The sequence below is a fragment of the Macaca thibetana genome, chromosome 4 (assembly GCF_024542745.1).
Source record: "Macaca thibetana thibetana isolate TM-01 chromosome 4, ASM2454274v1, whole genome shotgun sequence".
Taxonomy (NCBI): Eukaryota; Metazoa; Chordata; class Mammalia; order Primates; family Cercopithecidae; genus Macaca; species Macaca thibetana.
The window spans coordinates 168,678,645-168,739,592 of NC_065581.1; the positions used below are offsets into that span (position 1 = coordinate 168,678,645).

The 60,948-nt window shown below is 41.0% G+C and overlaps 2 protein-coding genes across 9 annotated transcripts; one reads left to right on the forward strand and one right to left on the reverse strand.

The window, feature by feature from the left end:
- Positions 1-21,611: 21,611 nt before the first annotated feature.
- Positions 21,612-40,355, reverse strand: PSMB1 (proteasome 20S subunit beta 1). The gene is made up of 6 exons (XM_050787137.1): positions 40,131-40,355; positions 35,728-35,835; positions 32,539-32,620; positions 30,035-30,164; positions 23,700-23,806; positions 21,612-21,897 (listed from the first exon to the last, which is right to left on the reverse strand). Exons 1-6 carry the CDS (start codon positions 40,241-40,243, stop codon positions 21,712-21,714), a joined length of 726 nt encoding a protein of 241 aa, XP_050643094.1. The 5' UTR covers positions 40,244-40,355; the 3' UTR covers positions 21,612-21,711.
- Positions 40,356-41,278: 923 nt separating this feature from the next.
- On the forward strand, positions 41,279-60,497 carry TBP (TATA-box binding protein). Of its 8 annotated transcripts, none has more exons than XM_050787136.1 (9): positions 41,305-41,435; positions 43,680-43,702; positions 43,834-44,038; positions 48,744-49,156; positions 52,154-52,241; positions 54,554-54,645; positions 57,254-57,421; positions 59,045-59,139; positions 59,821-60,497. In XM_050787136.1, exons 3-9 carry the CDS (start codon positions 43,985-43,987, stop codon positions 59,898-59,900), a joined length of 990 nt encoding a protein of 329 aa, XP_050643093.1. In that variant the 5' UTR covers positions 41,305-41,435; positions 43,680-43,702; positions 43,834-43,984; the 3' UTR covers positions 59,901-60,497. The 8 variants fall into 8 exon arrangements, with proteins under 8 accessions (XP_050643086.1, XP_050643093.1, XP_050643090.1 ...); XM_050787133.1 differs by having other exon boundaries at positions 43,837-44,038; XM_050787129.1 differs by lacking the exon at positions 43,680-43,702 and having other exon boundaries at positions 41,279-41,435; positions 43,837-44,038.
- Positions 60,498-60,948: the final 451 nt, after the last annotated feature.

The following is a 60,948-nucleotide window of genomic DNA, read 5'->3' on the forward strand; positions in this document are numbered from 1 at the left end:
GGTGCTTGCTTGTAATCCCAGCTACTGTGGTCAGAAACATATTCTATTTGTTTCAAATCAATAATCAAAGCTCCCACCCCAAGAACCTAAAAAAGAGCAAAATAAACACAAAGCAAACAGAAAGGAAAAAATAATGAAGAAACAATCAGGAATCAATAAAATTGAAAACAGAAAAATAATAGGAAAAAATCAATGAAACAAAAAGGTTATTCTTAGAAAAGATCAATAAGATTGTTAAACCTCTAGTAAGACTGACAAAGAAAAAAAAGAGAGAAGCTACAAATAACCACTATCAGAAATGAAACAAGGAATATCACTAGAAGCCCTGTCGACATCAAATGCACAGTAAGGGGATACTATGAACACCTCTACACACATAAATATAATTTAGAAGAAATGGACAAATTATTGAAAAATACAGTCTACCACAACTTACTCAATATGAAATAGATCATTTCATTGCCCTATAAGTCTTAATATTGAATTCGCAATTTTAAAACTCCCTAAAAAGATGTGTTTAGGCCCAGATGGTTTCACTGGAGAAGTCTACCAAATATTTAAAGTAGAATTAACACCAGCTTTACATAATCTCTTCCAGGACATGGAAGAGGAGGAAACACTTCTCTATTTCATGAAGCCAGTATCTCCCTCATACCAAAGGCAGACAAAGATATTACAAAAAAAAAAAAAAAAACAACCTGTAGACAAATAACTCTGATTAATATACACAGAAATTTCCTTAACAAAATATTAGCAAACATAAATCAACAATGTATTGAAAGAATTATACACTATGATGAAGTGGGGTTTACTCTAGAAATACAAGGCTGGTTCAGTGTTCAAAAGTTAGTGGATATATTCCACCATATTAGCGGACTTAAGAAGAAAAGCCACATGATCATACGAATTGATGCATAAAAAACATTTGACTGAATCAAACACTCATTTATGATAAAATTCTCGGAAAAAATAGAAATAGAGGGGGACATTCTTCAACTTCATAAGATGCATCTACACAAAGCCTAGAGGTAACATACTTAATGGTGCAAGACTAAATTCTGGCTCCCTAAGATTGTAGAAAAAGGTAAGGGTGTCTGCCGTCACACTTCTTATTCAACACAGTGAAGACTGTATAACAAGGCAAGGGTGTCTGCCGTCACCCCTCTTATTCAATATAGTGCTGGAAGGTCTTGCCAGTGCAGTCCAGACAGAAAAGGGAATGAAAGAAATACAGATTGCAAAGGAAGAAGTAAAATTTTTCTCTTTAGCAGATAACAGGGTTGTCTACATAGAAAATCCCAAGGAACCTATAAAAACAAAATCCTAAAACTAGTAAGTGAGTTCAGCAAGGTCACAGATAGAAAACAAACATACAAAAATCAGTTATATTTCTATATGCCAGCCATAAACACATGGACCAAAAATTGAAATACAATACCATTTACAATCACTCAAAAAATGGAAACTGACCAAGCGTGGTGGTTCACGCTTGTAATCCCAGCACTTTGGGAGGCGGGGCGGGTGGATCACGAGGTCAGGAGAGCAAGACCATCCTGGCCAACATCATGAAACCCTGTCTCTACTAAAAATACAAAAATTAACTGGGTGTGGTGGTGCATGCCTGTAATCCCAGCTACTTAGAAGGCTGAGGCACAAGAATTGCTTGAATCCAGGAGGCGGAAGTTGCAGTGAGCTGAGATCGCACCACTGCACTCCAGCCTGCGACAGAGCGAGACTCTGTCTGAAAAAGGGGAAAAAAAAGGGAATACTTAAGTGTAAATCTATTAAGACATGTACTGGATTTGTGTGCTATAACTACACAATACTGATGAAAGAAACCAAAGAAGACCTAAATAAATGGATAGAGATCCACGTTCAAGGACTGGAAGACTGAACATAGTAAAAATGTGAAGTCTCCCCAAGTTGATATACAGGGTTCACATGGTTGCTAAGAAATCCCAGCAATATTTTTACAGAGATAGACAAGATCATTCAAAAATTTATATGGAAAGACAAGGGAACTAAAATAGCTAAAACAATTTTGAAAAAGAATAAAGTGAGAGCAATCAGCCTATCCAATTTCAAGGCATCTTCTACACTACAGCAATTGAAACAGTGTATATTGGCAGAGGAGAGCTAAAAAACTGCAGTACTTCCATATTGTGGAATCCTACTTAGCGTAAAAAGAAATTAACTATAGATACTTTCAACAACTTGGGTGGACCTCCAGGGAATTACGCTGAGTGAAAAAAGCCAATCCTAAAAGGTTACATACTGTATTATTCCATTTATATAACAATCTAGAAATGACAAAATTATAGAAATAGAGAACAGATTAGTGGTTTCCAAGGTTTAAGGAAGGGTGAAGGAGGGAATCGGGTATGGTTATAAAAGGGATACATAGGGAATCCTTGTACTGGTGGAAATTTTCTGTGTCTTGACTGTACTAATGTCAGAATCTGATTGCCAGATGTTGCCACTAGGAGAGGAAGCATAAAGGATATATGGAGTCTCTCTGTATTCAATTACATGTGAATCCACAATGACCTCAAAATAAAAAGTTTAATTTTTAAAAAAATGATATGCTGTATGATTTAATTTATGATATTCTGGAAATGGCAAAATTAGAGGAACAGAAAACAGATCAGTGTGCCAAGAGCTGGGCATTAGGAGAGGAGGTGACTACAAAAGTGCAGAGGAAAATTTTGTGGGGTGAAGCAACTATTATATATCTTGATTGAGATGGTAGTTACCAACTGTATGCATCTGTCAAAACACACAGAACTGTACCTAAAAGAGTTTATTTCATTGTCTGTAAATATTCTTAAGTGAATTAAAAAGCAATTAATAATGTTAAAGAGGGAACTGGCAGGGTCATAGTCATACTTGCATGTAAGGCAGATCACTCCCCTTACTTTCTGGAGCATGGGCAAGGGTAAGACCAGGAGACTTGGATATTACTGGAGTCTCCAGGCTTGATACTAGGATCTGAACTAGGAATTAAGGAGCAATGGCTATAGGAAAGAGGCAATGATTTCAATACTTCCTAGGGCTGTTCTAGGACAGGAATAAAAAGATAGATGTGGTTCCTCCCAAGAAGGTGGAGCCCTTTGACGAGGTGTGGTGGCTCACACCTGTAATCCCAGCACTTTGGGAGGCCAAAGTGGGCAGATCACAATGTCAGGAGATAGAGACCATCCTGGCTAAGACAGTGAAACCCCATCTCTACTAAAAATACAAAAAATTAGCCAGGTGTGGTGGTGGGCATCTGTAGTGCCAGATACTTGGGAGGCTGAGGCAGGAGAATGGCGTGAACCTGGGAGGTGGACCTGGCAGTGAGCAGAGATCGCACCACTGCACTCTAGCCTGGGTGACAGAGTGAGACTCCATTCCAAAAAAAAAAAAAAAAAAAAGTGGAGCCTTTTTCATTCGTCTGGAGGATGGTGGCCCTCTTCTCACAGCTCCAGTAGGCAGTGCCCCAGTGGGGGCTCTGTGTGGAGACTCCAACCCCACATTTCCCTTCTGTACTGCCCTAGCAGAGGGTCTCTATGAGGGCTCCACCCCTGCTGTAGACTTCTGCTTGGACATCCAGTTCTTTCTGTACATCCTCTGAAATTTAGGCAGAGGTTCCCAAACCTCAGCTCTTGCCTCTGTGCACCAGCAGGACCAACACCACATGGAAGCTATCAAAGCTTAGGGCTTGCACCCTCTGGAGCAATGACCACAGCTATATCTTGGCCCCTTTTAAAACATGGCTGGTGGGGCTGGGACACAGGGCACCAAGGGCCCCTGGGCCTAGCCAATGAAACCATGCCTTGGAGACATTTCCCCTGCATTGTCTTAGTGATTAACATTCAGCTTTTCATTACTTATGCAAATTTCTGCCAAGGGCTTGACTTTCTCCCCAGAAAGTAGGTTTTTCATTTCTACTGCATCATAAGGCTGCAAATTTTCCAATTTTTTTTTTTTTTTAAATAGAGTCTCGCCTGTCACCCAGGCTGGAGTGTGATGGCACAATCTTGGCTCACTGCAACCTCCACTTCCCAGGTTCAAGCAATTCACCTGCCTCAGCCTCCCGAGCAGCTGGGATTACAGGTGTGTGCCACCACTCACAGCTAATTTTTGTATTCTTAGTAGAGATGGGATTTTGCCACGTTGGCCAGGCTGGTCTTGAACTCCTGACCTCAAGTGACCCCACCTCAGCCTCCCAAAGTGCTGGGATTACAGCCATGAGCCATCACACCCAGCCAAATTTTCCAAACTTGTATGCTCTGCTTCCTCTTGAATGCTTTTCTGCTTACAAATTTCTTCCATCAGATACCCCAAATCATCTCTCTCAAGTTCAAAGTTTCACAGATACCTAGGGCAGGGGCAAAATGCTGCCAGCCTCTCTGCATAGCAAGATCTTTACTCCAGTTCCCAACAAGTTCCTCATCTCCATCTGAGACCACTTCAGCCTGGATTTCACTGTTCATATCACTATCAGCATTTTGGTCAGAGTCAATCAACAAGACTCTAGGAAGTTCCATACTTTCCCACATCTTCCTGTCTTCTAAGCCCTCCAAGTCTCTAGGAAGTTTAAAACTTTTCCACATTTTCCTGTCTTCTTCTGAGCCCTCCAAATGGTTCCAACCTCTGCCTGTTACACATTTGTGAAAGCCACGTTTTTGGATATCTTACAGTAGTGCCCCACTACCTGGCACCATTTTACTGTAGTTCATTCTCATGCTGCTAATAAAGACATGCCTGAGACTGCGTAATTAATAAAGGAAAGAGGTTTAACTGACTCACAGTTCTGCAGGGCTGGGAAGGCCTCAGGAAACTTACAATCACGGCAGAAGGGGAAGCAAACCCATACATCCTCACGCGGTGGCAGCAAAGAGAAGCGCAGAGCAGAGGGGTTACGGGAAGCCCCTTATTAAACCATCAGGTCTCATGAGAACTCACTCACTATCACCAGAACAGCATGATGGTATCCATCCCCACGATTCAATTACCTCCCATGACATGTGGGGATTAAGGGAACTGCAATTCAAGATGAGATTTGGGTGGGGACACAGCCAAACCATATCAATCTGTAAATCTGAATTACTGAAGCTTGAATAACCGCAAGACCTGTGTGGTTACCATGTTGTAAATATTCTGAAATGGTTCTAAATTTAAATCATATTCTACATACACATTTTTAAAAGTACATTATTAAATCTGATTTAATATTTGTAACTTTATAAGTGTTGTCCTTTAATCAGTTCATAGATCGGAAATCAATCCTTCATTGGTGAGCTCAGTTTGGGGACCTGAAAATATAGTCATCATGTTATGTGGAATCATTTATAAAATTTTGCACACTTAGAATTTTAACTGCAAAACAGAGGCAGAGGATGAGAAGAGTAGGGTCTGAATCTCAGGGCTATTTGCAGCAAAATGATTGCAAGGGACCTTGGAGAGTGGCCAGGGGTTGGAGGCTCCAGGAAGGCCAACAGGGTGTCTAGTCAGACAAAGGGAAAAAGCCACATCAGGTCCCAGGAGGACACTGGTCAGCTGCAAAGCACGGCACCAAAGCTCAGAAAACAAATACTTAATATGGAGATCAAGTTCCCACTGGGCAGGGAGGAGATGGTAGCCCCGTGGTTCCTCACTTTTTAACAAAAATCCCTTTCATCTCCTCCCACTGCCCACCGTGTATTTGGAAGGTTCTTCCTCCAAAACTGCATTTAGTGACAATGGATTCTTCAAGAATCAGACATTTATCGCTGCCAGCCAAAGTTTTATTCACAAGACACCACTGAATTGATTGAACTCATTATTTTAACAAATAGTTAGTATGCAATAATGGTAGCCATGGAGCTAGAGCCAATGGGAGAAAGATAGGGAGGTCCTTACCGTCTAGTGAATAATAGACTCGAATGGACATTTGGGTCAGAAGTTACTCTCTGGCTTGCAAAGTGAGGGTTAGGTTTAGGAAATGGATGGAGAAAAAGAAGGTGGGGGACGGGATCAGAGGCAGCTTCACAGAGAGGCACACTTGAGTCAAAACCTGACTCACGTTTGAAAGATGAATATGAGTTTCCAGGCACATGGGAGCTGGGGGTGGGTGCAGCCGTTGTGGGTCCCCGCAGAGAGAATAGCATGTAAGGCGTAACAGGAATAACTGTGATTCACTGAGGACATACTGTGTTAGGCACTGGAACAAGAGCTTTACAAACATTATCTCACGTATTCTTCACTGGGTGCCTATGAGGAAGGTACTATCATCCACATTTTGTAAGTGAGGAAGCAAGGCCTAGGGACTTCCAATAATTGCCTGAGGCCACAGACAGGAAGAGATGGCGTAGGCCTGATTCTCTGTCTTTCGGATTCCAGAGCCTACAACCACTTCAGTATCTTTGGGTAACGATAACAACTTGCTGTTGCCAGAAAAGTGACGGTCAGAGACCCTTAAAAGTGAGGGGAGGTGACCAGCCCCTGACAGTACATGTAGCAGAGGAGCTGGGCTGCCTCCTGTAGGCTGCATGGAGCACAGCGGCCTGAGCAGCAAGGGGAGAAGCCTAACCTGCATTTCCACTGCTCACTCTGGCAGCCTGAGAGTGCACACCCCCAGACAGGAGCCCATCCCAGGGACTGGCTGCACAGCTGTTCTGCAAAAGTAAAGAAACAGCACATCTCCTCAGCCCTTGCACCTTACTTCTTGTAAATTTCCAGTTCTTGTTAGGTTTTCCAACATATCGCCCCTGGACTCCCATTCTAACTTGATGTCTTATAAACATTCAGGGCCCCTTGAAAAACCCAGGATTTCTCTGAGGACCCAAGACCATGTACCTGCTGAGTGAGCCCCCCTCAGATGCATTCTGGAGGGAAAAATCACATAAATTCCCTTCCAATCTGTAACTCTTCTTAAAGTCTTCCTTAATGCAATCCTCGGGGACACACACTTGACACGGCTGTACTTCTCTAAAGGAAAGGAGAATAGCAGTGGCCTAGCCCAGGCCATTTGCCATACTTGCATGGAATGTTTTTCCTATGGAAGCTTATTTTGGAATACAGTCACAGAGGAAGTTAAGATAAACAGGCTTTTCCTTTTCTGGACAATTCTTTGAGATAAAATCTACTGCAGAAGGCAAGACACTTAGCTTCTGCCCAGAAACTGATGTCACATGGTTAACGTGTGGTGGCCACATCAACTGAAGCCGACAGTGACCCCGAGTCAGCATCCTGGGTGCAGCTGCCACCCCGTCACTCTCATCACATTCCACCATTCCCAGGCCACAGAGGCAAGAGGATACCCTCAAAACTTAAAGATAGCTTGAGTTTTAGGAAAACAGGACAGAAAAATATCTTATGCCTCAGAATAATAGGTGGAATTCAATTGCTCTTCAAGGTGGCACAAGCCTAATGTCCAAATAGGCTTACAAAGGCTTTCCCTAGATTGTGGGTGATTGATTTGTGGCAGGCTATTAAGGGAAGTTCAGGATGGCCAGGCTATTTTGAGGCTGATGTCTTGGAGAACCCTCTCTCTTTCATGCAAACCACTCCCTTGGCATCACTCTCAGAGACAAGCTGCTGGCCTGTGCAGCCCACACCCTGACTCAGGGTGGCATTTTTCTCAAGCCCTCTCCTTTTAAGGCCATCAGGGATCTGAGCCCCCATGGGTAGGGAACAGGCCAGGCAGCTGGAGCGTGCAAGAGTCATCACTACGAATAGCTTGACTCTGAAGTTTCTAAAAGGGAACCTGGACCACCTGAGCCTCCCCAGAAGACGCCCCAGTCACATTTACCCTGCTGCTGCCATGGGTCTCAGGCAGAGCCATCTGCACACGCGGGAACATGAAGGGCACTTGGCAAGACTTCAGCTGGTGGGTTAAATGTGGCTCACAGCTGTCGCTGAGGCATACTCCCCAAAATAGTCTCAACACAGCAGCAGGAAAGATGACACAGAGGTGACTGAGACTACTCGCAATACAGTATTACTATTATCCCTCGAATAAAGTATGCAAATCAAGGTGTTAACTATCAGTAGCATAGAAAAGAGAGTGTTAAGTATAAGGGCTTAGCTGTAAAAAGAATTACAAGAACAAGAAAAAATAAAAACCTCGGTTAAAGGGCTAGATAGTCTAGAAAATGTGTTAGGTATTTATATTATTAACACAGAGGAGGGTAACACGATAGAATAGAAACCTGTTACAAACAGGCAACAACAACAACAAAATAGACAACAACCCTAGAAGAAAAAAGCCATGAAGGGAAAGCTGGAAAATTGTGAGAGGTTTTACCAGGGGCCTGTCTGCCTGTAACTAGGTCCTCATCCTGGACTTGGTCATGCAAAGCACAGGTGACCGTACCTCCAGGAAGGCAGAAAGGGATCCTACAGGAGTGAGACGCTCAAGTCCTGCCCAAGTTGAAATCTGTGATTCTGTGATCTGAAGAAAGTTTGTGGCCATTTTTAGAAACTAAAGTTTATCTCATATTGACACAAACTCAAAAATCAATGATACTTCAAGATACGTCATATCACAAAAAGATTTCTCTTCTAGTACATTATCATTAACCAATACAAACAGGTCTAGGCCAGGTGCTGTGGTTCACGCCTATAAACCCAGCACTTTGGGAGGCTGAGGGGGGTGGATCCCTAGAGCCCAGGAGTTTGAGGTCAGCCTCGGCAACATGGCGAAACTCTGTCTCTACAAAAAGTACAAAGATTAGCCAGGTATAGTGGCACACACCTGTAGTTCCAGCGACTAAGGAGGCTAAGGTGAGAGGACCGCTGAGCCCAGGGATGCAGAGACTACAGTGAGCCATGATTACACCACCGCACTCCAGCCTGGGCAACAGAGGGAGACCTTCTCTCAAAAAGAAAAGAAAAGAGAAAAGGAAACAGATCTAATCTGTTCATCTAAGCAATGATAAGATTTATATGAACAGAATTTGCTTTATTGATGAAAAAGTGAACATAATCTAATCAAGCCTCTACATTTAACTAACAATTTATAGGAAAAGACAGGATGGAAACTACAGGAATGCAATCAGTTATATCTAGAATGGGGAGGATTCTTCATGACAAACGACTGGGATTCTTTGACATGTAAATTTCAAGGAAACAGAGAAAGAGAGAAAGAGGCTTGTTTCCAGATGTGAATGACATGTTAATACTACCTTCATGAGACAATCAAGGAAATCTGAACATGGACTGCGTATTGAATGTTGAGGGATTACAGTTAATTTTTAAAGGTACAATTGTGATACTGTGACTATATTTTTAAATGCAATCATTATCTTTTAGGAGCACTAAAATATTTACTAATGAAATTATAGGATTTCTAGGATTTATTCCAAAATAAACAAGGATAATAAAATAAGATTACCATAGTTACTGAAGTGGGTGAAATATACAAGGGGCTTATTTGACATTTCCGTAATAAAAAACACGAATGAATGAACAAAGCATTATAGAAATTCAAGTAAAAAATAGCTCATGCTTAGTAATAAATCAAAGCATGCTGGACACTTTAAATGATAAACAAAGATAGATTGTGCCCTCTAGAAAACAACTCTAATTCAGGACAGATGCACTTATACCCTTACCCACATCAGATGGAAGAGTCAGAAAGAGATGTGCTGAGTAGAAGGTAGAATGGTCGCTAGCAGAGGGTGGGAAGGTGGTATGTGTGGGGGAGAGAAAGAGAGGTTGATTAATGGGTACAAACAGACAATTAGATGGAAGGAGTGTGAGGTCTGATGTTCGACAGTAGAGTGACTGTAGTTAAGAACAATGTATTGCATATTTCAAAATAGCTAGAAGACAGGACTGGGAATGTTCCCAACACATAGAAAGGTGATGAACTCAAGGTGCTGAACATCCCAGATACCCTGACTTGATCATTATGCAATAACGAAATATCACACGTACCCCATAAATATGTACAAATAGTACATATCAATTTTTAAAATTTCACCCAAGAATGAGATGCGCTGATGCATGTGGAGGGCCTAGCTCCAGGCTGGGTGTAAACTTCAAGCCACAGAAGATCTCATTTCCAAGGTTTTTCTACTTTGAAATTCCAAACTTATTTTTCTAGCAGATTTATAAGGGACATGGGAACAACATAGACTTGTTAAAGTGATAAGAGAAAGTAAATATGCCCTCAAACTTATACCAAATCTTCTGACAAGTCTTGACTGATAATCGTTTCTTCACATTTGTGAAAAACATGAGAGAAAACGTGTTTGTGTCTCATTTTCAAGTGTGAACATTTGGCATTACTCACAGCTTCCAATGGAATAAAAAGGGGCTTAGTTGTTTCCCATCAGCTTTTTCCTGCGTGAGTGTGTGTGAGTGTGTGTTTACATATTGGCTCTAAGCATTTATTAGCCCGATATTTTTTAGTGAAACGCTCCACTTCTCAGTATCATTTGCCGTATTAGGTTTTTGTAATGTGTGCTACAGGTTAAAACTCCTTTTCCCCTTCATGAAGCCTGAGAGAAGTGCTTTCTGGGTTTTCTCGAGACAACCAGAGGTTTTGTCTATGTCTGTCTAAAAAGTCTCAGATTTTTCTTGCTAATTATGCACTTTCATAATCAAGCAGACAAATCAGAATATTATTTTGGTGAGGCCATCATGTAAACTAACAGTGTTTACGTACAGAAGCAGCACTGACAGGGCTCATACTCCTCAGTCAGCAAGTCAGCATCTTCCTCCTGCCAGCAACCCACCCCAGAAAATGTGTGGCCTGTTCATACTTGTGAAAACAATAGTTTTCATTATTTACTAATTAGGAGATGATCAGATGTATCTATTGATAGCAAAAGGCTACTTAAAAGTGAAATAAACTATCAAACAGATTTTTTACCAACTCAAAGTTTCCAGTTAGATATTTTTCATTAAATTGATCGCTAGATTGCTGCCACAATCAAACTTAAACATTATAAGAAGTTTGGTTGGTCTTTTAAAATCATGCAAAAATTCAAGAGGAGCTATTAAATATAGAATTCCAAATGTATAAAATCTTGTCCTAAAATGGTCAATAAAGTGAACCAGTCCACTAGTTAATTTATAGGGGGCCAGTCCACTACATTAGTTTGGATGTTGTTCTTCTGCATTTTTATGTTTTCACACACCTGCAGTCAGTGTGTACAATGTTGTATCCTTTTGATTTTCATTTAATGTTCTGCTTTAATATTCTGACATGTTGCTGCAAGGTCTTCACGGTCACCACGTTTAATGGCCAGAAAATAGTTAATGTAGTGAACATTTCATAAATTACTTAACCATATCCCAATTGTTGGTTATTTAAGGAATTTAAAACTAAAACCCATTCTTGTGACAAAGTTCTGATGTATCCAGACGTGCTCATGCCAAGTCGTCCAGCAATAGCTCTGCTAAACCCCGTCAGAGCCCTTTTCTGAAGGGAACCAGGAAACATCTCACAACAAGAAGCTTGAGGCCTCTACAAAATGACTTCAGGGTTAGGATTTCAATTGCACTCTTGAGTCACATAGAAGAACCACTAGGTTATTTGCCTTAGAATGGAGGGAAGTGTCATTTTGTTTCTGTTCTACCTGCAAGAAGATCCTTCCCAGGCCCTGCATTGCCAATTTTTTTTTTTTTTTGTATAGGTATATTTTAAGTTCTAGGGTACATGTGCACAATGTGCAGGTTTGTTACATATGTATACACGTGCCATGTTGGTGTGCTGCACCCATTAACTCGTCATTTACATTAGGTATATCTCCTAATGCTCTCCCTTCCCCCTCCCCCGACCCCACGACAGGCCCCAGTGTGTGATGTTCCCCTTCCTGTGTCCAAGTGATCTCATTGTTCAATTCCCATCTATGAGTGTGAACATGTGGTGTTTGGTTTTCTGTCCTTGCAATAGTTTGCTCAGAATGATGGTTTCCAGCTGCATCCATGTCCCTACAAAGGACATGAACTCATCCTTCTTTATGGCTGCATAGTATTTCATGGTGTATATGTGCCACATTTTCTTAATCCAGTCTGTCATTGATGGACATTTGGTTGGGTTCCAAGTCTTTGCTATTGTGAATAGTGCCACAATAAACGTACATGTGTCTGTGTCTTTATAGTAGCATGATTTATAATCCTTTGGGTATATACCCAGTAATGGGATCACTAGTCAAATGGTATTTCTAGTTCTAGGTCCTTGAGGAATCACCACACTGTCTTCCACAATGGTTGAACTAGTTTACACTCCCACCAACAGTGTAAAAGTGCTCCTATTTCTCCACATCCTCTCCAGCACCTATTTTTTCCTGACTTTTTAATGATCGCCATTCCAACTGGTGTGCAGTGGTACCTCATTGTGGTTTTGATTTGCATTTCTCTGATGGCCAGTGATGATGAGCATTTTTTCATGTGTCTGTTGGTTGCATAAATGTCTTCTTTTGAGACGTGTCTGTTCATATCTTTTGCCCACTTTTTGACGGTGTTGTTTGATTTTTTTCTTGCAAATTTGTTTAAGTTCTTTGTAGATTCTGGATATTAGCCCTTTGTCAGATGGGTAGATTGCAAAAATTTTCTCCCATTCTGTAAGTTGCCCGTTCACTCTGATGGCAGTTTCTTTTTCTGTGCAGAAACTCTTTCGTTTAACTAGATCCCATTAGTCTATTTTGGCTTTTGTCTGCATTGTCAATCTTCCCTCATCCCTCCAAGCCCATCACCTTCCAGTGGTCCCTGTTCAAAGTTTAGCCCCTGCTTCCCACCCTGCCTGCTTCGATTCCCCCAGCACCCTGAGTGTCTCAGAGTCTCAAATGCGTGATTACACACAGTTTCACTTTGACTGATTGTATTTCTTTCCCCCTTAGAATATAACGTGAGCACCTTGAGAGGAGGGCTTATTCCCTGTTTTGTTTGCTGCTGCATCCCCAGTGCCTGCCACAGAGATGATGCCAAGACCCTTGCTCTCATCACTGTTTTTTCTTGTTATTCAAGTCTCAGTGCAGTTCTTCCATGGTCTAGAGTTGAAGCCCGCCCACTACCTGCACCTCACACTCAGAATTCTCCTCATAGCCCTCTGAGGTTTTCTGGTGTATTTGTCTGCTCTGCATCCCAAGAGAGCAGGGATTTCATTTCTCTATTAACTGCTATATCGCCAGGACTCAGAAAGTGCCTAGAACATAATATGAGCTCCAGAAATACTGCTGAAAAAATGAAAAAATTGAGCACACTGAGTGTCTGAATAAAATATCCCAACCATACCCCTAAATAAACAACATAAATAAGCAAATTTCAACTTCTCGGAAAAGTTATATTTTAGTGTCCAATGCTCTCATTATGCAGATGGCATCTTCGGTTATTCATATTCGTTAGAGCCTCCAGAAAGGAGTATTGCAGACCATATGGGCCTCTGACTGTCATGACCAAATCTCCCTATCCCTGTCCTTGTTCTCTGATCCTTCCTCTGGGCCCTCGGAAATGCTGGTCTCCATCAAGTTGCTGTAAGCAGTTTTCAGAAAAAGTTATCCTTGAGAAGTTTCAGGAGGAAACCACAAATTTCCTGGAAATGCTTCATGCTTCATGACATTTAAGGCTTTCAGAGCCTTGAACTTCAGGAGCAAGATGGCTGGCAGGTCTTCTGGAGGTCTTGCCTAACCTGAGAAGGTCCCAGAGAATTTGTGCATAGAACTTCCCAGGAAGCAGTAAGACAGGCTGGTGCAGTCCCATGGGATGAGAGAGGTAAGAGCTTACCAGTGTCTCCAGTTTTTGTCAATGAATGTTCTTAGCATTTTCAGTGAGGAGAAAAAAAATATTAAACAGATCACAGACAGATTAGCAGTCTCTTGACCTTCTAGGTCACTCAAGGGGTTCTCAACAATCAATTCTAAAATGTAAGTGAAAAATGTCAATATAAGGCTAGACGCAGGGGCCCATTCCTATAATTCCAACACTTTGGAAGGTCGAGGCGGACCTAGAACTTTGTAAATCTGAGATCTTGCTCCATGACTTTGTGGATACTTTCTACTAATATCACCTACACAAAATCTTCAACCAAGAATCTCAATTGCATTTATCAACTTGTGTCCTCAGATCATCATAACATCTAGATTCATTTGAAAAAAAAAATTATTGAAGTAAAAGAAATAAGAACTCGATAGTACAAAACAAAGAAAACCAGAAAGAGAGAGAGAGAAAAACAGAAAAACTAAACACTGAGTCTTAATCTGTTCTGCCACTAGTCAGCAACCCGGACAGAGCACTGTGATGTGTTCTCTGCCCACTGTTTTCCTTGTTTATAAAAGTTCATAGCTCCGAAAAAATTCTGTGTTCTGATTTTTGTCTCTCCAAACCACAACCAGGCCCCTGCTCCCTCCTCTCCTCCTCCTCTTTCTTCTTCTTTTCTCCTTCTTCTTCTCCTTCTTCTTCCTCCTCCTCCTCCTCTTCTTACCACAACCAGGTCCCTGCTCCCTTCTCTCCTCCTCCTCTTTCTTCTTCTTTTCTCCTTCTTCTTCTCCTTCTTCTTCCTCCTCCTCCTCTTCTTCTTACCACAACCAGGCCCCTGCTCCCTTCTCTCCTCCTCCTCTTTCTTCTTCTTTCTCCTTCTTCTTCTCCTTCTTCTTCCTCCTCCTCCTCCTCTTCTTACCACAACCAGGCCCCTGCTCCCTCCTCTCCTCCTCCTCTTTCTTCTTCTTCTTTCTCCTTCTTCTTCTCCTTCTTCTTCCTCCTCCTCCTCTTCTTCTTACCACAACCAGTCCCCTGCTCCCTTCTCTCCTCCTCCTCTTTCTTCTTCTTCTTTCTCCTTCTTCTTCTCCTTCTTCTTCCTCCTCCTCCTCTTCTTCTTACCACAACCAGGCCCCTGCTCCCTCCTCTCCTCCTCCTCTTTCTTCTTCTTTTCTCCTTCTTCTTCTCCTTCTTCTTCCTCCTCCTCCTCTTCTTCTTACCACAACCAGTCCCCTGCTCCCTTCTCTCCTCCTCCTCTTTCTTCTTCTTTTCTCCTTCTTCTTCTTCTCCTTCTTCTTCCTCCTCCTCCTCTTCTTCTTACCACAACCAGTCCCCTGCTCCCTTCTCTCCTCCTCCTCTTTCTTCTTCTTTCTCCTTCTTCTTCTCCTTCTTCTTCCTCCTCCTCCTCCTCTTCTTACCACAACCAGGCCCCTGCTCCCTTCTCTCCTCCTCCTCTTTCTTCTTCTTTTCTCCTTCTTCTTCTCTTCTTCTTCTTCCTCCTCCTCCTCTTCTTCTTACCACAACCAGGCCCCTGCTCCCTCCTCTCCTCCTCCTCTTTCTTCTTCTTCTTTCTCCTTCTTCTTCTCCTTCTTTCTTCCTCCTCCTCCTCTTCTTCTTACCACAACCAGGCCCCTGCTCCCTTCTCTCCTCCTCCTCTTTCTTCTTCTTTCTCCTTCTTCTTCTCTTCTTCTTCTTCTTCCTCCTCCTCCTCCTCTTCTTACCACAACCAGGTCCCTGCTCCCTTCTCTCCTCCTCCTCTTTCTTCTTCTTTTCTCCTTCTTCTTCTCCTTCTTCTTCCTCCTCCTCCTCCTCTTCTTACCACAACCAGTCCCCTGCTCCCTTCTCTCCTCCTCCTCTTTCTTCTTCTTTCTCCTTCTTCTTCTCCTTCTTCTTCCTCCTCCTCCTCTTCTTCTTACCACAACCAGGCCCCTGCTCCCTTCTCTCCTCCTCCTCTTTCTTCTTCTTTCTCCTTCTTCTTCTCCTTCTTCTTCCTCCTCCTCCTCTTCTTCTTACCACAACCAGGCCCCTGCTCCCTTCTCTCCTCCTCCTCTTTCTTCTTCTTTTCTCCTTCTTCTTCTCCTTCTTCTTCCTCCTCCTCCTCCTCTTCTTACCACAACCAGGCCCCTGCTCCCTCCTCTCCTCCTCCTCTTTCTTCTTCTTCTTTCTCCTTCTTCTTCTCCTTCTTCTTCCTTCCTCCTCCTCCTCTTCTTCTTACCACAACCAGTCCCCTGCTCCCTTCTCTCCTCCTCCTCTTTCTTCTTCTTCTTCTTTCTCCTTCTTCTTCTCCTTCTTCTTCCTCCTCCTCCTCTTCTTCTTACCACAACCAGGCCCCTGCTCCCTCCTCTCCTCCTCCTCTTTCTTCTTCTTTTCTCCTTCTTCTTCTCCTTCTTCTTCCTCCTCCTCCTCTTCTTCTTACCACAACCAGTCCCCTGCTCCCTTCTCTCCTCCTCCTCTTTCTTCTTTTTCTTCTTTCTCTTCCTCCTCCTCCTCCTTCTTCTTTTCTCCTTCCTCTTCCTCCTCCTCCTCCTCCCTCTCTCTCTCTCTCTCCCCCGCCTCCCTTTCCCTCTCCCCCACCCACCCACCTCCCAACCCCTACACACACCTAGGACACCTCCAGCATAGGTTACTACCAATTTTGCTCAGTTTGTCTCCTGTCCTTTCCACTTTGATCTGAGGAATAGCTGGTACACAAGGTGTACCTTCTTCCAGGTTATGAAACAGGATTTATGATCAGACTCAAGGCCCCTTCCTAGTCACTCAGTAAAGTCTGTGCACTAGAAAACTGTGGTAGCAGTTTTCTGAGCATTAGAAAACTATGGTTCTCAGAGGCAGGATGGGTCAACACTGCCACCTGGCGGCCTCTTGGAGGCTGATGTGGAGCCTGGTTTTTGTTGAAGAATGAAGGTCCCTTGATTTCCTGAATCTCAGCCAACTCTCCAGCAGGTTCTCACTGCAGAAGAGGTCAGGCCATTGGTCGGCTTGAGGACAAAGTGGGAGGATCACGCTTTCGATCACTTATACCTTCTAACAATCAGCCCTGTGGACATCAGCTCACACCCCATGCTGTTTTTAAAATATTTTCCCATTATAGAAATATTTTTCAAAGATGATCCACAAGTTCCAGGAGCCTTTCAGACAAGGGAGAGCAACTTGGAAGTTAACTCATTCAAGAGTACAGCCTGGCTGGGAGGGTGCTCATGGCAAGAGTGGGGCCACGGGCCTCTGTTTTCATTGGACATAGTGGCCATACAAAGTGGCTGTTTTGAAATGCATCCACATACACTATGGACCCTCCCTGTCTAGGGAGAAAACAGGCACGGTATGTTAACAGATAAATCAGCAGCGATCCTGTGGGTGATGTAATGCACCCACACTCTTCGTCCTGCTGAGTGGAACTCGACGGTGAGACACTTGTATTCCTAACTTCACTTGCCTTCAGGCTCCTCCAACATCCCACATTGCCCATGGACAGAGCTACTACCCCTCCAAAGAAGTGACAACTTGAAATAAAGGATTTGAAGCTCCTTCCCAAGTTGAGACCCAGGCCTGCCGCTAGGAACTCCAGAGGAGGGAGGGAAAGAAGTTTGTCCTGCTCACAGATTTCATGTTTCTCTCACAATCAGAAGCAGGTAGCAAGATGGATTTTCAATCAACACCAACAAGCGGATCACTCCTGGATCCTTTAGCAAGTTCCATGTCTCTTTATAGGTTTAGGCGCCTCCTATGTGTCCAAACTTTGTGTAATGTGTATATAAGAAAAGTAAATGGGAGGGACAGTATTTAAGAAATAACAGCAAACAATTGCATTCATATTTAACATAAACTATAAGTGTCAAGTTAATAGAAGCTCAGAAGAAATTCATGAAATCTAAAAAAGTTGGGAAAATCTCAATAGATAAAATAAAACTTGATCTGGACTTTAAGAGTATGATTTATAAAGCTCAAGGGGACAGTACACGAAGTCAGACAATGTTAGTTGTATTAAGAATGAGAATATCACACCCACTTAATAAAGCAGCCCAGCCAGTTGAAGAAGTATGTCGAAGAGGTAGGGAGTTGGGTGGGGAGGCGAGGATAGCACAGAGGGATCTGAAAACTGTCAACCTTAAATAATAAGATTTAGAAAATATGATCAAGTAGAGAGTTAATTTGAGCGCAAAGCTTGAGAATGGCCCCCTGGAAGCACTGACTCTGAACCAGTAAGGTTAATGTTTCAAAGTGGAGAAGGTTTCACTTAGAAATTTTAGCAGGATCACGTTTTCCATACAAGACCAGTGCATTCGCCACAGCAATTTGATTGGTTACAGATTGCCGCTCATTTCAAGATTGCTTTACTACTCTGTGAGGAGGAGGAGTGATTTGAGGGGTCTTATATCTGGTGCCCTTTTGTCTTAATTATTTACAAGGGGGAAAAAAGGCAGAAGTCGCACCTGCATGCCCCACATGACTCAGGCTGCATAGCCACATTTCTTTCAAGGCTCAGAATAATTTAACGTTCCAACAGCTTTAAGTTTGAATTAATTTCACAAAGCAAAGAAGAAAGACTTGGACTTCATGCAGTAATGAAGACCACTGATGGGTACTGAACAACTCTGGTGGGTTCGCACTCAAACAAGGGAGCCTAAGATGCAGAAGGTGCAGTGAGGCAGCAGCCATCTGTTCTTGTGCTGCTGAGCAGAGCATGATGGGCTGTCACCGCTCATGCGTGTTCTTTACCTGCTGACTCAGCTGGTGGCATGGGCTGCACATGGGCTCCCAGCTCCTGAAGCTCCTGCCAGGCCCTTCTGCAACTTCTCCCAAGCTCTTGGGCCAGGTGCATGTCTGGCCATGACAAAGGAGGCCAGTACCTGATCACTGACATGAAAGGTCTAAGGCAGCGGGACTGCCACAGGTGTCCCCCACATTCCCAGGTCCCAATCCAGCCTGTTGACCCTCCTCCATTCACACCATTGCCCCTTCGATAGCCTGTGCTATGGGGCTCTTAGACCAAATAGAAACAGGCTCATAAAGATCATTTAATCAGCTCCTCTTATGTGAGGCCGAACTCTGAAATAAATCTCTTTTTATGTCTCCTAGGGCTTGTTTCTCTGATTGAACCTGACTGATGAGGAGTTAAAGAAGTTCTCAAATTGTGTACGTGTAAGAATCACCTGGGATTTCTAGCCCAGAGGCTGAGACAATAGGTCTGTTGGACCTAGGAGTTCATTTTGAACAAGTGCTCTATGTAATTCTGATACAGAGAATCTCCCATTTACAGTTTGAAATTCACAAATACAAGGAATGAGAGACCTAGAATCAGAAAGCATGTTAATACACTTTGGGGCCATGAAGCGCTCACCCAGGTTAACAGGTACAGAAACGCAGAAAAAGGAACACTATCAAGCTAGTATTTGAGCCTTCTTTTTTTTTTTTTTTTTTTTTTTTTTTTTTTGAGACAGGGTCTTGCTCTGTCACCCAGGCTGGAGTGCAGTGGCGCAATCACAGCTCACTGCAGTCTCGACCTCCTGGGCTCAAGTGATACTTCCAGCTCAGCCTCCTGAGGAGCTGGGACTACAGGCGTGTGCCACCACCCCTGTCTAATTTTTAATTTTTTGTAGGGAGGGTGTTTTGCCATGTTGCACAGGCTGGTCTCAAATTCCTGGGCTCATGTGATCTCCCCACCTCAGCCTCTTAAAGTATTAGGATTACAGGCGTAAGCCACTGTGCTTGGCCGAGACATTTTGGTAAGAAATACTATTTTCCTACTAAGTTGTCTACATTCTTCTTGGCTAGGCTTGCAAAGTCACTGTGACTAGAGCAGGAGCTATGGTTGCATGGGAAATACGGAGGCATGAGTGGTACCCGGCAGCCACAGGCTGAGTTTGTGTCTAACCTCCCCAGTCAGCAGAGCCCCCCTGAGCAGACTGCCAGAAAGTATTTATGCCATCTGTCTGATAATTAAGACAAATCCAAACATCTACATGCATTCAGTGTGTATAAATGGAGTCATGGCCAACCTCTCAAGCAGTTTTCCATCAATCATTTATAATATCATCAGATACTTCCAATCCCCTTGCAGGCAGTAATGAAGAGGAAGTCTCTACATAAGAACAGCTTCTCACTGGACTCTTCAAGGCTAACTCTTAAGAATGAATCATACTTCTAATCTTTATCAAAGGTTTTCTTTTCACACAAGGAATGTGCCTGAATGATCTATAAAAGCTACCCACATAATCAGTAGCCAGGTTAGCTCTAGGAGCCACGTGCCAAGCACATTCTGGACTAAGTCATGTTGACTCCAAAACTGAGACCATGTTCAAAGTCTACAGCAACACTGGATTAAAACAATGTTAGCTGAAGGTGGTAAAAAAAAATCATGAAACACTAATTATGTGCCATCAATCATTCCTCAATTTGTAGAACTTCCCTATAAACCTTGGGAGGTGAGAACCTTATAGAAAATCCTAAATACACAACTTTATATAAACAGAAAACTCCAAAATGGGAAATCTTTCAGAAAAAGAATACACCTAGTATATATAAAGATGAAAAAATGTAGTTCCGAAATGGGATAGTCTACAGTTTTTAGTTGAGACATTGGGATAATTTTAGGTGTCAACTTGACTGGATTAAGGGATATCAAGACAGCAGGTAAAGTATTACTTCTGGGTTTGTCTGTGAGGATGTTTCCGGAGGGGACTGGCCTAGGAGTTTGTGGACTAAGGGCAGATCAGCCTCAGTGTGAGCAGGCACCATCCAACTGAATGGAACCCAGATAGAACCAAAAGGCAAAGGCAAAGAAATCACTCTTTCTCCTCGAGCCAGGGACTTGATTTGCAACCCCTCACACCCAACTCCTTATTTTCAGGACTTCAAGGGTTATACCATCAGCTTACCTGGTTGTGAGGCCTTCAGACTTGGACTGAGCCATGCTGCCAGTTTCTCTGGTTCGCCAGCTTGCAGATAGCCAGGCGTGGGATTTCTCAGTCTCGATAATTGAGCCAATTTCTTTAATAAACCCTTTCACATCTCTCTATATACAAATACATCCTATTGGTTCTGAGTCTTTGGAGAATCCTCATACAGACACTGTAAGAGAAATATGAACCAGGTCTTACCACTGCGTCCCCAATGCCTCTGATAGTGAGTGACAGCATTGATGTTTGTGCAATAAATGTTTACAATGTGTATCTACTAGAGGCTTTTGATAATTTGAATTAAATTATTTATAAAAGGCAAAATAAACAAAAGTGGTATCTAAGATTAACCACCAACTTAGTAAAATTCCATTTATACCACAGGTTCCTCTGGTACAAAGCAAACAGTAACTCCCATGTTATGTATAATTTGACTTGTTCAATAACAAGAAAATTACCCAAATATTATAATGGAGTTAAAATGTATTTAATAGATCTAAAACAAAAATTTTGGCTCTATCAAAACTTAGGTCTCAATTATAACATTACTAAAGCGCTTGTAAAAATTATCCCAGATTTCTGGCTAAAGCTTGTATAAAGGCCTATTTTTTTTTTTTACAGTTTTATTTTGGTTGAAGATTTTTCTCCAAAACAGCTATTCCAGACTGCTCAACAATCCCAGAAGTGAAAAATCTTAAGATATTTCATTTATAACCATTAGAGTCTTAATAAAACCCTGGAAAATACTCTCCCTTAGGGATGGTTGAAAGGGCCCTTCAGGCAAGCTGGTTGAATAAATATCAGAGCCCTCTTCATAAGGTACGTTTGCCCAGAAGGTTAACTTTTACAGATAAATTCCTAGCTCATTAGTGTAAGGGAAAACTAACATGACCTGTTTTCATTACTTCAAATGCAAAAAAAAAAAAAAAAAAAAAAAAAAAAAAATCTCGGAAAAATAGAAAAGGGTGGGGAAAATGAAGAAAATTAAAAGAAATTCTACTTCCTATATCTGTCTTGCTTAGAGAAGACAAGTTACAGCACAATGAGTACTTCAGGTTTCTCTTTTAATAAACAAAACCATCCAAGGTACAGTTCCAAAGTACAAAATCAACCAGTTCTGAACTGATTGGTGACAACAGCACACAGATCAGTCCTTCCTTAAGGGAACAGTCTCCTCCCTGATGCCCTCTTTGGTCACTATGCAGATCCGGAGCGCGTCCCCAGTGTACACGTCTCTCTCAGCCGCAGAAATAAAGACATCTTTCACCAGCCGCATGGCTCTGTCCAAGGACAGCGGGACATGCTCCACGTTCTGCATGTTCTTAAAACCAACCTGGTGGGACAGGAAACGTGGGTGAGATGTCACGTGACAGTAAGCACAAAGGAAAGGTTCAAGTTTCTTCCAACACCCTCATGCGTACGAGGATTTGTGATGAAAATGCTACACAAAATTAAAATGTCCCTCAGACTGAATGAAGACCCTTCCAGACCTGGATGAATCACACACACCAGAAATCTGACAAGGGTTCACTGGCAAAGCTCTCACTCTTGAGGAGCACATGACCTAGAGAGGCGGACATATGCAAGCAAAGTGATGAGAGAATTGTTATAACTAAGAAGAAATTAAGAGCCAGGAGAGCCCCAACAGTTGTCCACTAAGTCTCCTAGAAGAAGAAAGGCTTCAGCAGAAAGGACTTTTAAGTAGGTGAGTCCTGAAGGCTACACTGAAGAGCATAGAACATTCCAGACTGGAGATGTGGGATGGAGTCAGGAAAAGCACATCTTTTCTGAGAAAAGCAGAGTTAGGGTCTGGGTGTAGTGGGTGACAGGAGATGAGGTCAATAAGCAATAAGCAGAGGAGTAGCTATACATAACACACTTCAGAAAACTGAGCAGGATGAATTAGGGAAGTAAGCTTGCAGGCAGAAAGGATGTTAGAAAATAAATCCAATAATCTAACAATGTAGGTCTGAATTTAGCCAGCAGTAATCAAAAAGAGGGACAAATTAGAAATACAGGTGACCTTTAAATAACACAGTTTTCAACTGCTCAGGTCCACTTATACATAAACTTTTTCAATAAACATACTGAAACATTTTTGGAGATCTGCAACAATTTGAAAAAACTCAGATGAGCTGAGTAGCCTAAAAATATTTTAAAAATTAAGAGAAAAGTATGTCACAAATGTATAAACTATATGTAGATACTAATTATTTTATCATTCACTACCATAAAATACACATAAATTGATTATAAAAAGTTAAAGTGATCTCTCAAGGTTCTCCTTTGTTTTTCATTGTGTTTAGTGCAATATTATAAGCCTTAAATAACAAGTGACCCAAACAAAGTGCTACTAGTGGTGCTGGAAGTGCTCCCCAAAGAGCAGGGAAAGTTATGACATTACAAGAAAAGGCTGACTTGCTTGATATGTACTGTAGATTGAGGTCTGCAGCTGTGGTTGTCCACCACTCCAGATGATTCTCCTTGTAAACAGATGATGTAAACTTACAGTATCAAAAATACAGTATCGTAAAGGTATTTTCTCTTCCTATGATTGTCTTAATAACATTTCTCTTTCCTGTAGTTTACTTTCTCATAAGAATACAGCACATAATACATATATAAAACACGTAATAATCCACAGTTTACATTATTGGCAAGGCTTCCAGTCAACAGTAGGCTTATTAGTAATGTTTTCTGGGAGTCGAAAGTTATATGTGGATATTCCAGTGCTTGGGGAATTGGCACCCCAACCCTTGTGTTGTTCAAGGGTCAGTTGTAGGCTTGGGAGTTCAAGTACAATACTGGGTAACACAGAAACGGTGGGTAAGACGGAGAAAGGTATTTTTATGATCTTCAAGTAAAGATGGCAAAAGAATTAATCACTACAGACATAAAAGAGTTGGAAGCCATGAGAATACAGGAAAACAGTCAAAACCATGGGAGTGGGTAAGGACCCACCAGAGAGTAGGGAGAACACAGAGAGATGGTAAGGCTTCTGTAGGGCACATCTGCCAAACTCAAACAGTAATTTATAAGAAAGTCTTTATATCTTGGATCTCCTAAGCTAATGAAGAGAACTTGGAGAAAAGTACTTCAAATGAATACTATGACAAATTAGACACATATCATTACCTGGTTGTCAAGCAGGGGCTGTAGCATGGCACTTGCTGAGCCTCCAGCCTTGAAGGAGTCTCTCTGGTAAGACCCTACTGGGTCAAAGCTGTATACAGCCCCCTTTCCTTAAAGAAGAAAATAGTATCCATAAGGATGGCATCCAATCACAATCCCAAATCATCACAAAAATAAATCAAGTCAAAACGTGACACAAAATGGACTATCACCTTGGCTAAAACGTCAGGGAACAGTTGGAACACAGTCACTGTTGCACTGGTGACAGCTGCACCACACACACTGTTGCACATGTGAAAGCCAGAACACAGTCGCCATCGCACAGGTGACAACCAGCACACAGTCACCATCGCACAGATGCCACCCAGAACACAGTCACCATCGCACAGGTGCCACCCAGCAGACAGCCCCAACCCCTGTGTTGGTGTGTTGTTCAAGGGTAAACTATGCTTGGGAGTTAAAATACAATATTAACACAGAAAGGGTGAGTAAGAGGGAGAAGGGCATTTTTATGATCTTCAGGTAAAGATGGCAAGAGAATTAACCACTGCAGATGTAAAAAGAGTTGGAAGCCATGAGAATTCACAAAAATAATCCAAGCCATGGGAGTAGGTAAGGACCCACAAGAGAGTAGGGAGAACACAGAGAGAGAGTAAGGTCTGTGTAGGGCACATCAACCAAACTCAAACAGTAATTTATAAGAAAGTCTTTATATCTTGGCTCTCCTAAGCTAATGAAGAGGAGAACTTGAAGGAAAGCACAACCTATGTATATAGACAGGTCCAAGGGACACATCCGCAAGACAAAGTAAAATGAAGAGAATTCTGTAACATGTATAATACAATACTATTTTTGTTTAAAAGAATAAGAAAACTCTTTGTACAAGCACAAAAAAGTCTGGAAAGATAAATAACAGACTGTGGTTGGTTATCTTTCAGCACTGAATTAGAGGCAAGAAAAGAAAGGAATTACTTCTTATGTTTCTATATTATTCGAGTTTTAAAAAGAACACAGGTAATTCTACAATTTTTAAAAAGGCCTGTTAAAAACAACTGTGTTCTGGGTATGAGAAATCATGAATCATTTACAACGTATGATTTTTTAAAAATATAACTGATTTGGAAAACACATTATATACCAGAACTCAGTACCCTGGGAGATGTGATATAGGGACAGTCTTCTTACTACCTATGTACAACTGCCACTGTTAGCTTTGTATGTTTTCTACTATAGAACTGTGTAAACTTGGCCAGGCGCAGTGGCTCATGCCTGTAATCCCAGCACTCTGGGAGGCCGAGGTGGGCAGATCACAAGGTCGGGAGTTCGAGACCAGCCTGGCCAACATAGTGAAACCCCGTCTCTACTAAAAATACAAAAATTAGCCGGGCGTGGTGGCATGTGCCTGTAGTCCCAACTACTTGGGAGGCTGAGGCAGGAGAATCGCTTGAACCCGGGAGGCAGAGGTTGTGGTGAGCCGAGATCACGCCACTGCACTCCAGCTGGGGCAAACAGAGCGAGACTTGGTGTCAAAAAAAAAAAAAAAAAGAATTGTGTAAACTGAATTCTCTGGTGGAGAAGGCACCATCTGCGGTCACCTAAGAAACTGTGGGAAGTATTTTTGCTGAAAGCAAGCTTGGGACAAGACACGAGATCACAGCAGGCAATCCACTAACCTTAATATACAAAAAAAGAAAGAGATATAAGGTGTAAAGGCAAAAAAATGATTATATCTCTCATGAGGACGACGGGCCACATATAAACTGAGGTCCAAAAGCTTTACCCAAGGATGGGACCTATCTCAGAAAACCACACACAACAAATTTGAAAAAACAAACCGAAGAAAGGGTGGGCTACGTCCAAGAACACAGCTTTAAAGATCCCCTAGGAGAAGGAAGAGAGACACTACTAAAATCAGTATAAAACAACAAAAATAAATAAATAAAAATAAAAATAAAAATAAATGTAGAATGGCATGAATCTTGACTACAAAGTGCTTTTCCTCATCAAAGTAAAATCCAAAAAGCACAATAATTTCAATGTAAAAAAATCAGACAAGTCTTAAAAGAAACACAGGTAAGCTTTGGATGGGAGAGGTTTTTCTAACAAGGCAAGAAACTGAATGTCATAAAGAAATGACTGACAGATTAGACTGTATGAAACACAGAAATTTCTGTGTAGCAAAAGGCACTGCCCAAAAGAGACAAATAACACTCTTGGGGTCATCTATATTACAGACATTTGACACAGTTGAATGTAGTTCTTGAAAATCAATGAGAAGAAAACCTGCAAATAAGGAAATGGGCAACAGTTAACATATTAATCAGTCTCCAAAGAGGAAATTTATAAACTCAATAAACATATGAAAACATGCCCAAAAATATATATAAATGAAAATAATAGACTGTTCAATGGGGAAAAACATGTTTCCAAATGTGTTAATTCTAATACTGGGAAGGTTACATAAAATCAGGTACTCGGGGTACTGGCATGTCCTTCAGAAAGGGTACAGTCAACAAAATACAAAAAAAATTATCTGACCCAATACTTCAACTACTAGAAGTCTATTTTAGCAAGACAAGCATAATTGGAGAAGTTCACAAAAATGTATGTACAATGACGTTCATCATATTGTTTATATCAAGAAAACAGGAAGCCAAAATGTCCTTTAGAGGACTGGTTAGGTAAATGATGGTACAGCCATACTGTGTAAGTCAGCTACTAAAAACTATGTGTTACAGCAGCAAAAACAGAAGAAAAAAAATTTAATTAAATACAAAAATCACTATGCATACAGCTTAGATCTCCTTGATAATAGACAATGTATAGTTACAGAAAAACAGATACCAAAGTCCTACTTATATAAAACTGCACGAGTGTATGTATAAACATGTACTGATTGTTTGATTATTTTCACTACCGAAAAACCAAAGCCACTTTTAATTTGGGAGAAAAATATTTAAAAGGCATGACAGCAGCTAAGAGAATAAAGACAGAGAGGTTAGTGCCAACAGCGGTTGACACCAAGGGAAAGAGCTGTGGACCTTGCTGTCCTGAAGGTTTCAATATGGAGCACTGCTCTCCAGGTCCCTGCATCCACCAACACAGAAGACAGTAAATGAAGTCTCCTGATACATTAGCAGAGGCTCTCGACTTAGGGGACCAGGTTCTAGAGTGGCAAAGGGTAGGAGCAAAACACATGAAATGGAAAGTTGGTGTAAACAAAACACAGACCATCAGGCCCCTTCCTCCTCCGAGGCCTAAAATGCTGCCAACCAGGCTTCTCCTCCTGTAGTCCCACCTCACCCCAGGAAAAAAGATTAAAGAAATTCTTCATCTGAAGAAAATGCTGCTTATTGAAGCACCCAGTTAATGGCTGTCAGTTGACAAGCTATGTAAACAAGGACTTTTATAATCAAATTTTCATACAACACTTCAATGTGAACAGACAGCCAAAAAAAAAAAAAAAATCAGAAAGTTGAAGGAAGCCTCTAACACAGAAGACACAGGCCAAAAATGAACATACAACATGAAAAAAAAAAAAGCACTCTGATGAAATATACAAAGAAAGTACAAAACATCTAACAAAAACAGAATTTTTTTTTAAAAAAGCTAAAAAATAAGAAACAGCTCTTGGAAATTAATGACACCAGAAATAAAAGCAATCAGTAAAGGATGAAAAGCTAAAAGTAAGGAAATCTTCATAAAGTAGAAGAAAAAAGAGAGAGATGGGTAACATGTGGAGTCAAAAATAAAGTACCGGGTCATAATCCAGGTGGTTGTGGAGAAGGTGGGGAAGGGTAGGGGAGGAGGAGAGGAAAGAAGGTGGAGAAAGAGGACAAAATAAATAAGAAACTCTAGGCAAGGAACATCACTATACAATTTCAGAACACCAGGGTAAAGAAAAGATCCTAAAAGCAAAGTCTCAAAAAGGTCCGGTTTTGTTTTGTTCAGAAATCTCTTAGGAGGTAAGCCTCTAAAATAAGGAAATAAATCAAAAAAGAGGAGAGCACAGGATGTGCGGGAATCTCAGGATGGCAGTGGTCCATCCTGGAGCAAGGGGAAAAGAGATCCACCTAGTATGTGAGGTCTGACAACCAGATGAATTGTATTCAGAGAACGTACAAGGAACTGACAAAAAGTTTTAAGAACTCTGAGCCAATTAGAGATAGTTAACTTGAGAAAAAAAAAAAACGAGTTACACAAGAAAGAAAATATGAATGCATGCTACTTGGTGCAACGAACATCAATATCTATCTGGTCACAGTAAAAATATTAAAGGTCTATGTTATCAGAAGTGTAATGTGTTACAGGAGGATGCTAATGAGGAAGAGGACACAGAAGAACTAAGAACCATCATCTACCAGAAGAAAACACCAAAAGATATCTCAAAAGAGTGCAGTATAAATATAGAGTTTTGGAAAATGGAGGTAAGTACCAGGAAATACAGGTAAAAGAGTTGAAAAATGTCTTAGGGCAATGGAAAAAGAAGATAGAGGACTGCTTTATTATTCACACAAATTCCCCTATAAAATAACAATTAGTTTAAAGAACACTTAAAGTCAACCAGACAACCTTAGAAAGACAGTTCTAGAGACACTTGAGGTTGTCACCAAAACTAGCAACACTGTTACATGGAAATCGAAGAACAGGGCTCTGACATGAAACAAAGTCAAACCTGAATCTTAGGTCTGCTGCTTAGTAGGTATCAGCTTTCCCAGATTAGACTCTCTAACGCTCGGAAAAACTCAAAGGATGCTGTCTGGCCTGCTGACACCTATTTTTAATGTTGCTAAAATCTGAATCTATTAATCTGACATTAAAGCCAGGCATAACGTGAGTCAAAAAAGACATCAGAAGCATCCAGCATGCAAAGTTAGGCAAATTAATTTGTAGCTAGAATCTAATTACCCAGGTTAAGGGTAATTCATTTCTATTTTTACTATTTCTACGCTTTACTTTTTCTCTTAGTTTTCAAGTAAGGTTGAAAGCCTTAAAAAGAAACTGTGTCAACCTAATTTGTCTACACCTAAACCTTGGTAGGTAAAATGATCAAAATGCTCCCCAAGGCTGTGTATGGGGGTGGATGTTGAGTCAGAGATAGAGCGCGCAAAGAAAATGCTCATGGAACAGAAAGGGATAGGAGTCAACACCTGAGAGGCAGGGCGCTGAAATGAAGCCTGGCTCTTTCCTCTTAGACTCTTTCACAGGATTTAGGGTCCCCAGTCCCCTTGTTTCTTTCTGCGTCCAACTGAGATGTTCTGTGATGTGGCCAGCTGCATGTATTCCCCTGGAGGCTCTGACCCAAGCCAAGGCCTGCCTTGAACATTCCCAGGCACTGATAATGTTGTTTAGGCTATTGCTTGAAACACTGAGAAATTACCCCTGTTGCTAAACACAGAGAAATTATCCCTGGTCCTGAACCAAATTCCTTAAACACTCAAATCAACTCCCTCTCCTTGGACACATCTTTTCCTGCTGTCTGCTGAGAGGACTGTTGCAGCACTAAATGCTTTTGACTGATTACCCTGAGATTTAGTGTTCTGGAACCCCAACTAGGTTCAGGACAGTCCCTTACAGGAATTCCTCTGCCCCCACTTTTAGGGCTACTTCAGCCACAAGTTCAGCCAGAAGGAACACAGAATATGGGCTTACACCAATGATGTCCTCGTCTAGACACTTCTGTAACTTCTTATCTCAATGGACTACTATAAATGGTGACACAGATCTGTCCTGGGAGATTGTACTTGGTTTTTTAGATGCAACCAGAAGCCAATCCAAACACGAACTGGTGGAAAACATTGCTGCCCATGTGGGGTAATGTAGCTCTGGATCAAAAACGGGATGGAATATTAAGTAACAAGACTAACATTCTCAGGGACTCCTGGTCTTATTCTGACAGAAAATCAAAGACGTGTTTCAAAAAGTTCTGAAAACACTGGAATAGATGCTTATTATTAATCACCCCAAATGACTTCTAAAACCTTTAAAGAACTTTTCTGAAGTATGTTTGTTAATAAAAAAATTTTCAATACTCAGAATCACATTTAGGTCATTTCTTTCTATAAGATAAAAACTCCTAATTATTTACTACTAACTCATGCAAGATCCTGAGAAAACAGCAAAATAACCGGTTGCTCAACATTCACTATTAGAGCTTTCAATATGCCTTTGGGTGTCGTATATTAGCTTCCGTTTCTTCATCACTTTCATTATCAGAAATGAAACGAGACTTGTGTCAGATGGTATTTATGGTTCTTTTCAACTCTAGGTGGAGACACACACATCTAGGAAATAATAACTCCTCCTCCCCACCATTTTCCAGAAAAAAGGAATTCTACCTTCTTCATCAAGTCCACCGATGATGTTGTAAACATAGTATGGAAAGAAGCGCCTTGAATACAGGATCGTAGACAGCATCGCAGCAATTGCCCCCGTAGTCATGGCCTTATTATTGGAATGCTTATACATCTGCAATTATTGATGAAAGTTAACAGGCATGTAGAGGCAGAGGCTATTATAGACTAGAACAACCCACAGTATACAGTGAATAAATGCATACCACAGTGAAAGGGGAAAGCATGCCTATTTCTTTCATGATCAACCAACACAGTATTACTAAGATAAAACTTTAAGGGAAGGAATACTAAGTTTGCCCTCAGCTCTCTGGTTTAAAGGCTCTATTTTCCATACCACCCTTATCTCGGGTACTCTTGGGTACTGCTAATCCAAGAGCTAATGTCCATGCGAGGGCACATGAAGTGGCCTAAGGAAGATGGGTTTAAATCCATCTCTCTCCCTCACTCGGCATATAGACCGGGGTCAGCAAACAACCCCTGTAGTTTGGCTCAGGGGCCAAATCCAGCCTACCCCCTATTTCTATGAATATTGTCCGTGGCTGCTTTTTCACTACAAAAGCAGAAACGAATAGTCATGACAGAGATCAAATGGCCCATAAAGCTGTAAATATTTACTATCTGGTCCTTTACAGAAAAAATTATGCCAATCGCTGATCAAACCCAGATGTAAGTCCCTCTCTTTGTGGAGCAGATGTCTGTGAGAACAGAAGACACAGGGCAGCACCCTTACTCTGCATGATTTTAATACACAGCAGTGGTCGTGATCCTTCAAACATCTCCAGTAGAGAACACAAGCATCCAAAACAGGGTCTTAGCATGACAATACAGGGACTGCAAATCCTAGTTTTACTACACCCTTGGGAACCCTACATTATCCACTGGGAGAGAAACATCACAAAAATTATAAACATAAAATGAATTCAAGATCACCAATTTTTGTTAACCATATAGCAACCATCTCTAATGAGAAACCTAACGGCCAGGCATAGTGGCTCACACGTGTAATCTCAACTGAGGTGGGAGAATGTTTGAGCCCAGGAGATGAAGGCTACAGTGAGCTACAATTGCACCACTGTACTCCAGCCTGTGCAACAAAGCGAGACGCTGTGTCTAAATAGATACCTAATTAGTACTGTAAAATTAAACAATGTCAAAACACTGAAAAATGATTAGAAATGAACTATAAGTATGGATAAGATTTTTACAGAGGAATGTCTTTCCAAGATAAAAACTATAAAAAATTATTCATAGGCCGGGTGCAGTGGCTCACGCCTGTAATCCCAGCACTTTGGGAGGCCGAGGTGGGTGGATCACCTGAAGTCAGGAGTTCGACACCAGCCTGGCCAACATGGTGAAACCCCGTCTCTACTAAAATACAAAAATTAGATGGGGGTGATGACAGGTGCCTGTAATCTCAGCTACTTGGGAGGCTGTGGCAGGATAATCACTTGAACCCAAGAGGCAGAGGTTGCAGTGAGGCAAGAACATGCCATTGCACTCCAGCCTGGGCAACAAGAGTGAAACTCTGTCTCAAAAAAAAAAAAAAAAAATTCATTCCATTTCATTTTGAAACCAAGCACCAACATTTATTTACTTCAGCACCTAATGAAGTATGAGAGAAAAACTTCAGGAAGGGGTGTGCATTATGTTGAATTCACCATTCGTTGTTTTATTAACAATGACATGTTTACTTTTGTCTTCTAACTCCCATTTATAAAATAAACATTAGGAATTATCATATCAATATGCCAGTAAATGTAAGTCACTATAGCTTTCAATATAAGTTTCTAAAAAAGTATTAACAACCGATAAACACTGAGTGAAATCCTTTCTACACATTCAAAAAGCATCTGTCAGTTAAATAAATACATTACATACTCCAGTAACCACTCATAAGTGTAAATAATTTCAAGTGTTATTCACAAATAGGCAAAACAGAATGTGATCACCCCTGACTTCCGGCAGCTGGCTATCAACTGAAGCCTGTCAGGTAACAGAAATTAATGGTGCATGTTGTGCCTCTCGTCCAAGCTCCTGGCTTATTCATTCTTTCGTATTTCTACTCACGCATCCTGCCAACTAAGAGCACAGCATTGTAAAGAGGAAAAACTTATCAGCTGATAGTGATGCAAACCAAGCTCCTGTGTCAAATCTTTCCTGGGCTCTCTCCTGCCATAGAAATTGATTTGCTTTGTTTTTGAGGGAAGAGTATCTTCAGAAGAACTCCTCCCAGGCTACTTCTAAAAGGGTAGAGAACCCTTCATGTGATACAAGACTAACAGATGGAATGTGCTGCTGTTTCACATTATGGTACTTTAATGACCCTGCCTTAATGATATCATTTCATTTCTAGCATACATTTATAATTCATCTACTAACCTAGTGACTCTCTAGCTATTCTGACCAACAGTCATGCTGTAGGCTTGAAAGAATTTAATGAACTGCTATTAATTTGAAATAGTGTAGAAATGTATAAAAGCATCTACCTTTAGTCTTGCTTCAATAATCTTTGTCAGGGTAAGGCAGTCTCCATGAAAACCACTGCATCCAATGACTGTTTTGTCTGTTCTGTAAAAAGCATATTTCAGAAAACGGAGCTGGTTAGACAGTACAGCAAAGCATATCTTCGGCAATTTTAAATTTAAAACCCCTATTCCCATTATGTCCTAAACGGTAATGGGACAAGCAGCCACCCTTCTGGGGAGGGGGTTCTGTATTCCTACATCTCACCCCTCAGTCCAGATGAATTATAGGTGGATCAAAGACTTTAAAAATGCAACTATGAATGGACTAAATAAATCATGGGTGAATTTTTTTACTATCTTGGGCTGGGGAAGATAGGTAGGTAGGTTGATTGATTGATTTTTGAGATGGAGTTTCACTCTTGTCACCCACCCAGGCTGGAATGCAGTGGCACAATCTTGGCTCACTGCAACTTCCACCTCCTGGATTCATGAAATTCTCCTGCCTCAGCCTCCCAAGTAGCTGGGATTACAGGCGCCCGCCACCAGCCCAGCTAATTTTTGTATTTTTAGTAGAGATGGGGTTTCACCATGTTGGTCAGGCTGGTCTTGAACTCCTGACCTCAGGTAATCCGCCAGCCTTGGCCTCCAAAGTGCTGGGGTTACAGGTGTGAGCCACTGCACCCAGCCTCATGAAGGTAGATTTAAATATAACACAATCCAAGGGCCACACAGAAAAATTTCATAAATTTGACTACATAAAACTCTACAGAGAAATTTATGAATAGCTTTTTAAAACCCTAAGAAAATATACTGGTAGCACCTACCATCAAAGTCTAGTTTTAATTCTGCAAAGAGTTCTTACAAATAAGAAAAGCAGTAACGACACAAAGAAAAGAAGGGTAACAGTCTATGAACAGACAAGTCACAGAAAAAAGAGACATTAAGTCACCATAAACATAAGAGCCTCTATGTTACTCAGAAATCCAAATCTAAAAAAGAGACTATTTCAACCAATCATAATGGCTAAAAACGCCTAACTAAATGCTGGCGAGGTTGTGGAAATAGTATAAACTGATTAACTTGTTAGATGGGCAATTTGGTGGTATCCATTAAAATTTTAAATACACACCACTTTCACCAATTCTACTGCTAGAAATCCATCTTGTCAATATACTTATGCCAGCATGCAGAGGGATGCTCTAGACTCACTAGTGAGCATTCATTTAAATAGCACCCCGTAAGAAAACAAAACAAAACAAAAGCCAAATGTCCATCTGTATGGAAAGGACTAAAATTTGGCATAGACATACAAATTCAACCATGTAATTCAAAAATTAATTCCTAGATCTTTATATGAATCTATAAAGAAACCTACACAATATTTTGCAGAGGCCACAATTCCTTTTGGAAACTTACAAATGACCCGCACAAACCATACTTGTCCTACTAGGAGAGCAGCCGACACCTCTAGGGTCATCACTAACATCAACTCTATCCCTACCACCAACCTCACTGCACTGAGGTGAAGACTCCAATCTCCTACAAGGCTTTACTGCCTTTACTAACAAGATTGGCTGACAATACCAACAGGGAAAGACAGAAATCTTAGAACTTCAAGATGCTTTTCCCAAATATCCAGGTGCACCAAAGGAATGGGAGTTTTCATGCAAAGAATATAGTCTCCAACAGGTTTGGAAGAGGCACCCCTAGTTCTAGGTCCGCCCCACAGGACATGGGATGAGAGATATATACAGGCATTCGTTAATGCTGTATTGTTCTTATTCTCTATCTCTGTATCTGATGTGTTTCATTAAAAAAAAAAAAAAAAGTGCTCACTTCAGCAGCAAACGTAACTAAAGCAACATTTAAAAGATGAGTAAAAGCCAGTACAAGGATGGTATCCATAAAGTTGTTTTAAAATCTTATTTCTAATATTTACTACTTTCAAGTTGTACAAGTGTCATCCTCGAGGAGAAGAAAAGATAACACGAGAACACTATGAACAGAAAGCAGAAAGAGGGTATCAGAAGATGCAAGTGGATCGAAAGAGAACCGGGAAGATGCAAACAAACTTCACTGCTTTTTGGGATAAGATGTGGGCTATCCCTGGGACCAGGGAAGAAAACGTATCTTTTCTTCTGTACCTACTTCCCACAGTACAAGGAGGGCCTGTCCAAAGGACCTAAACCTCCTAAGTCCCATTCATTCCTATTACAATTCAAGTTTAACAGACTTTTGTAACTAACCCAGGAATTCATGACCATTTATAAGTATTTCCAAAACTGTTAAATACAGACCACTACTAATCTGCAGTATGTATTTAGCTGATTTATGCAGGCTTTTTTTTTTTTAAGTTTTGGCTTTATTTTCATGTTTTAGGAAAAACACAGCTAGCCTATTAAAACTGAGCTATGGATATAATGGCTTAGGGTATTTCTAAAACGAATGTTTCAAGTTAAAAAAAACAGTGTGGGGAGGCAGATTTTTAAAAAATACCATTTAATGATTAATGGTGCTATGGTTTGAATGCTTTCTTCAAAACTCATGTTGAAATTTAATTGCCATTGTGATGGTACTGGGAGTTGGGACCAGGTGTTTAGGTCCTGAGGGCTCAGCCCTCATGAATGGACATTATCACAGGAGTGGGTTCGCTCGCTCGCTCTTTCTCTCTCTCTGGCTTTCCACCATGTTAAGACACAGCAGGAAAGCCCTCACCAGATGCCAGCCCCTCAATCTTGGACTTCGCAGCCTCTAGAACTGTAAATCAATAAATTTCTGTCCATTATAAGTTACCTAGTGTGTGGCATTCTGTTACAGCAGCATAAAATGGACTAAGACAAATGTATAGATGGAAAAAGTGACAAAGTAATTATAGTAAAATACAAACAGTAAGATCTAGGTGATGGCATACGGGTTTTCATTATGCAACTCTCTTACTTTTGTTGCACATTTGAAAATTTTCATGGTAAAATGCTGGGGTGAACACATTTAAGTTACCGAAAGCACTTTTGGTACCCTGAATATAGCAAATATTTTTAAGACTGCACATTGAATTATTAGGAAACATTAACTTAGAAAATGATTTTCTAATAAAAATGCTCCCAACAGCAACTTAAAAACTCATGAAACAAATCATTTAGAAGTAGAAACTCTCACAGCATTAAATCATTACAAAGGCATTGTGAAATGTCTTCAGAAATATTTACTTACAATTTGTAACATTTGGGGCTATCCCGGGTATGAATTGAAAACCCTTCACTCAGTCGAGTATCAGAAGCAACAATTGCAAAATCTTCTCCAGCAATTGCCAGTACAGTACTGAGGAAAAAAGAAAAAAAACATTAATTCTCCAGGGTGGTAATCCTATCCCTACAAATAGAAGAATGCTCCATAGCACATACTGGGATCAAATACTCTAGATGTCAACAAAACATGATTCAAATGGGAAGAGGAAAGATGAGCGGCAAGAGAATGAACCCCTGGTTACAAGTTGCCTGGAAAAACAAATTATTAATAAGCCTAAATCAGGGCAAAGTCTCCTTGGCAGGAGGTAACAGAAAAGTCAATGAATTATCATCACCAACACATTAAATGCTTACTTGTGCAAGGTACTACTAATACAGAACAACTAAACACCACGTCTGAGCCCTTGAGGGTCAACTACAGACAGCGGTACTACAACGCAAGCTCTAGGAGTTTCGAGAAGATGGGATTTACCTTTCTTTCTCATTTCTTTATATCCAAGTCCTTATGTAACGCCTATATACTGCTTATTTCTTTATACTCAAGTCCTTATACAATGACAAACGGACAAACAGTAAATTTTTTCCTCTGTGGCTGTACAATTTGACAGCTTATCAAAGAAATTTACAGTATGAATTCCAAAAGCAGACTGCCTGGGTTCTAATTCTGGCTTTCCCAGTTAGCAGATATGAGACTGTGGGTAGTTACTTCTCAAGGCCTCAATTTCATCATAAATACAACAGAGATCACTTCAGTTGCTACCTCAATAGGGTGTTCAAAGAATCAAATATGTAAAGCCCTTATAGCAGTCCCTGACATGTAACTGGTCCTCTAGTAAGTGTTAGCTATAACTGCTATGGCACTAGAGTATGACTAAGCACCTGGGCTCTGGAATTACATGAGACAGAGACCCACTCTTGCTGCTTACTAGGTATGTGATCTTAGGAAAATTCTCCAAATCCAAGTTGATGATAACAGTACCCGTGTCACAAGGTGTGTATATTTGGGTGTGTATATTTTAATGTAAAAGGCTTGATTGATAACTATAACCACTGCTTCAATGCAATAGTGGAAATTAAAGGCATGGTGCCTCACAGACATAAGCACTCAGAAAACTTTAACCACTATTTTCACTGAGGAGGGATTTGTGCTAAAGCTCTCACGTAGAAAAGGATGGCATTCCAGGTAATATAAACAGCAAGCAATGGCAAACAGGTAATAATTCAAATAGTACATTCAAGCAACTCATTCAGGCAGCCATTTTTGCACAAACACATGTAGTGACGTAAGGTTTATGTGATGGACAGGGTTCCTACTGTAGAAAATCCCAAATGCCAAGCTAAAGATTTTGGAATTTTAGCAAGAAATCATGAAGGTTTTCTGAGCAAGAATGACCTGTAGTTGTAACTACTCAGGAGGCTGAGGTGGGAGGACTGCTTGAACCCTGCAGAGAGCTATGATGGTGCCTGGGCATTAGCAGGAGACCTGGTCTTTTAAAAAGATGCAAGAGAGAGAAAAGTTCCATTTACAAAGTGGGGTTTCAGGAAGACTACTCTGACAATAACAGTACGTGAAATGGGATGGAAACACTGTTCTAATACTACTAATGCAATAGTAAGGTAACAGGGTGAACAGGTAAATCCGAAATTGTCACAAACACACAAAATAGACAAGTTGTTATACCTAAGTAAATGTGTTAGGAACTGGGAAAACCAATTATGACATCCAAGATTTAGAACTTAAATGAGCAGAATCATGGCATAATTATAAAAAGTATTTTAAAGGAGAGCAGAGGAGGCCGGGCACGGTGGCTCACACCTGTAATCCCAGCACTTTGGGAGGCTGAGGCAGGCAAATTGCCTGAGGTCAAGAGTTTGAGACCAGCCTGGCCAACATGGTGAAACCCCATCTCTACTAAAAATAGAAAAGTTAGCTAGGCATGGTGGCAGGCACCTGTAATCCCAGCTGCTCGGGAGGCTAAGGCAGAAATGCTTGAACCCAGGAGGCGGAGGTTGCAGTGAGCCAAGATTGCACCACTGCACTCCGGCCTGGGTGACAGAGTGAGACTCTGTCTCAAAAAATAATAATAAAAAAGGAGAAGAGGAGATTGAGGGGAGTAATTAGCTTGCTTTTTGTTTTGTTAGCTGTCTTGAGTTATTGTGAGAGCAGAAAAACCAGTTAGAAATATTTTACTGAAGAAGCCAGAATTGAGGGACTCATGAGAGGCAGAACTGGAAAACCAGATTTGGGAGTAATCCTCCCAGCAATGAGACATGAAAGAGTGCTGAGTGATAAACAAGGCGGCCAATGACTTGTTTAACTACATTTAAAGACAGAGTAGAAAAAGAGAATGAGGCCTCATTTTGTGGAAGCAAAGGCTGCCTGAAAGTCAGCTGCAGTAAACACTAAAGAAAAAGAACAATGACTGAGAAAAAGTAATCAGAAAGTTCTAAGTAATTTTTAGGGCAGTAATGGCTTAAACTGGATTACTAGGGATTAAAAAATGAGTAATGAGTAGGGCATACTGAACACTGAAAATTCTTATTTATAGAGAATAGCGTTATGAAATGGGTCTAATAATCCTCCCTACAATGTACAACTTAATTAGTCATCACAGGAAGTGTTAAGGAGTATAATGGAAAAGCATGAATAAACTCAGTGGTGAAATAGCTAAGTCCTGGCTCAACTTCACACCAGCTCTCTGACCCTGACAGTTTAATGTCTAATATGACCCTAGAATGCTAACATCATCGAACATTCACTTTTCATGATGATTAAATAAGATGACGGCTCGCAATTTACAAAATGCATCTCTCTCGATTCTCACCAAAAACTATGAAGCTACTAATGAAGAAAATTTAGGTTCAAGAAGTTCAGAAGTACCCAAAGACCTGACTGTCCTTTAGTGGCAGAACCAAGGCTAAAATCAGACTTTGTCTTTCTAACACACTCCAAAAATATGCATTAATATTTCAAATTTATGAGGAACCAATTAACATTTTTGCTTTGTTTTTAAAATTTATTTTTGTAGAGATGGGGTCTTGCTATGTTGTGCAGGCTGGTCTTGAACTCCTGGCCTCAAGCGATAATCCTCCTGCCTTAGCTTCCCAAAGTCCTGGGATTACAGGTGCGAGCTACAGTGCCCAACCAACACTTTTTGTTTTCTTTAAGAACCATCGGTTCATTCAAATTGAGTGTATATATTTTAATGTACAAGGCTTGATTAGTAACTATAACCACTGCTTCAATTTACAGCTCTTCCCTGTCAAGAGTCTTAAACAGAGCATCTTTCTATAACCCTATATCTCTGGCGTGCCACCACGGAAAATTATATTACTCAAGATAAAGTTGGTAATTGAAATAAAAACCAAAACTTGAACATAACATACAAGATCACACATATTAAAAGGTCCATCTTCTGAGTATTTTGTTTTCCTGAACTTAAGCTAAACGTTAAAAAAAAAAAAAAAAAAAAAAAAAAAAAGCCGGGCGCGGTGGCTCATGCCTGTAATCCCAGCACTTTGGGAGGCTGAGGCGGGCGGATCACGAGGTCAGGAGATCGAGACCATCCTGGCTAATACGGTGAAACCCCGTCTCTACTAAAAACACAAAAAATTAGCCGGGCGTGGTGGCGGGCGCCTGTAGTCCCAGTTACTTGGGAGGCTGAGGCAGGAGAATGGCGTGAAACCGGGAGGCGGAACTTGCAGGGAGCTGAGATCAGGTCACTGCACTCCAGCCTGGGCAACAGAGTGAGACTCTTCCTGACAAAGAAAAAAAAAGCACTTATCTATGAAACTAAGTTTGCTCAACCAATCCCACCTTCTATTTGAAATAAAATGATCAAACTGCTACAATTAGAAATAACAGAAATCAGGCGGCTACAATTAAGACGTTTCCGCTACCAACCCAGCTACGCATCTAACAACACAGACCAAACAATCCTAACTTTTAAGTTTCAGACGCTAAACCTCTACCCTCGCCTGCTGGCATAAGGAACGTGTACATGAGGTCCAGTTTGGTCTTCCACAGAGCAGAGGCTATGTTTCAATTTCTACTTTACCGTCGTACAGCAGCAAGGAGCATGGAGTTCCGGTCCACATAAAAACCCAAATGACAGGGCTGTAATGGGAAACCCTAAAAACCAAGGCTGTATCGCAATCACCAAGTAAACTTGACCAAAGCGAGCCTGAAGAAGGAAACACAGGGCATGAGAGGACGGCAGGGAGACCGGCCTTGTGCGGACCCACTCAGCTCAGGGTTCTGAGGCCTGCAGGGGACCGGGGCAGCGCCTTGACGGCGGTGACTCCTAAACAGGCTTCAGCAAATGGGGGAAGGGCGAAAGTGAAAGCGGAGCTCTCTGGGGTTTTTACCCTCCGTTGAAAGCGTAGGGCGAAAATCGCAGCTGCAAAGGGCTCGCGGCTCCGTGCGGCTCCATCCCCAAGTCTCTGCCAGGAGCCGAATACATGGCTACGGAAGACAACATCGCACGGCTGCGCCTGCAGCTCCAGCTCCGACACCTGCTGTCTCACGGCGAGATGGCTGCCTTGACCGGACGTTACGCCACTTCCGGCTTCTCCTGAAGTTCGCTCCCGGCCTCTCTATCTTGCGCTAGTCGTTGCTCCTGGAGGGCTGCAGGGCGGCCTGTCCCTTTGGTAGTTGGGTTCCGTCCATTCCAAAAAAGCTGACAGAAAAGTAAAGGTTTCCCGCCCCCCGTCGAAGAAAACATTGGAATTCACCCCAGTGGACGAAAATTTAAGTCTGACCATACAAAAACATTGGCAGAACTATGGCGCAACGCCAACTCGAATAACGGTGAGCGCGTTAATTGTCCTGGCTAATAAAAAATGTATATAACATTTCCTATCCTTAAAGAGCTCACAACCTCACTGATAATAAACAGTACAAAGAAAACGAGCAGTATAACATATGACTACGCCACAATGAACTACAGAAGGGAAAATCAGTTCCCACTAAGTTCTAGTCCCACTAAGAAACAACTGCGGATAGAGCCTTGTGACCACAGTGCATGAAATGGGAGTGGCAGAACTGAATATAAATGCGTGTGTAAACACAAGCCGTTTGTTTTGCTTAGTGTTCCTTGTCATTCTACACCCTTGAAGATCAGCTAGCGTTCTTGCACAGGTAAGGAGCACGCGCTTACTGAGTGCCAAGTACTGTCAGTCTCTGTCAATCTCCCGACAGCCCAACGGTAAGCACTATTATCACTATTCAATTTTACAGAAGAAACTGCGGGGGAGAGGTCAGGTAACTTGCCAAAGGTAACACCGCTAGTTGCTTTAAACCACCACCACAACAAGAAAACACACACACATATAACCATTTAAAAATCGATCTGTCCTATGTCCAGCAAGGGCCAATTAGAGACGGCTGTGGCACGGCGGCCCCGCCCCGGAACTCCTCAAGAGCTTCGCCCCTCCTTACCTTAAGCTCCGCGCCTATGGAAACACAGGAAGTGACCTATGCCCACACTTCCCAGGGCCTCGGCCCTAGTGGGAGCAACTCGCTGAAGCCGAGGGCAGAGCTGGCGGAAGTGACATTATCAACGCGCGCCAGGAGTTCAGTGAGGTCAGGCAGGTTCGCTGTGGCGGGCGCCTGGGCCGCCGGCTGTGAAACTTCGTTTCCTCTGGCCCCTGGTCATCTTTGCAGTGACCCAGGTAACAGCTTGTACTCTTTTCTGAGGGTTCGGGCGGAGGCGACCACTGCATTGAGGCCTGGGGGCAATGGTGGGGAAGAGAAGAGGAATTGGCGCGCGTGCAGGCCCCGCGGGGGACGTTCCTCCCTCTCGTGCTGCCGCCGTTCCGGCCTGTAACGGCCGCTCGGCCGCCGCTCCCGCCTGGTGCCCTACTCTGCTGTGTTTCGCCAGCGGCTTCCCATCGTACGATTGTGGGGCGCAGGGTACTACTGACGGGGCGGCGGCGGGCGGGACAGGACAGTCCCTTGCATCGAAGACCTGAAGTTTACCCTGCCCTGTCCTGCCACCGCTTCTTCTCCATGTTAGAAGGCAGATTCACCCTGGTCTGTGCCCGCCTGTTTTGCTACCAACATTGAGACTTAAGTATTTTGTCAGAAGCCTGAGACAGCGGGCACGGTAGCGCTTAAGATATAATACACACCATTTATTTACGGGGCCTCCCATCTCTCGGTCAGGCCATCATGGTTTTCCAAATCTCTAGGTAGGCTTTTCTGTGAAAAGACTGTGCTTCATTTAGTTATACAGACACTAGAAGGCTATGCAGAATTAATTTGATTGCCTCCAAAAAATACCGGATTTGATGTTTCAATTTCCAAGAGCTGAAGATACCCAGCAAACAGCTCTTTTCTGAGATAAATTAGTGCAGTAATCACCGTACGGTTTCTTCTGTAGACTTACTTGCAAAAAGTGGCCTGAAGCCACCGAAGGTCCTGGATAAATAAATCTCTAGTCCTACTTACAATGGGTTTAAATCCTGCCGTCATTATCTCTTGCCTCACCCTTAGATCCCTGAAGCGGAACTTCCAGCCTCTAGTTTTACTCCTCTCAAATTCGTCTAGTCTTGCCAAATTAGATCTATTCATACTGCACTTCCAAAATTCCATAACTGTTATTATTGCCTATGCAGTAACATTTAAAACTCCTGATAGTATGAGCCCACCAATATGTGCTATTTCATCTGCAGTGACCTTCTATACAGTCATACTAAGCTTGTCGCCTGCATTCTGCATCTTTTTTCAATCTGTTATCTCTTTCTGCTTGATTTCTCTTTTGTCTGAAGCCCTGTTTTGTAAATTCCTACTCACCTTGTGAGACCCAAGTTAGATGGTCCCTGCTTTGTGAAAACACTGCCCTCTCTTCATAGGAATTGGCTGTTAGTCTTTATTGTCTTCTCTTCCAGGGGTGTATATGGGCTCATTCATGATCACATACTGCATTCCAGGCATAGTGCTAGATGCAGAGATCACAAAGACATGTAGACTTTCAAGAACTTAGCTTAGGCCATACCTGCTACTATAATACTATGTTTTACAGTAATTATTTGCATACCCTTCATATTGAACACTTTGATGCCAGGGACTACATCTTCCTATCTTTATATCCTCATCTGCAGCACTTTTGTTATTATAGGATAACTGTCAAAAAAAAAAAAAAGCATAATTTAAAAAATGTCTTTGATACATTTATTTCCAGAAGCACAGCTTGCTTTCTTTTTTGGTCTGTTTTTCAGTGATGAGTATATAGCATAGATAGTTTTTGGGGGCCTTTGCCCTTTCAAAGTGATCGTCAGAGTCTTTCATATATTCAGCAAATATGTGAGTGTCTACTTTGTACCAGCACATGCTTGAAGTGCATATGCCTGAAGGGTCTTTGGACATATAATTTGTAACTTTGAGACCTCTAAGTTCTATGTGAGAATATGTTATTATAAACTCATTTCAGATGTATAGTGAGTAAAGTGATGACGATTTAAGAATAGTCAGATAAAAGGCACAGTTTGCATTATTGTGTTCTAAAGAGGTAAGGTTATTACGTTTATAAAAATTCAGAGCTTTATCTTTGTGCAGCTTTTTTTTTTTATAGTTTCATTACAGTAGGAGCTTGATAAATGATCACTCTGAAGTATATTGGATTGAATTTAATAGTTACTTAATTTTTTGCCCAAGACATTGTAGAGGATGTAAAATTGGGATATTTAAAGATCTGAACTTTGCCTAACAGTGCTGTGTATACAGTGCTTAATAAATATCCTACTCTGATATTACAGTTTCTTTTGGAATTAGTTTTCTGTAGGTGTTTTTCCTCAAAAGTTTTTAATGCTGGTTATGACAGCTTGATTTTGAGCATTATCTGAGTATTTAAACATGTAACAAAATGATTTTTGTTTTGTTGGCGATTTTACATGCAATCGCCGGAAACCTGGAAGGAATAAGACTTTGGGATTATAAGGTAAAAACAAATGTACTCCAGAATAGCTTCATTGGTTTTCATGTTTGTGTTTTGTATAGCCATGGAACTGGCTTATAGGACTGTATAGGTTACCTGGATCCTTAAATTAAACTTCAGACTTTTTTCCAAAGCAGCATCACTGTTTCTTGGTGTCTGAAGATAACCCAAGAAATTGAGGAAGTTGCTGAGAAGAGTGTGCCTGAGATGCTCTAGGAAAAAACTGAATGGTGAGACGAGTTCCAGCCCAAGGGTTTCTGGTTTGCCAAGAAGAAAGTGAACATCATGGATCAGAACAACAGCCTGCCACCTTACGCTCAGGGCTTGGCCTCCCCTCAGGTAATACAGCAGGAGGGAGAGAATAGGGAGGGCGGAAATCTGAACGGCAAGAGATGGTATCAAAAGGCAAGGAAGGGCATTTAATGATCTGTTTTTGAAAATGATTTAATATATTTCTTAAGCCTGATTTTGTTGAGATGTTCTATTAGGTTTTGAATGGGCACAATAGTGTTTATTTGGGGAGTCTGTTTGGAAGTTATATATCTATAAAACACGTAATCTTTTGATAAACACTTAGGAGAATGTTCCAAGTGATTATATAGGGTCTTTGATTTTGAAAATCACCCTCACCAGATTATTTTCTAGTTTTATTTTTCCCCTTTTACATTTCAAGCTCTCAACCACCCATCTACGATAAAAATGTTTCAGGCTGGGTGCGGTGGCTCACGCCTATAATCCCAGCACTTTGGGAGGCGGAGGTGGGTGGATCAGTTGAGGTCAGGAGTTTGAGACCAGCCTGGCCAACATGGAGAAACCATCTGTACTAAATATACAAAAATTAACCAGGCATGGTGGTGGGTGCCTGTAATCCCAACTACTTGGGAGGCTGAGGCAGGGAGAATTGCTTGAACCCGGGAGGTGGAGGTTGCAGTGAGCAGAGATCGTGCCAGTGCACTCCAGCCTGGCGGACAGAGCAAGACTAGACTCTGTCTCAAAAAAAAACAAAAACAAAAACAAAAAACCAATAACTTCTGTTGAAATATAATTTACATACAAAAAACACATTTTAAGTGTCTGTTTTGATAATTATATATACACGTATAAGTTACAGAACATTTCAATTATCTTAAAAAGTCCCTTCTTCCCCTTTATAGTCACTCTGTTGGCCCCAGGTAACTACTGAATCTGCTTTTCAATGCTGAAGATTAGTTTTGTCTATTCTAGAATTTCATATAGATGGAATCATACAGTGTGTGCTTTTTTGTGTGTGTCTGATACTGTTTGTATATCAGTAGTTAATCCATTGTATAGCTAAGTATCACTCCATTGTTTGGATGTTCCACAGTTCATCCATTCTCCAGTTGCTCACATTTGGGGTCTTCCCAGTTTGGAGCTATTATGGATAAAAGCACTATAAACATTTGTGTAGAGTTTGAATGTACTGTTTTTACTTCTCATAGGTAAATACTTAGGAGTAGGATTGCTAGGTCCTATATCAGTGTATGTATAACTTTATAAGAAACTGCCAAACTGTTTTCTGAAGTGGCTATATTGTTTCACAGCATAAGAGATTTAAGTTGCCCCACATCCTCACCAACACTTTGTGCTGTCAATCTTTTTACTTTTACTCTAGTGATTGCTTAGTTATATTTTACTGTGGTTTTGATTTTTAATTTGCCTGATTACTAATGTTTCTGAGCACCTTGGCAAGTTCTTGGCAGCTACTCATACACAGGCCCACCTCACTTTACTGCAGTTGACTTTACTGCATGTTTGACAAATTGAAGGTTGTGATAAACCTGTACCCAGTGAGTCTGTTGGTGTTATTTTTCCAACAGTGTGTACTTGGGGTTAGATTTTGGTAATTTTTGCAGGATTTCAAACTTTTTATTATTATCTGTTATTGTTACCAAACTTTCTCTTTTTTTGTTTTGTTTTGTTTTGTTTTTTTGCAGTCACTTTGTTGCCCAGGCTGGATTGCAGTGGTGCAGCCTCGGCTCACTGCAACCTCCATCTCCCCTGTTCAAGCGATTCTTCTGCCTTAGCCTCCTGAGTAGCTGGGATTATAGGCATGTGCCACCAAACCCAGCTAAATTTTGTATTTTTAGTGGAGAAGGAGTTTCACCATGTTGGCTAGGCTGTTCTCAAACTACTGGCTACAAGTGATCCATCCGCCTTGGCCTCCCAAAGGGTTGGGATTACAGGCATGAGCTACTGAACCCAGTCAAACCTTTTCATTATTATCTGTTAATGTGATCAGTGATCTTTGATGTTACTATTGTAATTATTATTGAATGCCATAAACTGCACCCGTATAATATAGGAACTTAATTGATAAATGTCTACAATCTGACCAGCCATTCCCCCATCTCTCTCCCTCTCCTTGGTCTTCCCTATTCCTTGAGACACAACAGTATGGAAATTAGGCTAATTAATAACCTTACAGTGATCTTTAATTAAGTGTTCAGATGAAGGGAAGAGCTGCATATCTCTTATTTTAAACCAAAAGCTAGAAATGGTTATCCTTAGTGAAGAAGGCATGTTGAAAGCTGAGACAGGCTAAAAGCTAGGCCTCTTGCACCAAATAGTTAGCCAAGTTGTAAATGCAAGGGAAAAGTTCTTAAAGGAAATTAGAAGTGCTACTCCAGTAAACCGACAAATGATAAGAAAGCAAAACAGCTTTATTGCTTATATGGAGAAAGTTTGCCTGGTCTGGATAGAAGATCATGCTACCCACAACATCCCCTTAAGCCAAAGTGTAATCCAGAGCAAGGCCTTGACTCTCTTCAGTTCTGTAAAGGCTGAGAGAGGAGAGGAAGCTGTAGAAGAAAATTTTGAAACTAGCAGAGGTTTATTCATGAGCTTTAAGGAGAGAAACCTTCTCCACAACATAAGAATACAATGTGAAGCAGCAAGTTATCTGGAAGATCTAGCCGAGATTATTGATGAAGGTGACTATACTAAATAATAGATTTTTAATGTAGATGAAACAGCCTTCTACTGGAAGAAGATGCTATCTAGGACTTTTATAGCTAGAGAGGAGAAGTCAGTGCCTAGCTTCAAAGCTTCAGAGGATTGGCTGACTGTAGTTAGGGGCTAATATAGCTGGTGACTTTAAGTTAAAGCCAATGCTCATTTACTGTTCTAAAATCATAGGGCCCTTAAGAATTACGCTAAATCTACTCTGCCTGTTCTCAGCACACAGAACAACAAAACCTGATGAGACCACATCTGTTTACAGCATGGTTTACAGAATATTTTAAGCTCTTTGAGATCTACTGCTCAGAAAAAAAGATTGATTTCAAAATATTACTCACTGACAGTGTGACTAGTTGTCCACAAGCTCTGATAGAGAAGAACAAGGAGATTAATATTGTTTTCATGCCTGTTTAAATAATATATCCATTCTTCAGCCCATGGATCAAGGAGTAATTTCAACTTTCAATTCTTACTATTTAAGAAATAGAGCAGGGCATGGTGGCTCATGCTTGTAATCTCAGTACTTTGGGAGGCCAAGGTGGAAGGATCACTCAAAGGCAGGAGTTCGAGACCAACCTGGATAACAAAACAAGTCCCTGTTGCTACAAAAAAAAAAAAAAATTAAAAATTAGCTGGTCATGGTGGCATGTGCCTGTAGTCCCAGCTACGTGGGAGGCTGAGGCGGGAGGATCACTTGAGTCCAGAAGTTAAAAGCTACAATGGAGACCCTGTCTCAAAGAAAGGAAGCAGGGAGGGGCATATGCTGTAGCTGCCATAGATAGTGATTCCTCTGATGGATCTGGGCAAAGTGAATTGAAAACCTTCTGGAAAAGATTCACCATTCTAGATGCCATTAAGAACGTTTGTGATTCATGGGAGGAGGTTAAAATATCAGCATGAATAAGAGTTTGGAAGAAGTTGATTCCAGCCCTCGTGGGTAGCTTTGAGAGGTTCTAGACTTCAGTGGTAGAAGTGACTGCAGGTGTAGTGGAAATAGCAAGTGAACTAGAATTAGAAGTGAATCCTGAAGATGTGACTGAACTGCTGCAATTTTTTGATAAAACCTGAACAGATGAGGAGTTGCTTCTTGTGGATGAGCAAAGAAAGTGGTTTCTTGAGATGGAATTGACTCCTGGTGAAGAACTGATGACTGTGGAATATTCCATAAATGTAGTTGATAAAGCAGCAGCAGCGTTTGAGAGGACTGACTCCAGTTTTGAACTACGTTCTAGTGTGGGTAAAACGCTGTCAAACAGCGTCGTGTGCTACAGAGACATCTCAGTGAAAGGAAGAGTCAGTCCTTGTGGCAAACTTCGTCAGTCTTATTTTAAGAAATGGCCACAGCTACCACCCTGATCAGTCAGCAGCTGTCAGCATCGAGGCAAGATCCTCTATCAGCAAAAAGATTATGACTTGCTGCAGGCTCACAGGATTGTTAGCATTTTTAGCAATAAAGCATTTTAAAATTAAGGTATATACATATTATTAGACATAATGCTATTGCACACTTAATAGACTATAGTGTAAACATAACTTTTGTAGACACTGGGAAACCAAAAAATTCATGCTGCTTGCTTCATTGAGATGGTCTGGAACCTAACCCATAGTATCTCTGAAGTATGCCTGTATCTTCATTTGTAATATGCCCTTCACATCTTTTGTCCTTTTTCATTATTTTATTTGTTGATCTTTTTTTATGGAGTTGTCAGAGCTCTTTATTATTCTGTTTACCAGTCCTTTCTCAGATGTATGTATTATAGGTATTTTTTTCCCAATCTGTGGCCTGCCTTTTAATTTTCTCAATGGTGTCTTTCAGAGAACAGAAGTTTTTAATTTTTCCAAAGTTCAGTTTATCCATTTTTCTTCATGTTTATCCACTGTGTGTTATTAAAGAAGAAAGCAATGTGTATAAGAATAGCTGGTTCTTCCGTAATTAAAGATTAATAACCCCATTATTCTCAGAGGGCGTCTGTCTTTGCACATCTCACCTGCTGTTCCACCAAGAAACTTCCACAAACACTCAGCAGCAGCCAGCCTAACCTGTTTTTCTCCTTGCTTTCCACAGGGTGCCATGACTCCCGGAATCCCTATCTTTAGTCCAATGATGCCTTATGGCACTGGACTGACCCCACAGCCTATTCAGAACACCAATAGTCTGTCTATTTTGGAAGAGCAACAAAGGCAGCAGCAGCAACAACAGCAGCAGCAGCAGCAACAACAGCAGCAGCAGCAGCAGCAGCAGCAGCAGCAGCAGCAGCAGCAACAGGCAGTGGCCGCTGCAGCCGTTCAGCAGTCAACATCCCAGCAGACAACACAGGGAACCTCAGGCCAGGCACCACAGCTCTTCCACTCACAGACTCTCACAACTGCACCCTTGCCGGGCACCACTCCACTGTATCCCTCCCCCATGACCCCCATGACCCCCATCACTCCTGCCACTCCGGCTTCGGAGAGTTCTGGGATTGTACCGCAGCTGCAGTGAGTACTTGGTGTTTTATGTTTCCTCCCACTTAGGAGTCCCTTTGAGTTGTGTTCCTGCTCTGTTTTCTGATGGATCCTTTTATTAAGGGAGGAAATGGCACTAACAGCAATTGTGTATCAAAATTTGCTTTATCTCACACTTGGGAAAGGGAAGCAAAGCCATCTTAGTCAGTGCCCTCAGTAAAAGGTTCTTAACAGGTTTAGGAATGTGGTCATTTGTGTTTATATACCTGAGCCAATAAAATTTAATGTGATTTTCACTGTCATTATTATTATATTATAGACATTTCCCTGTATCTGATATCGCCAAATCACAATGTTATGTAGTCTCTTTCCCTTATGCTATTTTAGGTCTTTAGTCACAGTATCAGTATAATTTCTGGCAGTTCTTGTTTTTTATTTTTACTGTGGGGACTGCATATGAATCTTTGAAGGTCTGTGTCCTTCCCACAAAATGAGGATGACTGTTCTTGTCCTAAATGGATTTTTCTACCTAAGTGAAGTGGGTTCTATATGTAACAGGGTATTAGGGATAGGAAATAATTTCATCTTCCTGAAAAAACAACAAATATTTCCAAATAATCCCCGTCAATAAGAAGCGTGCAGCTTTTCATGTTAGAAAGCTTATGACCAAATTAAAAGGTTACTTGCAGTCTCTGCATCTCCTCAGTTTTCTTGTACAGATACCTTCCTCCTTCATACTCCCTTTAGATCTAGTATTTCCTATTTGCATTTATTCACCTTGCTACATATATGGTTGTTGTTTATAAGCTATCTCTGATCATTTTTGGAACTTAGTGGTGTGTAATCGTGGATGCTGACTTTTACCCAAAGACCTAAATCTTGCCTCTACAATTTTGTTTGACCCCACACACAATTTTAAAAACAAAGTAATTTTAGTGATTTTAGAGACAGCCCTTTTTAGCTCACCCTTGTCTGTACCGCTCCCATGTGTCCAGCATGCTTGTCGGACTCCCAGGAAAATTTAAGTTTGCATTTCTGATTTAAATAATAAAGTATAAACAGTACAGTCAGGTGTTTGTTTCTTGCCGTGCCTTTGTTGTTCTGATACTCCCGAGAGCATCCAGTCATCCACGTTCCTGAACTGCTGCTCTCTACTAAGAACCCCCCTGCGTGGTAATTCAGTGCCCTCTCAGTCTTGTAGGCTTAAGAGGGATTAAGGCAAATATTTCATTAATGAAAACATATAAGAATACATTTAACAATTATGTGATGAAAGTTGTGATAGATGTACTAAAATCTACTTGATATAGTTCATCAGTGGACAAATGCTAAAGCCAGGTGTGTATACAACGGTGATTGGAAGGAAAGAGATGATATGGAAATGAAAACATTGTGTGGATCAACCTAATTGGCTTTACGGTTGTGTATCATAGACTGCCATTCTCTTTTGAACAAAATTATGAGCCATCAAGTTTTCAAAAGTTTTGCATTTTGACAGTATAAGAAAAAGAACCAGAAGCAACAGTGAGCTATAACCTATTGTATTTGAACCTATGTATTTGAAATCTGGACTCTATATTCTTGGGATGGTGATTGCCAGGTCCATGCAAGACACTTGTTGCGCAGTTAATTGCATTCAAAGGACATTGCCCATTTCAAGTATATGTACTTTATTTATTTATTTATTTATTTAAGACGGAGTCTCGCTCTGTCGCCCAGGTTGGAGTGCAGTGGTGTGATCTCAGCTCACTGCAAACTCCACCTCCTGGGTTCACGCCATTCTCCTGCCTCAGCCTCCTGAGCAGCTGGGACTACAGGCTCCCGCCACCATGCTCGGCTAATTTTTTTGTATTTTTAGTAGAGACGGGGTTTCACCGTGTTAGCCAGGATGGTCTCGATCTCCTGACCTCGTGATCCGCCCACCTCGGCCTCCCAAAGTGCTGGGATTACAGGCGTGAGCCACTGTGCCTGGCCAAGTATATATACTTTCATAAGCAGAAAAAATGTATAATGAAAATGTAGGTTTTTGTTTAAATTTTTATTAAAACTTCTAATAGAGTTGCTTTTTAGTATATCTTTATCCTTGTATAAGTTATTTATTAAGTGATGTAAGAACACTGAGAAATGTAAAGGGTCAGTGGACCCAGATGGCTCCGTTTATCCTTATTTACTGAGAGATAATTAGAAGAGAAAGCAGGGTTTTGCCTTTTTTTTTTTTTTTTTTTTTTTTTTTTTGCTAAAGACACTTAGCTGTTGTTTTTTAAAAGATATGTACTTTGAGAGAACTCATTTTCATAATAAATAGTGACTTAGGTTTGCCAGGCGTGGTGGCTCATGCCTGTAATCCCAGCACTTTGAGAGGCCGAGGTGGGCGGATCATGAGGTCAGGAGATCGAGAGTATGCTGGCTAACATGGTGAAACCCCATCTCTACTAAAAATACAAAAAATTAGCCGGGCGTGGTGGCGCACGCCTGTAGACCCAGCTACTCGGGAGGCTGAGGCAGGAGAATGGCATGAACCCAGGAGGTGGAGCTTTCAGTGAGCCGAGAATGCACCACTGCACTCCAGCCTGGGCGACAGAGCGAGACTCCGTCTCAAAAAAAAAAAAGAAAAAAAGTGACTTAGGAGTAGGGTGGTGGTGGTGGTGGCTTTTCAGAGCTCACAGGTGAGAAATGAGTTTGTCTCTGAGAAGGCTAAGGGCATGGCTCTGGAGACAGACTCAAATCCTGGCACCTCCACTTGGGAGCCATGTGCATCCTGAGGAAGTTGCACTACCTTTAAGCCTCAGCTTATTTATCCTAATGTGGGAATACTGGTAGCTTCTACCATAGTGCATTATAAGTATTAAATGGAATAATCTATATAAAATGCTCAACATGTGCATGATACTTGTTAAACAATAAATGTGAGCAATTTTAAAAAATTAAAGCCTGGTTGAAATAATCAAATGTGTGCATAATTTCTAACACCTCATCCAGTGAAGGTTAAGTAATTTAAATAGTCATGTTTTCTTTTTAAATTTCTTACAGAAATATTGTATCCACAGTGAATCTTGGTTGTAAACTTGACCTAAAGACCATTGCACTTCGTGCCCGAAATGCTGAATATAATCCCAAGGTTAGATCTATTTTAATGTGTTTCTTTTTTTTTCTTTTTTGTCTTCTCTGTCATGTCTCTATATTTTAATGTATTTCACGCTATGTAACAAATGTCTGTAGATCACTCTAGGCACAGTGGCTAATGCCTGTAATCCCAGCACTTTGAGAGGCTGAGGAGGGAGAATTGCTTGAGCCTAGGACTTCAAGACCAGCCCAGGCAACATGGCAAGACCCTGTCTCTTAAAAAAAAAAAAAAAGAAAAAGAAAGAAAAATCGGCCAGGCTTGGTGGCTTACACCTGTAATCCCAGCACTTTGGGAGGCCGAGGTGGGCGGATCACCTGAGGTCAGGAGTTCAAGACCATCCTGGCCAACATAGTGAAACCCTGTCTCTACTAAAAAGACAAAAATTTGCCGGGAGTGGTGGCTTGTGCTTGTAATCCCAACTACTTGGGAGGTTGAGGCAGGAGAATCACTTGAACCTGGGAGACAGAGGTTGCGAGTGGAGATCGCGCCATTGCATTCCAGCCTGGAAACAGAGCAAGACTCCATCTCAAAAAAAAAAAATCTGTATATCAAAGAGTTTGTGTTATGCTTATTCCTTGACACCAACAAAATGAAGATCTAAAGTAAAATGTGCATTGTTTTGTATCTTTTATTGAGTGTCTGTGATATCAGAATCCCTGGGAATACAGCAGTCTATAAAACAAGCTAAGTTACATATATATTGTATTGGGATCATGTGAAGAATTTTGTATATGTATAGGGATGATGTTTGCCAGCGATAGTAGGCAAAGTAATTTGGATAAACATTAGCTGGGTTGAGAGAAGTGTTAGTAATGGACTTAGGGTGCATTTTAAAACCCCTGAAACATAATGCCTAAGATCTGAAAGATAGCTAAGCTAGGGGTCTGAAAAATCTCCTTTTAACCACTCATAATGAGTCTGTATGACATGTAGCATTTTAAGAATTAATCTTTCATCTATTATAATATTTAGTTGAATACATAATTTTATTACTTTATGATCTTAAGTGAAGTGATACTTAACCAATAGAAATAGTAGAGGAAATTCTGGAAATGCAAAATAGCTAGGCTTTTCCTGGGACTTAGATAAACTACTATACACTGCTAGCTTTTTTAGATGTTGATAAAAACACAGGGAAGACATAGAGCAGTTTTTAAACTAAAATTGTTAAAAGCCAGGCACGGTGACTCAGACCTGTAATCTCAGCACTTTGGGAGGCCAAGGTGGGAGGATCGCTTGAGGCCTTCGAGACAAGCCTGGGCAACATAGCAAGACCTTGTTTCATCAGAAAATTTAAAAAATTATCTGGGGTTGGTGGCACACACCTATAATCTCAGCTACTTGGGAGGCCAAGACAGGAGGATCTCTTGAACTCAGGAATTCGAGGCTGCAGTGAGCCATGATTCCAGTCTGCACTCCAGTCTGGGCAACTGCAATCCAGTCTGGGCAACAAAGTGAGACTCTGTCTCTAAAAAAAAAAATTAATAAAATAAAAAAATAAAATTGTTAAAACAATCTAGTTTGTCAGAGTCATCTCAATTAGAAATACATAGGTTTTTATTGTATAATTAAATATAATGTATTAAAATATTTAAGTTGTTTCAAAGTAATTACTTGCTTTTTATCATGTACCTAATAACTGAGGCCATTAATTCAACCCACAGTTGAAATATTTTCCCCATGAGTTACCATCTTAGCAAGAAAATTTTCTGAAAGAATTAACGTGTTTCAAGCATAAAAAGCAGAAAATAAAAGTTAAAACTGTGTGTCCTAATTTGCATTTATATGTGTTTAATACATTAATATTGTTTCTAAAGGCCAATTGGAAGCAGGATTTTACTTCATTACATATTGGTATGCTTGTAATCTGATTTATTAATTCCATTAAGGTAGAAAACGTTTATTGGTTTATTTGCCTCAAAATTTATATTAAAACAAAATTTATCATTAGAGAAACTATAGTCATGATAAGCAGCAAATATAAAGTAGAAACCGAAGCACTGGTATTTATTGAGAACATAACCAAATTTTGCAAACATTTCTGTTGGTGGAATGCTCATGTGAAAGAACATACAGATCTTGGTATAACTTTGTCACAATTGATTATTTTCTGCTCCTTATGCAAAGGAATATTTGTTACATGTGGTGTATGCAAATCCTTTACAGATACGCAGAAATACAGGACAAATATTTTGATAACTAGATGTACTATGTCCTTCCTACCAGTTGTGATTTGTCAATGTGTAGTTCTCCTAACAAAATTGAGCAGTTTGGCATGACCTCACTAATGATTCTCTCTATTTTAGCGGTTTGCTGCAGTAATCATGAGGATAAGAGAGCCACGAACCACGGCACTGATTTTCAGTTCTGGGAAGATGGTGTGCACAGGAGCCAAGAGGTAGCCGTAAGAAATTCATTCTTCTGGTTTATGGGTTGTGAACGAGTTTTTAGGTTATTAGGTTAGCACTTTAACATGTTATTACTGCTTTCTTATTAAAATGGTTGATTCTATTAATTGTAGATACCAGTGATTTCATTTTCTTAAAAATTAGATATGGACAGGTATGGTATCTCACACCTATAATCCCAGGAGGCCAAGGCGGGCAAATCACTTGAGGCCAGGAGTTCAAGACCAGCCTGACCAACATGGTGAAACTCCATCTCTATTAAAAATACAAAAATTAGCCAGGTGTGGTAGTGGATGTCTGTAGTCCCAGCTACTTGGGATGCTGAAACATGAGAATCGCTTAAATCTGGGAGGCGGAGGTTGCAGTGAGCTGAGATCATGCCACTGCACTCCAGCCTGGGAGACAGAACAAGACTCTGTTCCCAGAAAATAAAATAAAATAAAATTAGGTAAGATGTAATACAACATCAGAACTATTAATAAAATTCCCTTTTTGTGAAAAATGTTGTAAATAACACAAATACATCTTGAAATGGAAGAAAAAATTGGTCAAGCTAATGGTGTAAGCTAATGGTGTAATTGGTCAAGCTAATGGTGTAAACTTCTAAGCTAATGGTGTAAGAGCTTTGCAGACCTTACTGGGCCGGACAGCATGACACCACCACATGTGTTGACTGCAGAAACCTGCCGTCTCACTGGAACTAGCATTCATTATGAGCGTTTGAGTTGTGCAGATCCTAAGGAATGTACCCCTGTTATAACATGTCATTGCCTGTATTCTGCGTTTGAAGTGATCCTGTCTGAAGGTTAGTGCTCTGGGGCCCTGACTGTTCTAAACAGAGCTCATATACCTGATAGAAGTCAAAAACTAGGGGGAAAATTAGTGACATTACATTCATAAATGAACTGAACAAATACACTAAAACTTTTTAAATGAAAGCGTATTAAATGTACTTGGCGGTGTCAACACATAGAAGGGGGCTGTGGATATTTTTGCTTATTCTGAAGTTTGAAATTGTCTTTCAGTGAGGGGAATGTCATTGGTGTGGACATTCTGGCTCCTGGTCTCCAAGTTTTTTCAGAATGCAGGACAAGGATCTGTTCTTGCCTTTCACTACCCCTTGGCCACAACATGCAGTAGTAACCTCTTTAATTAAGAGCCTTTTTGTTTGCTTGTTTTCCCCTGCATGGAATATCAGAAACTTTTGGTTTATCAAGGCAAACTTTTCATGCAGCATTTAGTCTTTTTGTCCCAGAGCATCTGAAAACTGAATATTGTATGTCTAGTTGGATGACTGTTTCATCAAGACAAGAAACCACCAATAAATTTACCTGAAAATTAAAAGCATAGCATATATATATATGCTTGATTTTTGTTCTTCCTGATCCCCTGTGCCTGATAGTCTTTTTATGGTAATATTTTCACATTCTTTTTGTTGTTGTTGTTATTTTTGAGACAGTCTTGCTCTGCGCCCAGGCTGGAGTGCAGTGGCGCAATCTGGGCTCACTGCAAGCTCTGCCTCCCAGGTTCATGCCATTCTCTTGCCTCAGCCTCCCAAGTAGCTGGGACTACAGGTGCCTGCCACCATGCCCAGCTAATTTTTGTATGTTTAGTAGAGACGGTGTTTCACTCTGTTAGTCAGGATGGTCTCGATCTCCTGACCTCGTGCTCCACCCACCTTGGCCTCCCAAAGTGTTGGGATTACAGGTATGAGCCACTGCGCCCAGCCAGCCTTCCTTCTTTTCTTTTCTCTCGTATTTTCTTTTTTTTTCTGTTCTCTTCTCTCCTCTCCTCTCCTCTTTCTTTCTTTCTTTCCTTTTTTTTTTTGTTGTTGTTGTTGGCGGAGTCGCCCAGGCTGGAGGGCAGTGGCACAATCTTGGCTCACTGCAACTTCCACCTCTCAGGTTCAAGTGATTCTCTTGCCTCAGCCTCCCAAGTAGCTGGGATTACAGGTGCCTTCTACCACACCCGGCTAATTTTTGTATTTTTAGTAGAGATAGAGTTTCACCATGTTGACTAAGCTGGTCTCGAACCCTTGACCTCAGGTGATCTACCTGCCTTGGCCTCCCAAAGTGCTTGGGATTACAGGTGTGAGCCAGCATGCCTGGCCCACATTCTGCTTTTCTTATGTAAGCTCTGAACTGCCTCAACAAATGACATCATAGGAATGTCTATTCATGATGAGTCTTGGTATAAAAGAGAATAGAATTAGTGAATACATTGTTCAATAATAAATCTCATCAACATTTTCTGATCAATATGAAGTTTGTTAGTTTTCCTCTCAGTAGAAATGCATGGGCTAAAATATAGAAATAGTGATGATTGATGATGGTGATAATTCACATCTATAAAATCTAGGGCTACAATAATTTGGCAGATTGAAAGGTCATTTTGGCAGACCTACAGTTTTCTGTCAAGGATCCAGGAATACTTTATAAGGAAATTGTGAATGTCTGTCAGTCTTTTCTCCTATTGCAAGGGGGCTGACCAGTTTACACTTTATTAGTCTCCTGTTTAGGACTTTTTATAAGTTATTAGTCTAAATAAATATTTTAGCTGAGTCTGAGTATGAATAACTCACTTTTTTCCTTTCCCTAGTGAAGAACAGTCCAGACTGGCAGCAAGAAAATATGCTAGAGTTGTACAGAAGTTGGGTTTTCCAGCTAAGTTCTTGGACTTCAAGATTCAGAACATGGTGGGGAGCTGTGATGTGAAGTTTCCTATAAGGTTAGAAGGTCTTGTGCTCACCCACCAACAGTTTAGTAGGTAAGTCTGAAATGTATTATGATTGCTTTTGGCAACAATTCATTTATAATCTAAACATTGTTCAGAATAAAACACATGTAAAATATTCAGTATGTGAGAACAGTTGACATGGTTATAATTGTATGTATTCTTGCATTGTCTTCTTGATGTTCTCAGTGACATTTATCACTCTCACCAGCCTCTGCTTCCCTTGTCACTTAGCAGTACCCATAACTCCCCTTTACTGGACTGAATTTGATTCTGCTTCTATGTTTTATCATTTGATTGCTGAATACACTTGGAATGCATGAATTTAACCTAACCTCTTGTATCAATTTTTTTTTTCCCAGTTTGGATCTTCTCTTTTAGTCAGCATTGTGTCAGATCTACCAGCAAAGTGTGAAGTTGAGCCGTAGGAACAACTTTCTAATTATCTTCCCTGCTACTTGCAGGTGAAGACTCACAGGCAGGCAGCCCTGCCCACCTCACAGCCTCATCTCATGGTCTTCTGGTGTCTGTTCACAGGCACACTAGTTCTGTGTGCCCCTTGGGCTCACTTGGTTCCTCCTGCCATGGGCCTGTGCACTTGCAGCTTTTATGCCTAGTACACTCATTTCCCTTTTCACCTAGGAAGCTCCCACTTGAGTTCCATATGTCTACCCATTCCACTCTTCCTCAGAGAAGCCTGTCCTGAATTTTGTCTTAGGTCAGACACACAGAAAGAGAGGCATCCTGTTTTCAGTCTCTCTGAACTGAGAAAAATGAGATTACTAGGCTTAGAAGAATATGTACCAGGCCTGGCCTGGTGGCTTAAGCCTGTAATCCTAGCACTTTGGGAGGCTGAGGCGGGGGGATCACTTGAGTTCATGAGTTCAAGACCAGCCTGGCCAACATGGTGAAACCCCGTCTCTACTAAAAATACAAAAATTAGCTGGACGTGGTGGTACACGCCTGTAATCCCAGCTACATGGAAGGCTGAGGCAGGACAGTCACTCGAATCCAGGAGGCGGAGGTTGTAGCGAGCCAAGATCGTACTACTGCACTCCAGCCTGGGCAACAGAACAAGACTCCGTCTCAAAGAAAAAAAAAAAATTACACACACACACCCCCCCCCACACACACACCCCCCAATAGTCCATTCAGTCAGACAGCTCAATCAGGTATAGGTTAATTCTCAGGCTAGTATATCAGAGTGATTGAATTTCCTGAACACAATTGATAGCTAGAGAATATTTCAATTTAAGGTGAGATTTGATTAAAAGTTATAGTATCAGATCTTAGAAGTAAATGATTATTAGGTAGGTAATAGTAATTATTAGGATTGTAAAAGTAGGTGATTATTATCAGAGACTGCAGACATAACTACAGGGCTCTTCTTAAATCAGAAAATCCAGACTCAGTAGAAATGGGGTAAAGTGATAGGAGGGCAAATAGCCTCCCGTCCAATGGTTATCAGCTGATGGCTAAAAGTTGGCCTCACTTGCTTTAATTATTCTATCCTTTGATGCTGCTTGAAGAACTGTGCTTTACCTCTTGACTAGTTTGCTTGTTTATTCGGTATTTTTCCTTGTACAGGTTCTCATTTTATTTAAAAGCACACAAAGCTCTTAATTTCTAAACTGTTTTTTGCAATTTTCCTTCCAGTTATGAGCCAGAGTTATTTCCTGGTTTAATCTACAGAATGATCAAACCCAGAATTGTTCTCCTTATTTTTGTTTCTGGAAAAGTTGTATTAACAGGTAAGTTGTAACAGGAAGTAGTATCTGAACGTTTGTGGTTCGAGTATGGCATTTTCTCAGTGCTGAAAAGAAATGTCAGTGTCGGGACAGTGGGCTAGCTTCTTGCACAAAGGCCTCCCACCCAAGTTTTCTGAGAAACGTGCCCACTAAAGGCACAGTGAGAGCAGGGAAGTCTGACCACAGCCCTGCAAGCAGGTTTCCATTTACAGTCAGGAGGTGAGCACTGCATTGAATAGAAGATGGTGTTTTCACTTGGAATTAGTTATCTGAAGCTTTACGATTCTTCAGCAATATGATTATGAGACAAGAAAGGAAGATTCAGAAAAGAGCTTAGTTGAAGGCAGCAATTGGGAGAAAAAGATTCGGTTGTTATTGCCGTCCTGCTTAGTTTAGGGCCTGGTTCAGGACCAGGAGAGAAGTGTGAACACATGCCTCTTGAGCTATAGAATGGATGCGAGATGCTGGAGTCACTAAGATGATTTTTTAAAAGTATCGTTTTATAAACAAAAATAAGTTTGTGACAAGGGGTTCCACCATTAATGTTTTCATGCCTATGCCTTAATCTGACTGGGTATGGTGAGAATTGTGCTTGCAGCTTTAAGGTAATAATAATTTTAACTTCTTAATATGTTAAGAAGTGCCATTTCGGTCTCTCATCTCTACTTCAACTTGTCTTCTTAGGTGCTAAAGTCAGAGCAGAAATTTATGAAGCATTTGAAAACATCTACCCTATTCTAAAGGGATTCAGGAAGACGACGTAATGGCTGTCATGTACCCTTGCCTCCCCCACCCACTGTTTGTTTTTTTTTTTTTTAAACAAATCAGTTTGTTTTGGTACCTTTAACTGGTGGTGGTGTGAGAAGATGGATGTTGAGTTGCAGGTTGTGGCACCAGGTGATGCCCTTCTGTAAGTGCCCACCGCAGGATGCCGGGAAGGGGCATTATTTGTGCACTGAGAACACCGCGCAGCGTGACTGTGAGTTGCTCATACTGTGCTGCTATCTGGGCAGCGCTGCCCATTTATTTATATGTAGATTTTAAACACTGCTGTTGACAAGTTGGTTTGAGGGAGAAAACTCTAAGAGTGAAAGCCACCTCTACAATTGATTGGACTTTTTAATTTTAATGTTTTTCCCCATGAACCACAGTTTTTATATTTCTACCAGAAAAGTAAAAATCTTTTTTAAAAGTGTTGTTTTTCTAATTTGTAACTCCTAGGGGTTATTTCTGTGCCAGACACATTCCGCCTCTCCAGTATTGCAGGACAGAATACATGTGTTAATGAAAATGAATGGCTGTACATATTTTTTCTTTCTTCAGAGTACTCTGTACAATAAATGCAGTTTATAAAAGTGTTAGATTGTTATGATACCTTGTAAGAGTCATGTGATCATACTGTTTTCTAAAAAGTTGTATTTTAGATATAATGCCTGAAACCATTTTGGTGTTTGCTTGTTTGTTTCAGTCAATATTTCATTACATGCTTCAATGAAAGCAAATTAATGATCAGAACTCACAGTTGCTCAGGAAACGTGTATTTATTACCTTCTATATATTGAGCAACTCCTGTTTTCTAGGTACTTTCCATACGGTGCCTGGAATCCTCACAGAGCTGCAGTCAGGTTTTGTTCCTCTGTTGGAGGTGAGGAGATAATGGCCCCCGCTGAGACTTGGCTGAGGTTACACAGTTAGTAAGTGGTAAAAATTAGTGAGTCCTTCAGGTGTAGAAGCTGATGCCCTCTCCACAGGCTGCCAACTCTCTGCAGTAACTTTTTTTTGCTTGTTTTGCAGTTTTTTTCTCATGGAATA

Bases quoted from the DNA above. Each gene is read 5' to 3' on its own strand.
- PSMB1 (XM_050787137.1), bottom strand. From the start codon at position 40,243: ATGTTGTCTTCCGTAGCCATGTATTCGGCTCCTGGCAGAGACTTGGGG. The intron at 35,836-40,130 runs GTAAAAACCCCA...TTTTTTCCTCAG, and splicing joins CCCTACGCTTTCAACGGAGG to TACTGTACTGGCAATTGCTG. The intron at 23,807-30,034 runs GTAGAATTCCTT...TTCTTCTTTAAG, and splicing joins CGGTGGACTTGATGAAGAAG to GAAAGGGGGCTGTATACAGC.
- TBP (XM_050787129.1), top strand. From the start codon at position 43,985: ATGGATCAGAACAACAGCCTGCCACCTTACGCTCAGGGCTTGGCCTCC. The intron at 44,039-48,743 runs GTAATACAGCAG...TGCTTTCCACAG, and splicing joins AGGGCTTGGCCTCCCCTCAG to GGTGCCATGACTCCCGGAAT. The intron at 52,242-54,553 runs GTTAGATCTATT...TCTCTATTTTAG, and splicing joins ATGCTGAATATAATCCCAAG to CGGTTTGCTGCAGTAATCAT.